At 44.9% G+C, this 72089-nt stretch overlaps 2 protein-coding genes across 2 annotated transcripts; both read left to right on the top strand.

Annotated features, from left to right (window-relative positions):
- The first annotated feature begins 17209 nt into the window (after positions 1 to 17209).
- LOC131264186 (cyclic nucleotide-gated cation channel subunit A) lies at positions 17210 to 64215 on the top strand. Its single transcript, XM_058266474.1, has 12 exons — positions 17210 to 17307; positions 17487 to 17871; positions 47286 to 47531; positions 50982 to 51144; positions 55476 to 55744; positions 55830 to 56100; positions 56535 to 56653; positions 56812 to 57006; positions 57138 to 57348; positions 58515 to 58655; positions 58804 to 58954; positions 63900 to 64215. Exons 1-12 carry the CDS (start codon positions 17210 to 17212, stop codon positions 64213 to 64215), a joined length of 2565 nt encoding a protein of 854 aa, XP_058122457.1.
- A 5296-nt stretch (positions 64216 to 69511) lies between these two features.
- Positions 69512 to 70162, top strand: LOC131264185 (uncharacterized). The gene is made up of 2 exons (XM_058266472.1): positions 69512 to 69824; positions 69891 to 70162. The coding sequence occupies exons 1-2, from the start codon at positions 69512 to 69514 to the stop codon at positions 70160 to 70162; spliced, it is 585 nt and encodes a 194-aa protein (XP_058122455.1).
- The last annotated feature ends 1927 nt before the right edge of the window (positions 70163 to 72089 follow it).

Raw genomic sequence — 72089 nt, 5'->3', positions numbered from 1 at the left:
GGGCGACAGAAAGTCACATTTTAGTCCCGAGATGAAAAGGCAAAAGTGTGTCGCGATGCGAGCGCGTAGAAAAAACCATGTATTACAAAATAAGGACCCATTTAAATGCTAATTAACGCATAAGCAAGGCGGGATGCTTTCGCCCACGGTTGCCATAATGGGCATAATTTAAGATAAGAGAAAATCAAAAATTTCTCCCCATGCCTCGGAGGAGAGCACATTTTTCCACGCGCCAGAGAAAAGGATGGGCAGGAAGAAGCCATTTGATCGAGAGTTCGGAGAGACAGATGCACGGCAGGGGGGGGGGGGGGGGGGCTGGGAGAGGAGTTCGGGCTGTTCGTTCTTCGTTGCTTCCTTTTGTTTCCCTGCGAGCAAAAATCTACGACTGTTTCCCCGAAAGCAAAACTCACAGAAGTGAACCGGCATGTTTAATTAATTAATATCATCAACCGTCCGTTTGTCCTTGGGTCTCTCACTCTCGGGAGCGTGTGTATTTTCTTTTCTTTTCCCATTTCCCCGTTTTTTTCTTCGTCCGCATCCCTCACCCCCCGAGACACCCAGTACCGCGGAGGGACTGAACTAATTGCTCGACAAATAGAACCGGGACGAAAATCGTTTGCAAACAATTGCCCCGACTCTAATGAGAAAAATTGTACCAAATTCGGGGTAAATATTCCGGCAGGTGAAAAAGGGACCATCGGCGGGGCAGGTGAGATACCGATTACGATCCGTTTTTCTTCGTTTCCCGTCGCTAACAATAGTGTCTTATGCAATCATGTCTCCGATTTCACCTCTGGCATTATGGGCGTTATCAACTTTGGGAAGGAAGCTTTCGTTTTTTTTTGTTGTTTTTCCGAGTTGCAAGCTGTTCCTAAACTACAAACAGTTGTGTAATATACCCCTTTGCCCCTTTGAATCGGTGTGTTTCGAATTCCACGAAAGTTTACGATTGCTTTTCTTCTTCAATACTTTTATTAAACATTGCTCTGTTTATCATATAAGTGACCGAGTCGCCGTCTATTGTGTGGTTATTTTAAGGTAAGGTAAAATGAAATTAAACTAACCAGATTTACCAAAAGGGCGAGCAAAACAGTAGGAAATGCAAAACAGAACTCTGGGAAGATTTTTTTTCTCTAGAGGAAAAAGCTGTTTTAAGCAGCTTTAAAGAAATGGAGCGCGAGTCAAACGAAAACATAATAAAAGGATCCACCACGCCTCGGTACCTCAAAAGCACGACGGCTAGATAGCAGGCAAACGGAGGAGGGACATGCATAAGAACGTCGTTTCGCCGACCGTTCCCGGGTCCAAATGTGCCTTATGCGCGCGGGCGTCATCATATTTTATCTTATCGCAACGTTGTCCTTTTCCTTCCTGAGCCACCGTTTAGCTTCTGGCTTCTGGATGCCGAAAAACGACGCCTTGCAATGGATGCCGTCTTGCCGAACAAAGGAGGCGAGGCTTAGATGTTCGGATCCTCGCTTTCCGCGATCGAATCCGTCCGTCGATCTCTCCAACCGTCAACAAGGTAACGTGATGCTCCTTTGGGGATCCTGGATAAAAGGAGCTTTAGAAAGTGTGTGACACGTAGGAAAAAAAAACACAGTGAAGCGTACACTCACAAATACGAGCCTTCAAAGTCAGCGAAGCAAACGTTTGTTTCGCCTTTGGTTCCTTATCCTTGCTTCCCTTTATGGAGCTTCTTCCGGACGCTTGTTCTTTCTGGTAGATTTAAGTGCGTTTTTTCCTTGCGCCGTTCTTTTTCCTTGCGATGCAACTGGGCTGTTTCTTCTCGTGTTTCACCCGTGCTTTGCAACACTTCTCAACACTTTCCATTCTTCGGCACCAGTCAAGCATAACGAGGCAAAGCAGGCAGCTTCTCGCAAAGTGTGTTTTCATACCGGGCTGGTTCGTTGCTTGTTGATGGCTGCAAAAATAAAACACCCTAAAATAAGAGCCAGCCAACTTTTTCCCTTTTTTTCTATTGTTTCGAAGCTAACTTTCTACGATTTTGGCAGCTGTATTTGTTCCATTTTATTCGGGCATTTTTTCGTGCCTTGCGAATGCTTCACAAGTTAAGCAGGTTTTTTGATAACCTCCTTCGGTACGTGTTGTTTGTGTCAAATTTTATTGTCCTATCGATTGAGCGGAAACGAAAAGGGGTTTGCAAAAAAAAAAAACAAACAAAGAAAAGTAGAGGAAAAGCGAGCAAACACAGCCACACAAACGAGGAAGCGTCTGACAATGGGAATGCAGCTACGAGATTCCATTGCACGGAACGACGATTTTGGGTCAAATTCTTTGTTTGCACCACCTTATTTTTTGCTTCCTTCCTCTTTCCACCTCGCAGGTCATTGTCTAGCGGAGCGAATTTTTCCATGCATCCGCCGGGACACGCTGCTAGGAGAAAAGGCTGCCTTTAGTTTTTCTCACGCGTTCCAAAAGTCGGTAGTCCTATTGTCCAAAACTGGCTGGTTGAGAGAATGCTCGAGGAGGAATATATTATTCGTTTTTTGGCATCTCTTATTAACCGTTTTTATGAAAAAAAAAATTGCGAACAGCATATCTTTCCTTGCGATAACATAATATAAGGATAAATGGTGCTTAGAGGGAAAAATAGAGAAACAGACAGATTAAGGATGAAGAGAGTCTAAAGAATGAAACATTTTAGAGTACGCTACAGATTGGCAAGCTTTTGCTATACGCTGCATCGTTGCATCAGAGGTCGTATTCGCGTGTATGTGTGCATGTAAGTGCTATCAAAGTTTTACTGAATGCATCCAACAACCAGACGGCACACGAGGGTGCAGAAGCGCGAGCGTGCTTCGGGCAAAGTAAAACTATCCTAGTTCTCCACACCAAAGGCAATGTTTCGCCAACGAAAGAAAATTCCACCCCCATGATTGCCCCCTCCTTTGTATCCTCTTCCTCGCGTTCGTTCCCGGTGCAGTGCAGTCTGTAAACATCGCGGTCGAACGGCACGACAAGGCGTCTCCATTCGCAGCGTACCGAGAATTGCATGTTTACGAAGCATTTTGACCCTTGAGCCCACGAGTGCCGCGTTTTCCCTTCTTCAATGGGCCCTCGATAGCGTACACTTGCCTTTTCCTTCCGTTCGGCCGTCTGTCTCTTGCTCGGTCCCTTTCTCCCTGCGCATCTCTTGGTGGGTCCTTGAGAAAACCACATCGTTCACACGAGTGTGTCACATTTTCGGTGGAGTTGGTGGGGCGCAAACATAATATTACTGTTGGGGCCGTCAAACCTGTACTTGGCCTACACTCGGGCGTTCCACGTGCCACTGCGCTTTGACTTTGGAGCTGACGGCTAAGCCGTTGATCCTACCTTTTGGGAAGACCGCGGGGTTTGAAGTGCTGGAAAGTAACTGCTTCCTTGCTTGAGTTGAAGAATACATTTGTCATGGGAAGTGGAAAATTGACCGCCTTCTATGTCTACCATTCGTCCTTTCGGTGAGGATTTTCCAGCTTCCCTTCATCAACAGTGACATTGCGACTGGTTCATCTCTCGCGGTTTCGACGATGCTGATTGTCACCGTGGTGGAAAACCGTCCACCATTTTACGTGCTCCGCGTGACGGACAAGCTAAATTAAGAAAACGCTGTCGGGCATCCTCCCTACCCACCTCCCCACGCTCTTCCCGTAGTTTACTCCGACCGTCGGGCGCCCTATTTGACGACTTCCTTGCAGCATGAGTGGCAAAGTTGTGTCTTTATTGTTTTTGGCTGCTGGGAAAATTTGATATAACATTTTTTTCGTTTCCTCTTACATTCTTCTTTTTCGCCACCAACACGTCAGCAGTCTCTTCCGCGACTTGTGTGGTTTTGCCTTTGGCGACCGCACACCCACAGGGTTCGTGAAAATCGTGTGGAAATTGCCACTCACGCCATGACGCTGCGTGCAGTTTGTGCTGTTGATTATCTGCCCATAACAAAAAAAACCGAAATGAAATCCCATACACAGACACACATACCCGGGGTGAGATTAGCGTCCGGTCCGAAATTGTCGCCCGACGTTGATGAACGCAATTAATCGTCACCGGAGGCTGTCCGAGCACGAAGTAATGTTGGCGAGTACTTTATTCGCGCGGCGGTTTAAGGGGTTTTGACTATGGTGACTATTTTTAGCACCGCACTATTTTGACGGACGGATTAGCCGCCCGGAAGGCTGTGCGTCAAACGCTTGGTGACTTGTTTTGCTGCTTTCTGCTAGTTTAGCACGCGCTTTCGAGTGCCGGAATGGTATTATGATTTTTTTGAATCAACGAAAGTGTGCAATTTCTTTCTCAAATTATATCGTATCTACAATAAGGGTAAATCTTGAGCCTCGGATTTCATTGTATTCATCGATTTTATACAACAATCAATCTGGTCTGGCAATATTACGAATGTTGTTTCCGATACAGGAAGCTACCGTTATCCAACTGACGTTTGGCATATTTGTCATTTTTGCTGAAGCAATTAATTATTTAATTAATTATTGGTACTTGTCCGCCACTTTGAACTTCACAAGACAAGATAAAAGCATATGCGCAGTATACAAATAGATTACATTCTAACGGTAAAATTATGACAAACTTTATGATGACAAAACGAAGAGCCTCGCTGATAATATGTGACGACACATTAAAATCAATTAAAGCGTATTGCTGATTGAAGCTACGAGCCATGGCAGCCTTCGGCCCATTGGCTGCATAGTGACTGTTGTATCTCTCAGTTTCTAATAAATTGTTGGATCTGCAGCTTAATCTAATAGTTATATGAAAACGTAACTTGGACAAGTTAATATTGAGTTAATTATTTAAAACAAGTTATTACTGTGTAATTATTGAGTTAATTTAATCGAATAAGTTAATCGAATTACGATCCTTGAAAAACCAGTTCATGAAAAATAATTAACTTTTCAAGACGTGAACATTCAACTTTAGTTTGAAAATATGAATAAATTTTAGCGGCAAAGAAAACTACTTTTCTTGCTATTGTGAAACTTTATTCTTAGAATTCTGTTCGGTGGGAAAACATCGGAAATCCATCCGGTGAAGGATAAAAACCACTTCAATAATATTAACTACTGTTAAGTAAGGTATGTGACTTTGGAAACTTTGCACACCATCGCACAAAACTTCGTAATGCTTTTGCAAACTAATCAAATTAATCATATTTTCCTAGAGAAACACACAACTGTCTTTGGCGGAACTAAACTCACGCCATTCCTTTTCCTGGACGTTTGATTAGCTGTGGCCCACGCCCGGGCCATGATTCATCGACGATCGTGTGCAGCGTGCACTTTTCCTTTCCCCAACCCCCACCCAGTGTCCCTTGTACGTCACGCATAGATGCTGTTGGTGGTGTTGGCGGTTGGGCTTCGACGTGCTTTCGACGATGATGGTGCCACTGCAAGATACTTCCACGTTCTGCCCACGATCTTTGATTTATAAACATGTTTATAAACAACTTCACAACGTCCGCTAGCGAGGTCCTCGCTATTTTGTTCGCTTCGGTTCGCGCAGAATGCTTCCTGGATGTGTTTGGTGCGTCGCCAGGCGGGCGTGTATGCTTTGCATTCAAAGAAAAGGCCCCAAGTAACAGAGCGATGCACCGCGTCCACGGGAAAACTGTTTGCCACCAGCGGAAAAGCACCCGAAGGGAAGCGTGTGGGTGGTTGGTGAGTGGCAGGGAAGTTGCGTGTCGTTCCCGCGTAGTAACAAATTGCACGACATTCGATCCATTTTCGCGCGCACTCGCGCCAACGCTCCTTGGAGCGCACGTGCCATCTTTTCCGTCGCATGTTTTCCACACTTAGTTCACTTTTATGTGTACCTCTTTTCTTGCTCATCACCGTCTTCGCGGGCTTCGTAACCTTCGTCACGGCAAAAGCCCTGCCCAACGATGAGGGCCACCCGCGCCCCACGATGAAATGTGAGCTGCTTTGCATACTGATGTTTAATTCATTAAACGATGCGCTTTCTGCAGCGAAGGGCGGAGGGAAAACTGGCGGGAAATAAAAATAACAACCGGTTCAACCATTTGCATGGTTATGGGCCGCTTCTGCCGATGGCTTTTTGATTTGTTTGTCGCCATTCCGGGCCCAGGCCGGTGGTCGGCCCCGTGCGCTGATGCTCCACCATTATTTTTAAGGCCTTTTTCCGACCGTTCCGGCCGTTCCCGGTGCAGTTCCGAGGGGGGAAGCGCTCATCCCGTGGGAGGGTGGAAAAAATGGGACTAGACCGGAACCGACCGGATGGGTCCTTGTTTCCCGGGCCGTTAAGCGTAAGCCCGCCGACACGCGAAAACCTCGAAGAAAAACTCGCGCTATCACACCCGGGCCAGTGTTATGTAAAATAAATACCGCACGATGCAGCTTTCCGCTTCTCGATTCGTTAAGTTTCGCTGAAACGGAGCGCGGTGTGTATAAAAAAAAGAAGGGCAAAACATCATACAAACAACAACAAATACAGCGGTCACATATTCCCGTGATCGAAGGTGGACTGGGACGGGATTAAACATCAGCTGCATGCAACATAAAACACAACGATCCGGTGGTGGCTAACAACAATAACGAGGTGCACCGGGATCTCACCCATTGTGTGTGTTTTTATTCGATCGTGTATGCTTCACACACTAGCGACCGGGCCAGCGTTGTGGTGAATGTTGTTGAAAAGTGGCTATTCATGCCATTTCTTTCGAGGTTCCGTGGTTGCAGTGATTGGGATTTTGGTTTTAATTTCACGCCCGGTTATTTTAAACATGTTTCACTAAATCATAAGGTAGCTTTTGAATTTTAGTTCGTGCATTTTGCTACGCGGTTTATTTTTTTACCTATTATTACCTACGTTGTTATGCATGGTTATATTACTTATGCCACCTCATGAACATTTTAAACTTAATTTCAAGGTAGTAATAAGATACTTCAGTACTTTTTATTGTTTTACCACGTGGTGCAAATTTAGTAATCCTAAATTCATGGAATTGCCCTATCATTGCAAAACAAACACAACCCACAATTCGGTCTCAAACTTTACTCCAACTTTGGCCCACTGCCTTTTGTTCAACATTCCATAGCTTGTCGAGCAGCTTAAAAATCGGTTCAAGTTTCCCTGCCCCGAGGGTTGCTTTTGTGGCGATGATCGAATTTGCGTTTACCACGCCTAGCACGTTGTGCCACACTTTTATAAGCTGTTAATTTGGAGCCATTGAATTGTGTATTGCATTACACGGTGCGAAAATTGAATTTGTTCTTGCAGGAAATTGTTCGTACCTTATTTTTTATTTTTGTTTGCTTGTTTGCGCAGGACAAGACATCAAACCGGAGGAGGGGGGGGGGGGGGGGTAGCGACCGTTCGAGAGGGTGATTCCGGTAAAAGGGAAAAGTTTTCGGTTGAATATTGTGCAATAAAAGCTGAATACCGAGCGGCGGACGGTGAAGGAAGATTGCCTGTGACGTCTGCATCAACTTTGTCGTACGTCTTTTTTGTACGGTCCTGCCTGCCAAAGGTGCCTCCGGGAAAAAGTATTGCGCGAATGCCTCGCATACGCCAGGCGAGGATGGGTGGAAAAATAAAAGCTAATACTCTTGCCCGAACTCGTGGGATATCGAGAGAAGCAGCGACGTTGTCTTCGCAACGCATCCCATCCATTGCAGTTTTCCCCGACATTTTGCATGCGGCTGACATCACCCGCGGGCTTCGAGGATGGCATTAATGCCAAGCTTTTCGCCGAGGCGGTGCCCACGCAAGCTGCGGTGACGGTGCATCCGTCCATCCGAGCTCGATGCAGTTCGGTGCCGCGTGCAGGGAATTTCTAACACCCGAGCCACACTCACGTCCTCATCGCCAGGCGGAAGAGCAATGCCTGCAGCAATTGAGCGATCCTATCGGTGACGCCATCGGCGGCGTTCCAAGGACTGCTAAGGGGGTGTGCGTATGGCATCTGGCTGTCAACTGCATCTGCATCTGCATCGGAAGATGCCGCAGAAGATCCCACCAGCAAGCCTGGACTGAAATGAAACTGGAAAGCGCTCGTAGTTAGTAGGAACGCGATTCGTTGGCGCTGTAATCGAATCCACTTTGGCGTTCGCCATTTGCGGGAAGCTGTTCTCTGTCTCCTTCAAGGTTTACTGGTTCAAGGACTAGAGCGCTCAGTTTGGGTTGGGTGTGATTGTTTTCTTCTGAGGATTGCGGAACGATTGACGTTCACTCTCAATGGGATTTTTGAAAAGAACTCCCTAGATTTCCCTTACTGCAATAAAGGATAGCTAGTCGCATTGTTCTTCAGTTGCGAAAATATTTTCCCCAGAGTGTCCGAACACTTTAAACACGCGTGCACATTGATCAGCGCCATATTTAAGCCTGGGACTAAACCCTTTCGGTTGCCGCCTCGCTGTCGTCCGGCGACCTTATTTGCATACAAATGAATTATACGCAACAAACATTAAATTAACTCTCGCGTATGTAGGAGTTTGTGTATGTGTGTGTGGGAGGGTGTGTGTTGGCCAAAATTGATGGCCACCTGCGGTCTGAAAACTTCGGCTCTACCCCCACTATCGATCGGGCCTTCGGCTCGTGTTACAAAGCTATCCCAAATGCTGAACGAAATTGTTCGGTTTTGGCCCCTTTGTCGTGTCACCTGGCCAATAATCTAATTTTATACCTCGGATATCCTCGAACCGAAACGAAACCTGTGGATGTTCAACACAGACGGTTTCTACACGCATTTCCTTGTTAGTTTCCTTCAGCAAATTCGAGTTTGCTTTTCATTTCCCTTCTGGAATGCGCGGGTTCATACTAATCTACAGATGTTACCCGGTTTGCATTTTCCATGTACCGTCATAAGGATAAAGAAGCACCATGTTGTTGCATAAAACATTACATAACGAGGGTTACAAAGGGGGCACGTTTTCGCGTTTTTATGCTACCTTTTCACCGGGGATTTCGGGTCAATTTTACAAGCACCACAAATGCTTTCACCGGAGTGGTTCAATCGAAACCAACCAAAAATCGCATCTGCTAGTTCAACTGGTGTTAGTTTTAGTTGTGAAAAACATACATCCAAATGTTTTTGGTTGTTATTATTTGGAATCCCCTTCCAAATGCACCCATATTGATCGGTGTGATAGCGTTAGACACAGTTTGTCCAGCGATTTGCTCGTTCTTCCTACACTCAAACACTCCCACCGAAACCCATTTTCTATGCTCCACCGGAGGTGTTGGTGGAACTTGAATAATTTTCCCATAAAACCAACACTTCGAATCATTGGCGTGTCGAATCACGGGTTGGGTCGAAGCTGGGAGAACTTATGCTAGTCCACCGAAGGATCATACTTTTTGCTGCATCCTCGATGGCTTTCTTTCCCGTTCTATCCTGCTTTCTAAACGTGATGCATACATACCCTGAAGCGGCTAGCAAAGGTCATAGTTATCCATACGTTCTATGGGTTGTAGTATTGTACGAGAACTGAAATCGATCAGCACCTTTTACCCTTGCATGCGTAAACATAGATGGCGCTCAAAGGAATAGAAGTCGGGAATGAAAATTACTTGCCGCTGTGAAATCATTCGAATTGCAATCAAAATCATCCACTGCTTGTACAATGTGTGTGTGTGTATGTACGAGTTCAATTGGTTTGGAATCACCCGGTACTCGAAATCGATTCGCCTCTGATTGCTTCGGTTTTGTGCAGATTTTATGACGGAGGATTTATCTGCGCAATCAACGGAGCCAACCGGGCCAAAAAGAAGCGACAGACAGACGGAAATAAATCGTCGGCAGCAAGTGGCAGATAGCACATAAAATGTGCCGAGCCTAAACCAGCCCGGGGCAGGAGCTCGGCTCAACAGTGTGTCACGTGGTGCGATGGAGGCGCCCGGTGGTTCATCCCCAGCGTTTCGTTTTATTTTATGTCGCAGCTTCTCCGTCGCCCCTCAGGGCCAGGTGGCCGTTTGTCTTGGCCCTCCTCACCCACACCGGGCTGATAAAGTTGCTATGAAAAATTCAATAAACGATTTTGATTACCTTCAAATCACCCGGAACGTGCAATCGTACCTTTCGATCTTGGAGGTCGCGGGAAGCATTTTTTTTCTCCCTCTCCATACGCCAAAATCGTGTTGAGGTGAGTACGGTGTGGTTAAAAATCGGTCCCTTTTGGCTGGGTTTTCGATGATGAAGGTGCTGGGATATGCTGTTTCACGCCCCTCTCTCAAGGAAGCGAGCGGTAGGATGTTTAGGACCTGATGCGTCAAAACGGTCGGCGAACCTGCGAAGCCGTAAAGCAGTAAACACTCTCTCCTTCGCCATCCAGTGAAAAGTGAGCCACGCGTTGACTCACCTCATTCCTCGGTTGCCTTGTTATGTCAGTCGACCGTGCAGTGGAGGTGGATGTTGGTAAACATAAATCACTCAACCGTTAAAATTATGGCAAAATTATTCCTCAATAATCTACGTTTCGTCGAGCTCGTCTGGCTCGATCCTATCGCGTCGGGAAAAGGATGGAAAAGGGTGATGATCCGTGGAGATGTCGCATGCACAACGTACGGACACGTACACTTTTCTTGTTTGCCCCGGGAAGCTCCCCAGGGGACCACCTGCTGGGTCAGTGTCGGGCCCATGCCGACGGCGAGCTGCTTTACATCGTCCTAATGATGATACCGCCGACCGCCATATACTCTCCCGTTCGATTTCGGGGGCTCGATAATCCCTAAGCTAAGCCAGCCGAAAGATACGAGAAGCTTATCCGTGCGACGAACTCGCCCACAGATGCCGGCATATTACGAGCATCCGAGTCCAAGATGGTTCGGGATAATGCTAATGCTTGAAGGTTGGAGCACAACCTTGAACGAGCCTCTTCCCAATGCCGCCAAAGTGCTTCCAGTGGCTTCAATCGGTTATTAATGTGCGTTGGTGCAGAGATTCCTGTGCTTGAGACACAGCTGCCGGCAAACAGTGGGGAAGCCCCAACGACGACAAAGTCGACGACGACGACGACAACGACGGAAATAATTGCTCATGCGGAAGCCACCGAAGGGATTCGTAAAATGCAAAACGCGCGTTACATGGCGCTGCCTGACTGTCGTAGGTTTCGATCGGCTCAATTATTTCACAATTTGTTACTCAATTGATTGCTCGTTTCGGTTCGCTTTAACAACAGGTCGGTGTGTTGTTGGAGAACGAGGGAAAATATGGCATCCTTGGAAAGTCGTGCCATTCTTTTATGAAGCTTTACGCCATGCGAGGGAAAAAATATTGACTGGCTTGAAACGAAATTGAAACTCGATTGTTCTCTTGTTCTACATTGTACTGACATTGGCATCAACATTATTATTGTTTACTTATTGAAATTGTGATTTATTCAACAAATGTGCTTCTCTTGTTATTTAATTAAATTACTAAATTTTCTTTTTTTTATTTTTGATAGCCGTGTAAAAGTCTGTATTAGTTGGAAATCATTGTTTTACGTCAATAAAAGCGCCATAATGAATATATATTTTTCGCTGTACTGTACACTTGATTAGGATCATGTTTGAAGTATGCTAAGAATATTTAACAAGGAATCTTTAATTTAAAAGAGAACATGTTCAAATAGCTCCATGTGTGGGAAAAGTCTTTTTACAGTTTTTTACTTACGCCAATCAATGCGAAAAATGTCATTTACATAACTTAGACAAAAAGAAATGGGAAATGTCTCATGGAGCGAAGCATCCTAGCGTGGCCATTTCAGCCGGAAGGACTACTCCACCTTCCCGGAATGCGAGTTGTCTTGCGTAACGCATCCCAATCGAGCCTTTCAATCAGGCCCTGGCCCGTACCTGTAACGATCAATGAACCGTGGTACCGTGGAATCAGCACCGCCTCCCCTTGCGGCACCCGCCACGCCCGAAGGCTATCGGTATAATCCGTTTTCCCGATTTCCGGCACTGCACTGGCATCATCCGGTAAATATCCGACCGGAAATGAATTGATCTGCCCGACGGGGGTTGCATATGTGTACGAGTCTGGAAAGTTTCGACCCAACGGTCGTTCGAATCGCATCCAATGATCGACCAAGCAGACGGACGGCTTCCTCCGGTGCGGATCTCGCGTGGGAAGAATATTTTTTGCTACTTGCTGTGTTTGTTGTTGTTGATTCCTTCCTTTCCGCTCGATAAGCGAAGAGAAATATGTGTCTATCAATCCCGTGCAGCGTGTCATGATATCATGCAGGAATTGTAGTCCTTGTGGGGTTATTTTTTAAAGGCGCAATTTCTCGGAATCGGAAGTGAGTGCAAGATAACATCGAATCGAATGTCACTCAAGCATCGAAATGGGTGAATATTATAGACTCATAAAGATACTTTTAAACTTCTTTTTTTTAGCGAATCATTTCAAGACTACTTTTGAAATTCATAAATTCACGCATATAATATCCTCTTAGATGATCCCAGATGAAATCCCCAAAAGGTTGTTTAACTAGCTATGTCTATTTTGTATAAAAAAAACTACCGCAAGTTGTATGGTGAAAATAAAAATTCACCCACAAAACACTGTTTTTTCAAAACGACGTTTTTTGCAGAAGCCACCATGTAACGATGTCGTTAAGAATCGTTTAAAAATTGGCAACAAACAGAATTTTTTATTAAACAACGCTCGATCAACACAAAAAGATCTCAAAATCCGCCGTCTGTTGACGTTTCCTATTATTTCTCGGTTTGCATTTTCCGCCGTCAGCCGTCCAGCGTTCGTTGTCGACAGGAAGTCAAGTTTATACGTATGTATAATAAAAATTACAAACAAAAATTTCCTGTGTCTTTTGTGTCGGGGTTAACTTGGGCCCGATTATACACGGTCTGGAAGCACTCGGATTGTGTTTTTTCGGAACGAGAGAATAAAATAAACATCCCCAACGGCCCGGTTCGCGGTTTGTGTTTGCGCAAATGGTTTCACCTTTTGGACGCTGAAATGTTCCTTCCTTGAGAGCGCCTAAAGTAAACGTCCCACGGGTTTGAGGCTGACCCGGACCCGAACGTCCACGATTGAGTGGAATAAAAATCAAAAGAATCGTGGTGTAAAAATATTACACCCCCCCTGGAAACCCCGACTGCGAAGGGGACGATGTTGTTTGGGACCATTTTAGTACACCCCAGCTGGATCCCATTCCGAACGGAACGGCCATCGGAATGATGATGATCGGTTATGGGCCCTCCCTGGGGGAGGAAAAACGGTCACACAAACCGGATATCACATCCGACCGGGATGAGCCCGCAAACAATGGCAAACGAAATGAGGACGAGCTTTTCCCGTGCTGAATTTTCAGTTTTTGTTTTTCATACTAGTGGCATACGAAAATCTGCAATGCTTTAACGGATCACTTCCCGTAAAAACAATTCCAAATGTTCCCTAACATGGCGATGAGATTGGCCACCAGATCATATGCGATGGCGTAAAAGCGAAAGCGACAAACAATCACCCGCGCAAGTAGTATTTTTTTTTGTTCTCCTCCAATTTTCCCCAACAGTTTTTCTCACCCATTCCTGTTTATTTTCTCTATTTTTTTTTTTTGCTTTTCGCTCGACATGTCGTTGGCGACATTCCAGCTCCGACGAGCATCCGCAAGATAGCAGCGATTAATTATTTTTGATAAAAAGCATAAAAACGCGATGCAGCGAAACTTTTCCGCTCCCATTACTGCGTATATGTGTATATCTTTGTGTGTACGTTTGTGTGTGCGCCAAGGAAGCAAATGGTGTGGAATTTGGGACACGTGGTTTTTTTTTACTCAACTACTTTTTGCTAAGCTCGAGCGAGCAAAACATATTTCACAATTGAATTGCAGGTCGTTAAGCGCCAGATGATGGATGATTTCGTTTGACGGGAAGTAGGGGAGAAAAACTTTTCACGACGGCATGCGAGCTGTTTTTGCGCAGTTATTACGCCAAAACAGGAAACCCATCCGGGGCTGTTTTACGACAGCGATTGCCAAAGTGTCCTAATTTTCAAAACAATTTCGAGCACGACGGCTACAAAAAACCCATCACTCGGAAAATCCTATTTATTTCAAACATCATCATGGCAGATTGATTGCTATTTAGTTGGTTTTTGATTGGTATTTTAACGTAATGCAACGAAAGTTCTAATCTTCTGTAATGACTCCGCTAACTGGATTCTAATTGACCTTAATTGGAATGCAAGTGAAATTATTTCAATCCGTGATAATGCAATCACTCGCCAAGCGTACCTCGATCCTCATTGTTCTCCTATTTTCATGCTGTGTAACCCACACGCATAAATTAGCATGCCCTAGCACACATCTCTGATGCTCGTTTTAATTTAATTCCCAACAATTAGGTCAATGGGTGTTACGGAGGTGGATAACAAAATGCAACATTAAAGTCCTGGAAACTGGTCGTTTTAAACACCGGTTCCGAGCCACTACAATCACTGGAGCAATAACTAATCAAATCACTTGAAAAACAAATACCTTCACAGAGAGATTAGTTCAACAGCTGAATCGGGTGCAGTTCGATAAAGGAGAAAGGCGACCGTAAACTATTTCTTCTCTTCGAAAGGAGAGGAATGAGGTGGGACGGAAACCAAGTGGGAGATCGAGGGGGAACACTTCTGCCACTGTCGCTGACAGTTTGAAGAATTGCCACGCCTTCCGACTGTGACCACACTAAGGTTCGGAGGGTGCTGAAAGTTTCACGTCACAAAGTGTTAAGTCGCTGTGAAACGGTCCCGCATGTGCTTTCAGGAGTAGAGGGAAAAGGCGGCGGGATTATGCACCACTTCGAACACGTTCACTCTCGATTAAGTTGGCTGCACTTTTGTTGAATTAATCTCTGCAAGAAGCCATTCTTCTCGAATGACCTGCCAATGGGTGAGGGAAAGTGATAAAACTTCTCGTCTGCTCCAGTTCATGCGGAAACTTTGCACTTTAAGCCATAGGCACTGATACTCTGCTACATTAGTATGTTGAAGTTTGCAAGAGTAAACCACATTTTATCACAGGAAGATTTTGTGTATGAGCAAAATGAGCGACTCGAACATTACATGGATTTCAACACAACTGTTTGGTGAATGAATAAATATATTTATACGGCTGATATGCGAGGTCACCGAAATTTTTTGGAATTAATTTCCATATTATCCAGATGCAAAACCGCGCCCCCAGCAGTACGGAAAGGGTTTCTCGAGAAATGAGGTAAAACATAAAAAAGCAACTCCCCTCCCTTCGAAAAGATACCCGAGCCCAAAGGAAAACGAAAACAACCCCTAATGCTTCCGTCGCACTGTCCGTTGAGAAAATGGCAGCTTCCACTGAGATGCCCCTGTTTGTTTTTTGCAAGCACACAATGAAAACAAAGCAGGCGCACACACGTACTCAAAGTGGTTGGTGTTGGTAACCCTTTTTTCTCTTCCGACTGGCGCCTCAAGAAAAACAAGATGGTCAACCAAAGTAGCCATATCTCTTTCGTCCCAGTTTTACGAGCCCGGCAAGTAGGAACATTTCACGACGGGGTAGTAAATAGTTAGCTGAATCCACCGGTTTTAGACCGCTCTTGGGTAAATTTTTATGCGTTCGGCAAAACGCGGAGGAAGGGGAGGAAAATAGGAATTTTCGTTCGTCCACAAATTCTCTACAAAGGGCGCGTTTTTATGCGCCAAGGGTGCGCGTAAATCGTTGAATATTAATGCTGACGCGAAGGCTGAGATTGCGCGGAATGTGAACATTCATCTGCTTAAAGCAGTGTTTGGTAAGCAAAAACATGTTCGTTCCCCTAGGACCTCTTCTGGTACCCCAGCGGGCCGTCCGTGTTCGTCCCATCTTAAAGTGGAAAGTTTAAAGTAAATCATCATTGCGGCTTATCGCCGGTCTATCGAAAAGCGGTTTTGCGTTGTGGCAGGCGCGTGCCCCGCTAGACAGGGACCTTAATCTTAACCACGGTTTAATCACGATCGTAAGATGTATTTATCCCGTTTCTTTTGGCAAAATGTGTATCAGGTTGAGAATGTTGTTCCAACAGGCGCGTGATGCTCGTTATCGCAGGTTGTTCCTTTCGGCAATTATCGCTTTCTCGGCACGTACCTTTCCTCGGGCTGCCGCCGGTGAAGTGCTTCCTTTCAAAACATCGAGTAGTCTCTGGAAAAAAAACAAGCGATACAACACTCCACATCAGCCACAGCGCAAATATTTCACCTCGCTGAGGATGGATTTATTTACAATTTCATTTTGGCGCTATATTTACGCGGGGTGATGAAAAAGATTTCTTTTTACCTGCGAAACCGATAAGGTGCTGCGAAACGGACGATGGTGAACCCCAAAGAGCTGCTCATCATTACACGCAACGTGCCAACCAGGTGTATCTAATCCCGTTTTCCACGAAATCGTGTTCCTTTCACCGGTTCGTGGGCTCCGTTTCAAAACTCTGGGCTGAGGGAGATCGGAGGTATCGCGAGAGAGGGAGGAAGGGCGAGGGGGTTTGTGTAACCATTTTTATTTTCCTGACCAGCGAGAGATTTTCACATCATCCTACTTTTTCCGGTTTTTTCCACTTCACCCACTCATCAACTCAATAACTTTGCGCTTCATTTGATATTTTGAACCTCCTTCATCTCTCTTTCTCTGTCTCTCTTTTGCTTCTTTCCACACTTTCCAGGACGAAACACGTTCGGATGAATATCCCGCGGCGACGGCATCGGTTGCTACAAATTGCCACGGTCCCGTGAATCGACACTCTCGTTCGGTTTTTCATCTGTACACGCGTGGCGCGTCTACAAGTTGTTGACAAATTGGAAACCCGCATTTCGGCGCTTGCGGTGGCCTCTTTTGCCCCTGCACTCCAAGGTCTAGTCCGGGTCTAGCGCGTATCGCCCGTAACGCCTTGACCCGGCTCGGAGTGCGTAGAAGCTTTATGCTAACACCGCGGGAGATGCTGGTGGTGACACGCACCGGAAAAGTGTACCATTAGGCCTTGAGGGTGTGCGCGCGTGAAAAATTGCTACCCTCAGCAAAGTCCGGGTTTCCATCGTCCCAGTCGGTCGGCAGCTGCCTCGACGAGCACGTGCGTTTCCGTTCAACAGTTGGTCTGGTCGCGTCTCCGGAGCGAACGGTTTTCCCGACCACACCAAGAGGAGCCCAGCTTCCCGTACGAGCGGAGGGGGAGAGACGGTGGCGACGGGACGCGTCTTTCTTGCCCACCGACCCGAAACCCGATGAAATGAGCCGCTATGTGGACCTACATGATGGCAGCGGCCCGAGGTGACCGGGCAATGTCATCGATATCGTCACGTCATCAGAGCAATCGGAATGAGTTTGATTCACCAAGGTAAGCCGGCCTAGTGGTTTTTATTTGTCGCTGCGTGAGTGCTGGGGCGAGTTGCGTTACCATGTTTCCTTTTATGTCCAGCACAACTGCTCACGCACGCCATGCTGATTGATCTCGCTACCGCCTCCCTCTCTTTCTCTCCATCTCGTGCTAACTCTATCTTGTACCGATTTTTGCAGCATTTACCACTTCAATCGAGTGCAACGACCACTGTACAACACGACGCACCGGGCACCACAGCTCTCCAATGGACCAGTCAGCATCAGTACGACTCCGTTCGGGAGCAACACGATCTACCAGAGCTACATGCCGCAGACCGCATCGCTCGACAGCTTCAACAGTGTGGCCACGAACCCCAGCTTCTCGACCACGGGCGAACCGACGCCACCGCCGACGGTCGGAGCGGCGGCCCCGGTCCCTCCCGGGCCCGCCACGGTCGCCGGGACGCTGCCGTTCACGACGCGCAACCGGCCCGAGGTAGCCACCGACCATCCGGCCGGCGCCACACCGAAGAACAACCATCTAAGTCAAGCTGTGATAGAAAGTGAGCGGAACGACTTTCAGGTGAGTGAAGTGCTTGTGTGTGTGTGAAGTTCTATGGCTCGTTGAATGTGTTCGGCAATTCAGCTTTTGTTTACTTCGTGATAAGAATCGATGTATCGATGAGGCTTACTTTCGTTTGCTATTCATCAACTTTGGGATTTCATTCGAATCTTTCAAAGTGATTTCGAAGTTTTCGATTTTCGAAACCAAAAAGTTGTTTAGTAATCTATTCGCTTAACATGCCTCTGTTAAGCTCATTAAAAGGCCTTCTCTGTTTGAGGGTTGGTATTACACTTTGAGTTTTAATATCAGGACTATCAGCATGTGAATTGTGTGACTTTTCGAAGTGCAAATGTAATCTTAATTTTCCCTGAAATTCTCGGCTGTGATGGTTTGCAAAAGTATAAGTAGCGCGTATCGTATCACTAAGGAGGCCCGTCCTAAAACTAAATGGTGTTTTGTCTAGGGAACCTTTCATGTATTTCATAGTGAAATGACATAGATCCTTTTAAAAAATGTTTCCAATCTGAGCTACATAAATTAATCTGACCTGTATAAATTAATCAGAAATTTTTCAAAAAACTTTCGTTTGCATCAGTGAGTTTTTGCTCCATTTAAGTTAAACACGTCATGTGATCTATTGATAAAGTGTTGAATTGATTGAACTGATGTATTCACGTACTCTGGTAATTAATCAGTAAATTAAGCTACTCGGATCGTTTATGTACGGTATGGCGATTCATTTGGTTAAGAATCACTGTTTCCACAAACGTTGTGTCGCAGAGTAATGACAGCAACGAAAATCCATTCATGGTAGTTAAAATGCTTTCTTATTTAATTTTCATATAAATACCGTAAAGCATTAAGTTGTCTTCTGTCATATGTACTTGGGAAAAGTTGAATTGATTTTGACGACGAAAATGTGTTAAGAAATATGTCTAAAATGTAAAAATAAGAAAATTTTTGAAGCATTTTTATTTCTTCGAGATAATCAATGCATTCAACGGGTCAACCGGGTGGCAATGTTTGTTGTTTCTTTGTATGTTTGTTAGTATGTTTTCTCCTATGTTTGTATGAAAAGGTTGATTGAAATCATGTTTGGGAATTTTCCCTTAGAAGTAAGTTTAGAACTTTAAAATGTTACCTGTTCAACCTGGATAGGAGTATGAGCTTTACAAATGCATATCAACAGACACTAGTTTACGACCTCATTACAGCTCAAATGGTTGATGTTTTTCTCAGATAAGGATGAGTAAACGCATGTTAAATTATATAATTTCTTGTAAACCCGTAACTGTCTACTTATTCAAAACACGAACACCATTATTTCGATCTCCTACCATATCGACTGCTTCGATTCACCTTCACCGTGACGCGTTGGCCGTTGCCGACCTTGCAGTGAAAGGTTAGGTAAAAGAAGTCCATCCACGCCATTACTGGCGCTACTCGACGCATTCTTCTAAGGCAAAACCAGTTGAACGCAGCGAGCTTCTACGGCCGCCTCCGTCGCCGCTAAGTAGCCTCATTGAAGCTCGAGCATCTTTGGTGTTGCTGTCAGCAGTACAGACGCACAAACCTTTAGTGCCAATAATTTACAACCAATTGACCCCCGCGTCGTCTTGAGCACGGGTTTCGTCTGGCAAGCCTAAAGCGATGCGTGCGATTGAAGGCTTTCGCGATGTGCGCTGTATGTTGATTAGTACGAGACCTCCGTGTCGGTTGCGCGAATCGGGTGTTACGCGAAGCGAATTTTGCGACAGTTTTCAGCCACACCGTGACCACACACCTTCGCGAAATGGTAGGCGAGGTTGGCCAGGGAGTGTCGGCGTAAAACACGCGCCTACCTTCGTAATAAATGCATTGATAAAAAATACATGCCCCATCAAATTCGGTCGAATCAATGCTACGGTTGTCCGTGATTCCCCACGGACGATGCATTTTGCAACCAAATGTGAGAAAAGACATAAAGAGTGAAGGAAAGAGAGAGAGGGAGGTGTGTGCAAAACTGAAGGAGTGGACAAACAACAGGCAGGTCCTGATTAGGTTTTGACCGCCGAGTAATTGGGCCCTGGCCCCTGACGGAACATGTGCGTGCGTATGCGTGTGTGTGTGTGTGTGTGTGTGTGTGTGTGTGTGTATGCATTCGCAACGGGGACAGGGTTACCGCGGGGACGGCAAGGGACGTGTTCGGCATTTGAAAATGTAAATCGTCTGATCATCATCATCATCATCACCATCGGCGGAAGCCCACCTCGTGTCGCGCGTTTGTCAAATGGTGGTTGAGTGGGTGGATGGGTGAATGGGTGCAGAAGGGGGTGGTGGGTGGTGGTAGGTGGTGTTAATTTGCAAAATGTCATTTGTGACCACACCACGCTTCGGGCGATCGGGCGAGGATAATGACCTTTTTTCGTTTTTTTTTGTTGGCACCTGAAAACGGGCGGTGTACAACGAAATGTCCCAATTAGTGCGCGTGTGTGTGTTTGTGCGGATGTTTTCGATTTCAAAGACTCTGAAAAACCATGGAAAACTAATCACAAATGTCACACGGATTATATAAAATCAATAATTCATTAAGGATGCGCTTCAGATACAGGAGGTTTGATGTAGCGCAGCATTAGAAATAAATAATGTCAAACATCGACATGAGTAATAAACAATTTATTTGAACAGTATCAATCCAAATGATACACTCTGATGTTATACTGACGTTTTATTTTAAGTCTTAAGTTCATAAAATATTAGCAACCAGCGTATTTCCCGAGCTCGAAACAACTCTCTCCTTTTTTTTATTGTGATACTAAGTTCCGCAGTCGGAAAGGATTTGTACTTTGCTTCATAAAACAAGATTCTTTCTTATTAACATCTCAACACCCGTCGTTCCTCAATGTACTCTATTGTTATCGCTCAATTTTAACCGTCATGCTGCGAGTTGTTCCGTCCTCCCTTTATCTCTCTCTCCTCCTATGTTCCTGCTCGAGCAGCACATTGAACCGAAGGTATTTATTACGCTGACGATTTTTCGTCGCTTTATCAGTGACCATAATGCATAATGAATGGTACATGCTAAGGGTGTTCGTCGCAATGGCGTAACGCTTTAACTGCTATCGCAGAAGCTGTAGAATGAAAGCCTGAGCGATATGTTTAAATAGAGGAGATGGGAAAGAGAGAAAAAGCAGTAGACAGAAAAAAAAACACTTGTCAACTGAGTCCAACAAGCGGCACCTACTTAATGGGCATAAATTACGGCAGCATAAATTGTAGCAAATTTTCATCATCATCATCATCAGCTTCATCCTGGTGGCACGTTGTCCTCGCGCCTTTTTTCCACCGCCATCGCCACAAAGAACCAACGAACATCAATTTGAAAATACCTGTAATCATCATTTGTATGGGTTTATGATAATTTTCCACTTCATGTTTTTGTATTTATATTTTTGCACCTTCTCCACCGTTCTGTACTTTTTTTTTGGCATGGTTCAGCTCTTCGGGAAACCTTTTTTTCCAAACATGACACGCATGACCTCACGGCACAAGGTGTTGATGTAAAGTGAAAAATAATGAAAGCCCACATCCACCCAGGCTGCGGACTGCTGCTTTCTTCCCGTGATCGATCGGTCCAATCCACAAACAAGAGAGAAAAACAACCAAACCAGAACCTTTGCTTCTGGTGGCATTGTGTTCGTACAATGGATGTGGTAATAAATTTTTATTATTTATGTTATGCCGATTTCCGATTTTTCGGGAGTTGTTTTTTTTCCTCACTATTACGGATCAATACATTGTTGTAACACTTGCTTCCCATTCCCGATCCTTCCTTCCGTTTGCAAATTTTACCATTCACAGTGAACTCGCCAGACAGCGAAATATGCTGGAAATCATCACCATAAACGGGGCGGAAAATAATGGCCAGCTTTTATTGGAAGCATCACATTAACAACTCGATTATCGAATATTTATGCTCCGCTGGATGGATTGGGCGTGTTGGCAAAAATGGTTGCGTAAGAACGCGTTTTCTCGAGTTGATGGCCAAACTGTATTAATGGTTTACATTATAAAAAAAAAGAATTAAAAGCGATGCTAAGTTAAGCTCATATCGCACGGTCCTCGATTGGCGTGTTCTGAACACCAGACGATCGCGAAAATTATTAATGAATCACGCGCTAATTGCGCATGCTCGTGACATCATCTCGCATCTGGTGATTTATTGTGCCCGTCCAACCCTCCCAAAAGCTGTCGTTACGGAAGGAGAAACGAAAGTGAATGAAGTGCCGAGACGATGAATGGCGAATGGTTTTTCTTTTTACCAATGTGCCACCTCTGTCGATTCCGGTGAACTGGGAAAGTCAGTTCGTTGTACGCATGATTGTTCGACAAAACAGTCACGCCGATCGAAAAGGAATTTCCCGAGTCAAATTTTCCTTCGCAGTGGCCATGATGTTGGCGGTCGGACTGATGGATACGGAATGACAGCTGCCATCAGCATTGATGAACTCGTTAACGTCTCTCGGAAGGAAGTCGAAAGCTTTCCCCTCGCCGGGATCGCTGGGAGTTGGAAAAACCCAAACGAGGGAGGAAAAATGGATCCAACTCATGGGCCTCTAGGATGCTGTTGGCTTAGAAACCGACGAGCTTTGCATGCTTTAAACGTGAAAAATAGTCAAGAAGCAATTTTCCAGAACGCGTTTATAAAACCATTTCGGGAACTCATCGATGTCATGGAATTTGGAAACTGGTTTGGTTTTTTTTCTCTTCTCCTTCTATCGTTTTAAAGAGGGAAACATTCAACTCTCAGGCCATGGACGGTGGGTTGTTTGTTTTATAGCTCTATACGCGCATAGAGAACGAGTCTGCGATAGCTAAGCTTTCGATACCGATTCGCACACCGTACTTTCCAGCGTTCAACCCGGCACTGTCCTTTTGTTTGACTTGACTTTGCAATCAAGTTTGGCGCTGGGATGGAAAAATCTTTTTCCATTCACGACCTGCATGAAGTCAACATGCCGGGAACCAATTTCCTCTCGGTGGTTTGAATGTTTTTCGAATGTATTAACAGAAGTAAAAAATAAATACCCAACAACGGTTAAGCATTCGAAAGGCTCTGTAAGAATTTGATCAAGATCTTAAGCCTCTTTCAGGAACATTTCACGATGAAGTTCAATTGGCTCGAAGTAAACATGACGAAAATAAGTCCTATATCCTGATGGAAAAGGCAATCGTATTGATCGATCGATATGAATTTGATATCACATCGCAGACATTGAGCTTAAAAACGGAGAAGTAATAGATTGAATTAACATCAGCTTCATACGATCTGCTTCAGCTTAAAAGTTGATTGTTCATTAGCAACGAATTACTTTGAATTCAATTATGTTTTACCTTTTCAGGGAGTTTGGATAGTTTGTTGTGATTGATAAGTTCTGTTTTATTTGAATTTATTGCGATTTACTAAATCGCATCATTGTGCGAAAAACTGTAAAAATTTACGACCTTTGAAAGACATGGGTTGATCTGTTGCAAAAGGTCGATGAAATCGGTAGCTTTTGAAAATGGTTTCAAATAGCCAACTTTTCCCACATTTCCACAATCTGTTTTGTTTACCTTTCAAGCCATAGCCGCCCCGGCTAAAAATAGTCATACTTTCGAAGGGTTTCTACACATTACTCCGGATATGGTTTCACGAAGACTAACCCGGCGGCGCTGCGAAGATGAGCTTTCAATAAATTTCTAAACATGTGGGAGGGATGTGTGTTTCCCGGAAAAGGCTGGAAAACTTTACACCCGCCCATGGCTTCTGGTGAAGTACCGGCGTGTAGGCAATTTGCACCCGGGGAAAAAGCTACATCCGGTCCTTCGTCGACGCCGAAGCGTTTCGCTGTTTTGCGTCCATCAGTGATGACGTGGGATAATACGTCACCTTCGTCAGTGTCCCCGCGTCTCTCCACCGTCGTACGTACGAGCAATACGCCCGCCTAACCTCTAACGACGCGTTCGAACATGGTTTGATTGAAAATGCGTCCGGAGTGTTTCTCGGGAAATTACAACCGATCGGCCTGGCGTCAAGCAGTTTGAGGCGATTGATTACCGTGCGGGCGGTATCGGCAGGAACCGAAACATGCCCGTTCCGTCACCCGTTACTCGACACCTCCCAAAGCCCCTCCAATGCAGCTGGGGAGCGGTGTTCGTTTATGTTTTTCCTACGCACCCTTTGCCACACGTGGTAGCTCTGCTGTCGAACGAGCGCTGAACGATTTCAATTTACGCGCCATTGGCAGTTTCATTCATCATATTGTTGTGGCTTCCAGCAATCCTGCTCAGCAGTACGGTGCAGACCGTCCGTGGGCGGCCGTCGGTTGTCCTTGTTCTCACTTCGAGCGACACTTTTCGCTAACCTCTCGACGGCGATCGATCGAACGTCGTGGATCGTCGTTGTGGGCGCGCTGGAAAATCGGTCGGGAAAATTGCACCAATCACGGCCATTGTTGTGTTTGGTTGTTGAAGTTGCGCCCCGCTTGAGTTTCCACATCTGTCGCATTGCCCTCGTATGAAATTAACTTTAATGATCATTTACATCTAGTGTAGTTAAATTTAAAGGAAGACATGAATAAGCATGTCATTTAACTAACCGTAAAAGTCATGCTAGTGTTTATATAAAATGTGTGTATGTTTATGAAGGCATAACAATCAACACACACTGGATGTGTTGGTACTTATCGTCCATTTGTGAAAACCTCCATCGTCAGAGCCTCGCCAGCATTAAGAAACATGGTCGTGCTCCCACAAATTGGACACAAACTAGGTTCCTTCAGTCATACTTATCGGTATGTTTATATTTGCCTTGCAACGGTATGCACTCCTACCATCCTCACTTGCACTTGGGCTCAAATTAACATCCCATTCAAAACTCATCGGGCGGAAATGCTTCCATCCCAACGAGCGACCCCATACAAAGGGAGGCATAAATTTGAGCACATCATATTCCTACACCTTTGTGTGAGGGTGTTTTTTGTTGGAATAGCACGTGGTTTATTAGGAATATTACCCTTCTAAATGCTTTCTATACATCGCACCGCAGTACGCCACCAATTGCACTTACCATTCATACGACCTGCAGATGGCAGATGTCTCAACGACGTTGCTGTCCTTGCCGGCCCTTGTGCCGTAGAAGTTCCCAACACTCGTCCCTAGTTATCGCCCACCCACCGTAATCTTTTGACATTTTCCAAACGGTCTAGGATGAGCTGAGATTTTGTAGAACCGCTTTGAAAAGGCGCTTTTGCCGACGGATGGAGGGCGGGGTAGGGTGAGGACTTTCCCAGACGAATTAGTTGCCACGGACACCAGCCCGTGTTATGTTTTCTATGGAACTCATTAACGGTTCACGTGGTTTGTGTTGGATTATTTTAATGCTCGGCTGGAGCCAGGATCTAGTTAAGTGTGTCCCCGTGGACGGTTGGCTTTTGGCCTTTGAAAGTGTAGATTCAATGGAAATCTCACGTTAATTACCGTATTTCACGAATACTGTTGTGCTGTTGTTCACCAAGATTATTTACATGGAATTGAGGATGTGCTCTACTTTATTTTAAATGAGAGCTAGAACGCAGTGATACATTTTTAAATTTTCATGCTACATGGTTTTATCTACCTTACTTTAATTTAAAGGGATTTTAGTTGTTTAAAATACTTTCCTTTTTCAACCTTCACCGCTTTTAGCATTCTTTGAAAGCTGTCATTGAATAAGAACAAAATTTAACTTAATTTGATTTAAGAAATAACACATCAAAAAAATCTACCATTAATGTTGGGAATTCGTTGGGTTCTCCAACCCTTAAAATGTAGAAAATTCTTAGTTTGAAGCATTCATCGGGTTTAGCCTTCAGTAACAAAAAACTCGAGGGAAACTTTGTTTTCGCTCATATTTCTGCAGAAACTTTCATGATAATCAATCCTTCAATCACTTGGGAATGTCCATCATATCAACTGAACCGACTTTCTGAATTCTTATTGCTATTTGTTTCCACTTCCGCCTGAATCCCCGTTGGTTAAGCATTCAACAAAAGATGAGTTATCGTTTCCGCTTTGCAAGACTGCACAATGCACCGGCACCGCCAATTACGAACAGGAGCCCGCAAACCATTGCTGCACGGAGATAATTTCCCATGCACACGCTCCAACCGACTCCAACGGTGGCTGCACTTGACGCCATTTGAGCCACGATAAGAAGCCACCGAATTTGGGACTCCTGGAGTTGGCTGACAGTATGCCGGAACGTCCCATTCCTTCACGGCGTGTCACGAGCCACCCAGGACCTAGGTTTGGGAAAGGATCCAGGAACTTCCTGCTACTCACTTCACAACTATACGTTGCCCGTCAAACGAGTGGTTTGCAAGCGACGGTCTCAATTTTCCGTGTCGCACTTTCTCGCTTTATCTTTGACTGTAGGCGAAACTGTACTTGATCCTAGCTGATGAAGATTAATGTTCCGCTGTTTGCGTTCGGTTTTGCGCCAACTGCTATCACCTTTTTTCATCCTACCCAGTAAGCTTTCCCCGTTCCGCTTCTTCGCCCGTCTACTTCTTCCGAGTGAGTGAGCGTGTGGGTGTTTTTTGCCGCAAATTGTTTGCAGGTGGTGACCATGCCATCGCAACCGAGCTGGCAAAATAAGAAAAGTGATCCGATGGCGAATGGTAAGACATTCTACGAAGGATGAACGAAGGAGAATATTGTCTTAAGGAAACGCTTTCGTTTCTTTTCCGTTTCTCTCAGCCGGCCGGTTTTCCACGAGCGCACTGTTTTCCGTCGGGCTTCGATAGTTCGTCACACTTGCGTCGCTAATCGATGAAATGTGATTGGAACGTGGAAGGAATTGGGAGCGACCGTGGCGTCACATTTTCGCGTGACGAATGCCTTACGCAAGGCGGAGGGTGGGTGCGAAAAACAACAGTAAAGCACCGGAAAAGCAAACCATGCTATTGACCGAACCAATCGATTCCGAAACGCGTCCTCAAGCGTTAATTGTGTGTGTCGTTCGACTCGGCTGGAAGCAAACAGTGGTGGATTTCCCGCGAGCTTCGGAGGGGGTTGGGAAAAATTGTCCAACCGAGTGGGGGGAGTGGAAAAGAATTGAACTGAACCGAATAACCGCCGGCCCATTACCGCGCCGTGGTTGTGCTTTCTTTTCGTCTCGATTTCCCCACCCGCACAAACGATCCTTTCAACGCACTCATCCGTTTTGGCGGTTGCTTTGCTTGGCTGTGTCCCCGTGTGTTTGTGCGCGATGGTGCGATTGTGTGATCGTTTGCGGTAAATAAACTCCCCTACCGAAAGGGCTCGGCCCAGCCGCGAGGTGCTGGTGGGTTTGTCATTGATTTTCCGGGCGCCAGAGCGGCGCGCACATTGTCGCTTTTCCGGCCGCGGTTCGCAAGGTTGGACGCGGCAGGACTTTCCCCAGACACAGGCCGTAAGCCGATTGATAGCCGGTTGAAGTGTGCGGCACTGAGTGATATAACATTCTCGCAATGCGAATGAATATTAGGAACTACTTTGCGAAGAATGAATGTTTAAACTTGACTTTGAATACATTTTATAAAAGGGTAATGAAAAATAAATCTCGAAATCAGAAATCATGATTGCTATATAAATATTTTAACCTCACAAAATAAACCCCTACTATTCAACAATCGCAAGCGAAATAAAACAAAAAGCAGCGAGCCAAAAGTTCAATCCGTTTTTAATCGATCGATTGTTTCCCGCCCATTGTCATTGAAAATTCGGTTGTCAAAGAAATAAACAAATTCAGCACTTTTTCAAACAACTGTCGGCTTTCCTCCCTACACACTTTACAATCCGCTGGCTGGCTGCCGCTGGCTTTTCTCCGGCTCAACAACGCTCCGGCACCGATCCGCCCAGTTTGATATGCTCTTGAGGTTGGGCCGAAACGCCGGTGAAAGTATTGTTCCGAGTCAGCTTCTTAACTTTCCAACGAAACCGAATCCGCTTTTCACCGCGTTGCGCCATCCTTTTATTCCCAGCCAACTGGCAAAACGGCAAAAGGAAAAGCCCCTCCAGCCAGCGGGAGTCCTGCTTGACCCAAAAAATCCTGGCAACCGGTTTTTGTGCTGCTTGCTGTTACCGAAAAGTCGCCCAAAAAGTCGCAAAGTTTCCGCCACTGTCACCGTTTATTTATCTGTCCGTCTGTCTCTTTCGGAGTTGAGTTCTTCGCCGGTTCGGGTTCTTCGGACTTCCACAAGCGCGACAAAATGCAGACCATCCTTTTCCAGGGAAAAGAAAACCCAGGCGTGAGTGAGGGAAGAAAAATTACTGAAGAAAAGTATAAAATATTATCCCATTCCGTTCGCGTTGGCCAGCGACCAGCATTTTGTGCAGTAGCCTCGACTTTCCCGAGCTGCTTCGCGCTCGTCCGTATGCGTTTCCATTCCCTCGACCGTAATCGTAAATCATTTCCAAATTTAACCGTTTCGTTCGGGCTCCGTACGCGATCGCCGATGGAAATCCTTTCGGATCGCAAGCGAGATATTTTGTTCGAACAAAATTCCCTGAAGAAGAACCGAGGGAAAATCTGCAAACTGACCTCACCACACCGACACGTGTGGGGCGTCCTGTTTCGACCTCACATCCCGTTCGGCAATGGATTCGTGAATCACTCACGAATTTCCTTCCCTACTCGCCAGCCAAGCGAACGGATCTCGCTGTTAGTTGGTCAACCTCATACGATGGAGCCGAGGTGCTTGCTCCCAAGAATGCGTCGGCTTGCTTTCCGACAACGATGTATGGGATCAATGCTACGCTCCTCTGTTTACCAGCAGTAAAGATGTCAACCGTCTCGACGTCCTTCCGGTGCCCACCGAACGCCCACGTCGACAAACCAAAGGAACGATGGTGCGCTAACAAAACTGTCCAAATTCCAATACCGTTGCTCGGTGGAATGTTTTCCCGAGCGAAGCGAAAAGAAGAGCAGAAATCCTGCCTTAAAAAGGCAGCTCAAAACCACATCGCTAAGCTCGCTAATCCCACGAAGGATCATAACCATAGAAAAAGGGGAGAGAGAGTGCGAAAGAAGGAGAGAAAAGCCACCGAAACCGATACCAAAACCAAACCCGAGGACCAACTGGGTGGAAAATTATGATCGCTACGGGTTGGAGTTGACTTGCAAACGGTTATTGCATTGGTAGGTTGGCATTAGGGACCGCTTTTCTTGCACAATCTTAAATGCATCTTAATTTAGCTCTAAGTGCCATCCACTACGCGGCGGGGAGATATCCGCGGATCAGTGTCGAAATTTCGCTCGTGATTGGACAACCGATGAGCTGTGGCATTCCTATCGGGCTTTTCCCCGAAAGGTGCCAAGCGTGAAATGGAAGGCGTTTCGAGATGATTCGAAAGCGTAAAACAAACAACCACATCAATCTAAGTTCTCCGTCGAACACTCGGAGTTTATTCGGGTTGATGAACTCCTGTAGCGAGATTCTTCGGTGTAATTAGTTTCGATGCTGTAGGTTAATCAATTTGCAGATTAATTGATGCTCCCGAAAAAGAGAAGCAGAACGGATGCCGATGCTGCCGACACGGAAGACGGAAGACGCATCCCGGGGCAAATAAATCGCACCAAAGGAAATCGGTCGGTGTCGGTGTAAATTAAACGGTTTTCACGCGTTCCTTTTTTGTCTCGCACGAGGGAAATGGTTGCCAAGCAGAAGCAGGCGAAGGCTTTTAATGAATAGAAAGCCCTGACGCTCTAACGCTGATGGAAGCCTGCAGCATGCCAGGGAAAATTACCCGTTGCTTCGGCCACCCAAACCACACACCACCCCCCGGGTAGGAAATAAAAGAAGCTCCCGTTTCTGGTGGTGATGGAAAGTTTCCTCTTATTTTGCTATTTGTTTTGGATCTGACTCTGGCTTTTACTGGGGTGTTTTTTTTTGTTTTTCCCTTTTGCTTTCCAACCCGAACCGGTTCCTAGGGCAACCGCAACCGCAAGTTGGGAGGAAAAAAAAACTTCTCGATTCAATTAGAAGTTTTGCTTCCTAACCTAAGTCACCACCTCTCCCTAGAGTGCTCGAGTAATGTTTGAAGGGGCTCCCACATGCACACACACACACATACCGAAGCGCTGACATAAGGGTCACATTTATTCAAATGGCGTCATGGGAAAGCTTTCGAAATTTTCCCACACAGACGGTTCCTGCTGGCGTCCGGTTTTGTTCGTGGTTCCCAGTTGCGATGACAGGACACGTTACGGAGGCACTTCGGTCTTGCACCATTTTACGATAACTACGCTTCGTGGGTTGCAGTTGCAGGGTGCCGGAGAAAACACGTGCACCGATATGGGCTTTGTAGATGGTTTTTGGTGGAAGTAGGGGCTGCAGGCAATGGGACATTTCATCCTCCATTGGCTACAATCAAGGATGATAAATATTAAGCCATCTCGTACGAGCCGTAATGGATTCCGATTTCTACCGACCGCTGACGATGGCGTGTGGTTTTTCGTTTCACATTTTATGCCCAACGTAGCGTCGTTACGAACCCGGAGCCCCAATTTCTTTACCTCATTTGATTGGTATTTGTTTAAAACATTTCTTAAGCAAGTCAAATCTGCTCCAAGAACAGTTGTGTGGTGTGTTTTTTGGCAATGAAGACAAAAATCAATGTTACGTTCAATCTGCCTGGAGCAAAATTGATGCCATTTTTCAATTTCAAACGTATATCAGCCCCGCTTGGTGTTTGTACCAGTCTTCTCACTTGCTCCAAATTGTTGCCAACCTCTACGCAAAGTCCTCTCATTGTGTGCATGCAATTTCGTCCCCGGTTGTGTTTCGAAAAGAGTGTTTCACCACGTTAAAACCGGGTCAGAAACCAAAGACGGCTGGGACATTCACCGGTCGATCCCGGTTTTGGACGAGTAGAATCTGGGCTGATGGATCGACCAAGTGGGCCGGCGGGAGGCTGCAGGTTTCCGGTCTCCGGCCTCGTCAAACACAAGGGCATGCATGTTTTGTTATCCTTTTTCCCGCCGACCGCCGTCCTACGGCGCAAAGGTTTCAAGGATAAACGTTAGTTGAAGGAATAAAAAAGAATACATACGCCCCTTCACCACCACTCCGGATGGAAAATTTCTCCTTGAGGGCCTGGAAGGATAAACCGGCGCGTTCGGAGTTTTGTCATTTCTGGTTCGCTTTTCATCGGCATGGCGTTGTTGTTTTTACAACCCTACGCCCTTTCTGTTCGCCATAACAAAAAAAAAAAAGACAACACCATCACACGGGCGGCCCAATGGGTAGACTCTTCCCAGTGTCAAGGCAACGGCTTTATTTGCATACACACTCCCACATACACACACAGGATGTCGCCCCGGTGACGACGCGAGACGCACACATTATTTCCATAATAATCGATGAGCACATTTTTCAGCTTCACGCGTAATAGGATTTTTCCGGTCGAGAGCCCTTTTTTCGCCGGTGAGATGCTCTGTTTTTCTTCCTACCGCGTGATCCTCTCGACTGCTGCCGGCTCCATCGTGCCAATTTGGTTCTCTTTCTTTTTATTGCCTTCCCGTCTCAGTATGAAATCAGTCGAAGCGGATAATGTTCGCTGCGGAGATAAGAAAAATCAGAAATTCAAATGATTACTGTTGGTGCTGGTGGATCTTTAAAAAGATGTGTGATATGTAACGATTTTTCACGATGGAATCAAACCTGGCGTTTTCTTTGAATGATTTTATTTTCGTTTCTGATATCAATGATTAAACCAATGTCTTTAATCAGAGTTTTTTTTTATGTTAAGCCTTAGGAATCTTGATTACCCTTCACGTGTGTCGATTTGTTTCTGTTGCTGTTTCCTTTTAAAGTTTTCTATCGTTTACATGTTTAAAGCACGAATGTGAGTATTAATACTAATGTTCCATTGTATTCTAAATTATGGATTGAATTTTAACTGTCCTGCTTCCTCCACGACCCAATCATAGCATCATGTGAACATAATGTTCTCTGAATATGGCGAGTATGTTGCTCTTTGTTATGTCACCATAAACTCATTACTAACGTTGTAGGGGAAAGTCGGGCGAAAATGAGCTACTGTGAGCAAACACATTTTTTATTTATTGGGGTATGAGCAAACACATTTTTATCGAAGAAATAAATCAAATTACATATCAGATTTAAATCTTTGATTTAAATAGTCGATACGAAGAATCACATCAATACAAATTTTCATCAAATTTCTTTGCCTCACACGTTACAATCAAACAGGTTATTATCAAGTATCGATATTTTTAGCAGCAAATAAGACAAATAAATGATTTCGCTAATTCTTGCATTCTACATAAAAATTGTTTTAACAGGCAACCACTGATGTGTTGCCAGATACCTTAATCTTCAAATCGAAATAAAGCGGCCAAACTAACAAAATAAGTTCAAGGTGACGCATTGTATGCCTCATGTAAATAATGTCGTGATCGGTATTAACGGTCGATTCCACCTCCTTTAATTTTAATCTTGCTTGTGTAATCTGTTTACTATTTTTTGTACGATATTTTGATGAGGTTGCGTGAATTTTAATATAACGTCAAAGGTTTATAATGGCTGATGAAACATCTATTTTTTTCATCATTTTTTGGATCGGGCGCACATTTGATTTATGAAATCATTGTTATTAAAATTAATCTGGATCGATTGTGCTTGGTTAATGTAACTGTGGGTCTTTAAAATTGGCTTAATCTTAAAAATATAAGATTGATTAATCAAACCGTTAGATTTCGGGGTGTTTTCGTGAATGAGCTAAAAATATTTTATTTACTTAGTGATGCATTTTACCTTATCTTCCCTTGCCTATTTTTCGTTTCGTGTCACTGTTCTTGTTGAACAAACCACTGTCCATCAGCTGCTGGTGAACGGACATCAAAACACGACGTCAAACACAACGTCCCCGGAACCAACGACCGGTTTTCGAGTGCAGTACCACGCATTGAAAATGCAACAAATTACCATTTGTTCATGTGACCCCCGTAGCATTGCACCGATCGTCAGCCGAAGCCTCGTTTTTCGCATGTCGCTTGCCGATTGGTACTATCATAAAATTTGCATCATCCCCCACCGGAGCATACCGACGCTCTGTGGCGAGCATAAATACACAAGAGCGAGGAAAAAAAGATCCCTGGTGGCCTCCGTGTTGCGCATGTTTCCTTCACGTTTTACATGACACGACGAGACACGTTTACGCCGGTCCGAGGCTGATTGGTGTGATGAATTTATCGTTGATTGCCAATCGACTACCGGGCCGGTATTATGTTGTTCCTTCACCGTGTACACTGCGTAGCAGTTGTAGGCCGATGGTCGAGGCCCGCTCGAAGGTCAACCGCGCGACCGAAAGGTAAATATTGACCATCCTGGGGAGTGGAGCGGGGGGGGGGAGGAGGTGGAACAAAAAAAAAGAAACAAAATACATAACCTTTCCCGCCCATCGAAGGGTGCGCCCGGACGCGGAGTTCGAGCGTTGGTTTCGATTTCGTCCAGTCGCCGACGGTTCTCGGTGACAATTTTCCTGATGGCACTGACACCAGCGACCGGCGCAGGTCATGCGGAAGATAATGGAAACTGTCCTTGCAGTGGTGAAAACGACAACATCACTAAACAAAACTCCTGCGAAAGATCCTTGACTTGGACGTTGGCAAGGAATAAAAAAATCCAAGTCCTTTCCGCGCCGTACATTTTCGGTTGCTGGAGGATAATTAACTTCCGGGGCCTGGTAATTTAACAGCACATTTTGTTTTATTTTGCTGCCCACCCGCACAGTTTGCATTTCCGCGGCACGCCTGACCGCAAAACCCCCCAATTAAGGACAACAAGAAAAGGATGCGACCGAACCGACGAGAGACAACGGTCAAAACACGAACGTGAACAGAGACCAGCAGTTCATTCTGTTTCCCCAGGAGTGTGTTTGAATGTGTATTTGTGTGTGTGTATTTGTGTACTACTGTAGTAGCGAAAGAGGCACCTTAGTGCACTCGGTAGCCTCTCCGGTCATTTGTGGTCATTAAAACGTCGAACTTTGCGACCAAAGCATGCTACAATATGGCGGCTACGCTGGCTCACCCGGACGAGTTGGCCGTTTGTGGCAGTAGCCGTGGTTAGGAAGGAAGAAACAGCGGGACAACAAACATAACCTTTGCCTCCTAACCTCCTTTCCGCCTCCCTAACTCTGGCTAATACCACCGTTGAAGTCGTTTGCTTTTAATTACTCCCCGGAACGTCCCTGTCCCTCGGAGCCCTGGCAGGACTTGCGTGACCATTTAGTGTTCCCTCTTCGGCCGCGCCGTGCCAAACATCGCGGTCGGTGTGGCCGAACCGATAGGGACCACCACACACAGAGCCGATTATTAATAGTTGCTGGTGCTTCATCGTATCGCCGCTAAATTGGTTCGTGCCGGTCGGAGGGAAAAGTGACCGAAGCTGACCTCAACGAAGCAGTATTTACATGTAGAAACCCTTCAACGGCATGTACTGGGATTATGGAAAAGTTAAATCAAAATGTCAAATATTATCGCAACAGCTGAAAATGTTTTAAAAAGTGCTTTCGTATAACAAAATGATTGTTTCGGATTATTTCACTCTTCGCCAGAAAGTTAAAAAAGTTATGGTTTCGTCGTGCGTACAATGTGTAGGATTTACGGAAATTATTGTTACTAAGCATTTATTTACAAATGGTTTATCGTATGATTTTTGTATCAGAGACCTCATACACACCTTAGTAGTATTTGACATAAAAAACTATGTATCTTTTTATCTATTTATAAATCTAAATAGAAAAGGAAAAGTGGTAAATAATAATTCAACAAAGTTTGTTCGTAAATTTGTTTCATTATTTGTGTTCAGTTTAGTTTATGGCATCGAAAAGACCGTGAAAATAAACCAAATTTACGGCTGACTGTTCCTCTCGATGTTTTCTGAGTAGTTTTTAGCAGATACTTTGAAAAGTTAATCTGAAGGGTTAATTTCATCACAAATATATGTGTAATATTCTGTTTCATTCGAAAATGAAGTGAAAAGTGTAAATCGTACATTAATATCGTATAACGATAATAAATCGTGGGCCATCCTGTGTAGAGCCACAACTTTCAAACCCCGTACTTTCCTTAGATTAAAAACTTATGCAGAATTTATTCATTGCAGCACATGTTTTGACTGCTTGCCAAAACAACCGTGACACCCAACAGATATGCGTGCAGTTGCGAATACATCGGAATTAATTAATTAATTAAAGCTCAATTTGTAAAAGCGTCAGCACACCGTGACGACACGGTGACACGCATGCACCAGCGAATGCAACGGCCCGATGCAACGGCGCATGATGCTCCTATCTTCCAATGCAAGTACTCGTTCACCCTCACCGAAATGTAAGACACCCGATGGATGGAAGGACCGAAATGATGTCTAATATTTTCTCTCCCCTTTCGGCGCCCCCCACCGGCCCGGTTTAATCCACCGTCTAACCATCATTTAATGGACTTATCTACCCGCATCGAGGCATCCCCTCTTTTTTTTTGTCGACGCACGGGGGAGTACGATCGACGTTAAGTTTTATTACAACTTACTGCCACCATCGCGTTATGGCGTCACATTGCGTCGCTGTTAATTATTGGACAACAACAATTCCACCTCTCGTTGGAACGCGGGTGTTCTGGCTTCTGTTGTTTTTCCCTCTCTTGGGGGGAAAGAGGGTGGGGGGATGGTGATAGAGACACCGCTACACTTAATCAATCCACAAAGCGAACGCCTAGGATCCACCTTCGTGGTAACCTTCGTCGTGTCCGTTTCATCATTACTCGATTGCTTTTTGATTTCGATCGAACTTTCTTCCCTTCTACTGTGTCCCTTCCGTCCCTTCCACCGTCGGTTTTGGGGGAAGCACATCGAACACTTCAATGGCGCACCGGGCTTCGGCAAGTCACGCGCCCCGTTCGCCATTGAACTTTTTCGCGCCCGCACTTAAGTAGGAGTGGGACAGGGGCCGGAGTGTTGTGTTCGGTACGACGGAATACAATAAACTGCGTGCCACCCCCCCACGAGGAAAAGGATGGTTTCCCGCGCTCGGAAGGCGGAGAATTCAATTTTCAGAACCTCGCTTTCGGAACGTTGAGGAGTACAGCTTTTCGCTTGCTGCTTTCGTTCTGTTAATTTGTATTTACCCCATTAACTCCCAGAAAGGAGGACATTAAAGGGGGGAAGAATAATGGAACTTCATCGCTTCGATTCGAGACCTCTATCCTTACCGACCACCTCCACCTCCACCCGAAACACCTGTTGGCGCCGACTAGCGCGACACGAATCGCGATCGTATCGTGACGAGGGGCATCCTTACCGACGGAACCTCACCCAACACCCACAAGGGCACCACTACCTAGCGTTGACCGGCGTCCATCCAAGTTCGTCGTCGTCGTCTTCAAGGAAGAATCGACTTTTGGTGGGAGATCCGTGCGTGGGCGTGGGGTGCTTCAAACAACATCCAAACATCTGAAGACGCCTCACGTCTCAGCCTTTGGTGGACGGTGGTGGGGTGGTGGCGGCGGCATCCGATGGCGTCCCACAACTACAACCGTCGAGAAACTAGTCGCTCAACCGCGGCCGAGATGCCGAGCCGGAGGTATTTGCTTAAACACCGCCGACGACGTCGGACGACGCGTTTGTTTTTCCCGGGCGACCGACGGAGCCAACTGCTTCCTCTGCCTGCGCGGAATGCAACTCATTAGTTTCACTTTCGGCGTGCACTTGACTGGATCGCTGCGGTTTTGGCGCGCATCCATTTTGTTTTGCGATTGTTAATGTTGATGTTGTAATGCGGTGAAGAGTCACATAAAAATACCAGTGCACGTCGTTCTGGGGCAGATGATTTAGTGAAGGATTAAACTCACCCACTTCGGATTAGTTCAAAATGCGCGTTAGTATCTGCTAGTGATGTGTATCGATTGGCGTGAAAGGAAGGTTTGATTTTTCATGCTTTGTCACGTGTTTATTTCCATTTGGCATTAGAAATATGTTTCATTACGAAAAGTAACTGTGTTTCAAATTTAAACATGTTTTTTTTCATGTCGCTAATCAATCGTAAAGTTGTTCAAACCTCGTGTGCTAGTTTGTTACATCCATATTTGATGAAGATGCAATCAAAAGAATGCCAACAATGTATTGCACCGGGTGTTTGAACCGGTTCGAATGAAATCACCTAAAGTGAAGTGGAAGAGCGCATCTTCAGGACCGAGCTGCAAACCGATACATGGCAAGTGGAATTAAAGAGTTTGTGGCTTTTGACAACAGATACTGCCTTTGTGCTAGCGAATGGGAATGGTTGTTTCTCATCCATTAGAACGCTCAGTGTGTATGTGTTTTTGTGTGCACATGTCAGTATCAGCTACGCTCACGTGTCCCGTTTTTTTGAAATATTGTGAAACTGGTGCAAAGTGGAAAGTGTTTTAGTGATGAAAAAAAAAGACGGAGCAAGGCGATCTAAAGCAAAAAAAGGGAAATAAAAGTCCGGCTTTGAATCAGTACACCACCCGACTGTCGAGGTTGATGGTGTTTGGGGATGCCTTCGGAAACATGCAATTTGGTAACCGGACATGGTAGGCGAGCGGCCGCAAATATATCGCGTATCGCAGCAGCCAGCGGGTTGCCTAAGTGATTGTGATTTATGGACTTTTTCTTTTGTTTTGTTTCCTCCTGGGGAGGAAATGAAAATTGAAACATTTTCCCGTTCGAGTGCCCGAAACGATCGCTTTCCGTGCCCAAAGGCTGGAGTGGGCGCGAAAAAAGTGGGTGTTAGAAACTGAAACAAAAAACAAAAAAGTGTAAATACATGAGTGCAGAGCGGAACAAATCATTTTCAAGTGAAAGCCAAACGCTGGGAAAAAGCTAAAGCACCGTTTGGTGCACCGGAAAATGTCCCGCGAAGAACATGATGTGGTAGAGCTTGTTCTTCGTTTCAGCAAATGTACGATGCAGGAAAATGATGGAGAAAATTTCATTCCGTGTTCCATTAAGTCCTCTTTCACGTAGTGTATGAGTGTGCGACTTAAAACGCAACACCGTAAGCTCGGCCAGTGTTTAAGCAAACTCGGTTAGAGGAAGGATACAATTGAAACCACAATCGTTCTACCCCATCGGATTGTGCGGAGGAAACAATACGGAGGGGAAAAAGCGCTAGTTAGCTTTTCCTGCCATTTTTCCGGGACAATTAAAATTTATGATCGTCCGTGACAGGATTTCACTCGCCGTGACAGATGTGGAAGCCATTGCTCTTCCTCGTCTCGGCGAAAGATGAAAGCAACGCGGAGTACGGTTGCGGGCTGGAAATGAGGAAGTTGTGGGTTGTGGCAAGATAGTTGCAAAATGTGACATTGCGAATGGTAGAGTTGGAGTTGAAGTTGGAATTTTCATGCGAAAAACACTCTCCCTCACACTTTCTCCTCCAAGCAACAGAAATTATTTGTTGCTAATGAATTCTATCGGAAGAAGGATTGGACTGCCTGTCGGAGCATTCCCCTTCCGGGCGGAAGCGAATGACCTGCAGCCCATAAGTCGCAAAGTGCAGCAAACAAAGTCAACTGGAGCTTCTACAGTTCCGGTAAATTTAGCCCCGTCGAGCAGAGATTCGAGCAATGTTTAATGACGATAGTTTTGCGGGCCAAGTGCAGGGATACGATTATGCGCTTAGGTAAACTTTGTTATGGCAAGTGGATTCGGTGCATAAAGTTCATCATTTTCTCAAGTGTCTCTTGGTTCACTCGCACGAGCCTTCGCCAAGCACGCTCTGCCCACTTCAGGCTCGATTTTAATCAGTTTAAACTCCAATCACGACCGTATCGTGACATAAATGGTACACGTACGTCGGCAAACATCTCACAAACGTGGTTAGACAGTCACACGTGTTTGGCAAGCGCACACACGCTAATGTGCTTCGGTTGTTGCACGCGTGCGAACGCAATGTTTGTCCGGAGACGGTCAAATGTTGGGTAAATATTAATCATTTGCAGAAGGTGTGAGTTGTTAGGGTCATCTATTTAGTTACCGCTGATAAATGATAGTGTTAAATTAGGAACACATCTTATTAGCTTGTTGTTTGAAAGGTTTTTCTACGTTGAGAAAATAGGATTTTCATAACTAAATTGATTTTTAGGTGGTACTGACTTTTGTAAGCTAGTATTTGTTATGTAAATACTAGAATTTCGTTTAAGTCAACTGCTTTCAATGGAATCATCCTGTAATGCTCGTCTACTTCTCCATTGCTCTGTCTATTTGACTTTCAAAGCTTCCAACTAATCGCACCGCAAACGAACGATGATGTCCTTTCGATGCTAAGCTACCCCAGCAGGGATCCACTTTCTTAGATTGTTTTCACTCTCACGAAATGAAAATCATAATCACCACTCCTCACTGATTACCCGGGGCCCTCTCCGGCCCCTATGTAATTATGTGCGTGAAATCAATCACCAAACGCTTGACGCACTTGTCAAATATTTGCACCTCCGGCGTGTTTATCATTTCGGCTCGGAGACGCAGCCTTATCGTGAAAAGAAAGCTTTTTCTGCCTGTGGATAAGCGTTTGCTCGCGAAATGATTTATTACAAATCGATCCGGCGGAATCAGATTCGACGAGGTGTTTCGAAAAGAAGCCGACATTGCGAGGCATGCGTGAGGAAGGCGGTGGCAAAAGTGACGTGCAAATTTGCTCAATTCGCAAGGATTAGCAAAGTAATTAATCAACCAGAGAGCCAGCAGCTCGGTACCTCCCTGTGCCGGTGCACCTTTTTACCTTCCGAAAACATCCCGCACGAACGTTATCGATGCCATCGAGAAACACCTTCGCGTATCTCCGACGGACGACGGCGCCGAGAGGTGCGGGTGGAAAAGCGCCGGGAAATCCATCTTCTCGATCTCGGCAAATAGCCCGTCGAAAGACGGATTGGCTAGTTTTCGGTGAATATGATTGTGTCAACAGTCGGCCACGGGACCAAGGTCGAAGGGGTTCCTTTCGGTGGAGATCGTTTCAATCACCTCCTTGTCGTTCTTTTCTTTCCTTTCGATGAACATTTTCCCATCGGACCTGCCAGGCTCCAGACGAACGGTTTACAGATAATCTGCTAGATTGATTGCATCGGTGTTGTGATGTAGGAAAAAGGTGGAGCACAGAAAATATTTGTGACAAACATTCGTCTTGAATACGTGTTATTTGCGGGGGTTACCGATAATGTATGATATGATCACGATTGATCATTTGATCACCAAAATTACGGAAAAATCAATCTATAAAAAAGATAAAAAAAATGTCAAAGAATTGCTATCGTCGTCCCTAATTCATGATTTCAAACATAAATATTTTTTATGATTTGAACATTTCCTAAACTCTTTCTGTTCACTATTCTCTGTATCGCTTCTTTAACCATTCAAGCGAAGAATATCATGAAGCTTAATAAGCTCCTGCATTTCAATATTGCTAGTATTTCTACAAATTGTGCCACCAACCATAAACAAAACTCGTGGGAAAAAGTTCTTTTTACTTCTTTAATAGTTTGTAGTTCCTTTCTGTGTTACCCCATTGCCTGAAGCTCGTTAGTGTTCCAGTTTGTCTTTCCATTTCCATTCCTAATCGAATTGCGAGATTCTATTCATTCTACCATCAATTGCTAGGATTTTTGTCTTCTCTTCTTCGTCTTTATTTTTGTCATTTCCTTTTCATTCATCCTTGTCGGTGGCGCCAGAACAAACTGAAACGACATGGTGTCACACTGATGACTAGAAATAACCGGACGCGCGAGAGAAAAGCATGAAAAACCCAGATATAAACAGCATCAACCACCCCCGTCTGGTCGGGTTGTACACATAATGCAACATAAATTGACAATCTCACCTTGTCGCCAACGACGACGTGCCTTGTGCTGTTTCCAATGGCAAGGACAACTGTGTGACTGCGGATTGGGGAGAAACAAGCCGTTGGAGGGCCATCGTTTCCCGGAGAATTTTTCCCCGGTAGCGCTGGGAGAAAAGGCTAATGTTGTTCGGAAGTATCCGTCTGTAGATCACCTGAATGTCTTGCGGAACCATCGAACAAGTTTTCCTCGTGGACTTGATGTACCTGGTCGTTCTTATAATTTCCATCGCAAGGAAATATTTAACCTTTGAAGAAAATCACATGGGAAAATATGATGCAAAATATTATTAATATCATGAGAAAAATATCCTTTTATCAGATGATTTTTAATTTCTTAAATCGTTCAAGTTAATCAAAAAAATTAAATAATTGCCACAATTTTTCTGATGAGTCCAAACTGTACAACACACAAATCATTCTATAAAATGTGAACATCTTTCTGACCACAATGTGTTTCCGCTATTACCCACCGCCAACCAGGTAAAACCTCGACGGTGCAATGCGCTTGATGCCGCTTATCTCTGGCCGCTCGATAAAATATGATTGAAAATGAAAAATGCAATAAAATAAAATTTTACGACCGTTTGAATCCACGCAAAACGTCAATGATGGCGTTTGATGGCGCGTCGAGCGACGTTACCCTGATGCTGCAGCACCTAGTTCTGTCCCGCGCTCCTCTCCGCACACCAGGTTCGCGCAACCCGGCCAACCATTTCCATCGGTAACCGTCACTACCGAACCGATTGAACATCGTGCGGATTGTTGCGCGGTTACTGCGAGACATTGAGCGAGTTCCCATTTTCGTTATGTCCAGCGAGATGATTTTTATGAACCGCGGATTAAGGTCGCGGATGGACGCCAACCAGTTGCATGGTTTTTGTTTGTTTCGTTATCGTGCTCCTTCACGACTCGGAGTCGGAAGCTTGTGCAAATTCATATTGTTACCTCTTTTTTTCCAATAAAACCCTCCATCAAGTGCACTGGAAAGGAAAAGAGTAACGGGGGCGGTTAAAGGGTGTGTAATAAATAAATAGATAGCCTCAAAGCGGGTGCGTTCGATTGCGGCAATCTTTGTGGTTGAGATTTCCATAGCTATGCATTTTGAATTACTTTTTTTCAAGGTTGACTCTAGCAGGGCAGGACAGTTGATGGCCAGCGCTACAAAGAGATACAAAACATCGATTTATGAGAATCTTAATGCTTATTGGCTTTTTGAAGCAGTATTTCGTTCCGCCGCATAATGTCCTGTTTAATGTTGCGTTGTGAAACGGAGCTATTACATTGTGCTCTCGATGCCGATCTATTATTATAACATGTAAAAATAAATCGATTTCAAGATCAACCTTCTTTATGTTGATGTCTGAAGTTGGTAACCAGTTGGTATCTGTTTAAAACGCAAATAAAGCACTTTAATTTGGATTGCTTGCTTCAAACAACTTATGCATATTAAAGTCTGTACACAGTTTACATATCAGAGCCTTTGATCTTCGTAGAAGCATCACTTAACGTCATCATTAGCCCGAAGGAATGTGCCGCTGGTTTTTTTCTCTGACACGCTATGCAAATTCGAACTAATGTATCACTTTTCATGTGCATTACTGAGCCTGTGGGATGTTTCTTCCTTTGGAAAGCACGAATCGTAGAGAAGAGAAATAATGCCTTCGCTGGAAAACTAGCCTTGAGGCGCACATTCAAAGGTCAATCACGCAAATTGATTAGATTTGGGTGAACCATCTAATAGCCTTATTTAAAGTCACCCGTGGTTGGTAGCGGCAGCAAGATGAAAAATGTTTTAACCTGACGTGAACCACCGAAAGTGATTTGAATTGTATTGTGCTTTAACGCATGCTACATTAATGAAAAATAGATACTTTTCCGGACAAATATATCTCATATTGAAAGAAAAATCTCCCGATTGCGGAGCGCTCCTCCACAAGTTTCTATTCAAGCTTCAACCTGTTCTTATCGTCCTACAAATACAGCGAAGGTTTGCCCTTCCTGTGACCGGGTTCATTCCATCATCAATCAGAGACGCTTTTCCCGGGGATTGCTCGGCATGTAATTAGTGTCCCTGAAAATCACCAGGGCGTTGACCGTGCTTTTGAACCCTCGTCGAATTTTTCTCCTTACGGACCTGTTTACCCGATGCCATCTGCGTCGGCCGGCCGGAGACAATTATTTTCTTTTGCGTTTCGCTTTTCACGACGCCCCGGCGTGACTGCGTCCTGCCGGGGAATTTCCTTTAAATGTTTGGGACTTTTCGTTGGATGGTTTATTTTTTATCCTGGAAGGGGTTTCCGGTGTAAACTCATTTTGGATTTTTCAAATGAACCACAGAAAAACTGTGCCGTCTTGAATGGTTGTCAGAACTCTCGGCAACTGTCGCTAGGCAACGGGCTACTGTGGATAACCTTCTCATAATTTTACTTCACGCCCAATCCATCGGTTTCAGTCGCCAAACCTCTTGGCAACCGCTGTGCTCTTCTCTTTCGTCACGTCGGACAAAAATCCCACTGCATCACTCCACAGTTTTAATAAACCATCATCATCCGAACGGACTGCCCAGCCTGGAGTGATCCTTCGAATGAAGTGAACCATTTTCTACTTCGCTTGACGTCAGTCGGCTTTTATCGTCCGGCCCGCACGAAAGCCAAATCCGTGCGCCGCACGCGAAGAAACCCACCCTTGGTGCCTTTTTTTCCGGCAGCATCCGCCCCGCAGGACCGTGGACAAGGTGGCGATGGACCGATGGTGGCATAAGCGTTCGGTTGAAATTAAACGCAAAGCGCCCGTTAGCCGTATGGTTAAGGGGTTTTTACTTTTCATCTTCTCGTCTACGGCACTTTTCCGCGAAAAAAGCGGATGATGAAAATATTTCAACATAATTACCTAATTCAACCGCGCCCGCGGTTGGGTGTAGCAAGGGGGGAAGGGTGAAAATGGACGCTTTCCTAATGGATGGCGGAATGTGTCTTGACAGCTGGAAGTACATTCTTCATTGCCGCCAGTCAGGTCCGGGTTTGAGTCAGATTTACATTATCCCGTCTGCGGCTTCTCTTTCGTCCTCTGGAAAGGAAAAACGAACATTAGAGTCCGTTTCTCTCTCTCTCTACCGTAGTCAACTTGACACAACAACTGTCAACCTGTCTGCCGAATCTTTCCGGGTTTGATTTGAATCAAATTCTTTGATCTTCTCTTCAAATGGTTGTTGTAATGATTGTTTCCCCTTGTGGCGTAAAGGAAGGAGTGCAAAGAGTGCTTGGAGTGCTTTTCCCAGTGGTTGATGTAACCTCCCTATCGACATGTTTCATGGGCAAACATTAGCACCACACCCGAAAACACGGACTCGAACGATGAAAAAAGGCAACTGTGGACACGTGTACATTAATTAGTTTTCCAATCAACACTCGCCCGTCAACATAACCAGGTTTAGTGTGTGTGTGTATGTGTGCCGTGTTCGGTGACCGCCTACCGGAAGCACAGGTAACATCAACCACCCACGCTCAGTGTGTGACCACAAAAGTGCCAAAAACAAACGCCAAGCCCGCGACGGAACGTGTGAACGGAACAAAATGGTGCAGCGGATCGACATCTCGACCATCTCGGGCGGGGAGAAAATAATGGTAGGCAAATTATCATCGTCAACAGAACGTCATCCGATCAAGGATTCTAATTAATGTGCTGTTTATTTTGTAGCTTGTGTGCATAATTTTCAAAGCACATTTTGTGATATTGAATAATGGTGGAAGGTTGGTTTTTGTAACATTTTATAGTCCTATTTAGATTTGGACCTTCACATCGTTTTCTATAAATTACTTTCGCACTAGTTTCCGACAATAAGATGTCGTGCTATAATTTATTGGAACTGTCAATAATATTGATTACTCTATTTACTCTTTTATTTATAGTACTCATTTTGCTAACAATTACTAATATTGGAAGTGTGGTTTTGTGGTCTAATTTATGTATTCATGAATATTACCTGGTTGACCATTCACCGCTTTATTTATATTATGTGCCACGACATCCCCTAGTGGGACTAAGCCTCTCTTCGAAGAGAGTTTCTATTCCCGAAAAACGATATTATATTATAAATCGGACCGCATTAGTCGTTTTAATTAACAAGTGGAATTGTGGTATTAATTTCCTTTGATCCCAGCGATGATCTAGAAAAGCTAAGCTTTGATGAATTCATTTGAAAATATGGTTAATGAGCAAATAAGGCCCCGGCAGTCGTTTTATTTAAAGTATTACATTCTAAAACAACCACTTCTTCTGAATGCCAAACTTAGAAATTTGCAATTATTACGAAGGAATAACAGAAACTTTGCAGAATTTTGAGCTGAGTTTATTTATTGATAGAAAAATAGATTTACGAAGAGTGGTAAAGCGTTCCAGGAAAACAAGTTTGCTCTTTGGGGAGCTTACGAAAAACTTATCACACCAAACACAATGTTTTCTCTACTATGTTATATTGTTTACCACCCACATTCGAATGGCAATAGAAAGACAATATTATTTAATTCATTTCCATCAAACGCTCAAATTGATCGTTTTCTCCACCTTAAGTCGCTTGAATGGGTCTACTAGCGACATCAACATAATTATGACATGCTTACATCAAAGTCCAGGTTTCGATTAGCATCGATTGAGGGAATGTTATTAAGAAAATTAGCCAACGAGCCGGAGACGACGCCCAGAGGAGGTACGATGTTATTGTTGGCCGTCCTTTTTTTTCGGGAAGGGACGGTTTATCTCGACATGAAGATGAGGGCCAATCAGTCCGTTGCGGTCTCCATTTAGCTTTCCCAGCCCACGGACTTAGTAAGGCATGGGTGGGTTGTAATCAAACGTAATTGAGCGGGCCCTAATCAGGTGGGCTGCAATTAGGAGTTATTATCCCGAGCTCAAGGAGCTCTATGAACAGATAATTAGCGGCAAGCCGGAATGTTGCCAAAAGTTAATGCGTTTCAGAAGAATCAAACAGTTGGCATGCTTTGTGTTGGTTTTAATCTATGAGCCCTTATTCGTTTAGACAATGATAAGCGAATTGGCGGAGTCGAAATAGTAAATTTCTATGAAATCATCCAAGTTTTTATGTGTTTAATGTTGAATATTTATTTACGCACTTTTACCAAACTACAATTGATGATCTAGAAAATTGTATTTGATGTGAAATAAACGACAAACCACATGCCAAATTCCGTTGACTCACCGAAGAACATACGGTGCCAGGCAAGACGTCACGAATAGTGCCAGTGTCACTCGAAGGTAATAACCTACCGGAAGCAACCATTCGATTTTAAGGGTCATCGAATAAGGCTTGTTCGCCCCTTCGCACGTGCCAAGACGTCGCCGGCGACGACGACGACGACGACGACAATGGAACAGGTGGCAGGTTTCGTCACTTCGCGTGTGGTTTGGTGAAGTTCAAGAGCACTTATTCCGAACACGTCCATCACACGGCACACCCGGCGCAGCAATGTGCGAGCGGAAGGTTCTCCGTGAAGCACCGAACGGCGGCGAACCTTTTCCACGGGACACGTACCGCGGTCGAGGAGAAATTTATGACAACCTCAGGACGCTTTCGTGTCTTCTCGACGCGCCAGGTTCGGGCGGAAGGTTCTTGAAGGACCTCGCGGGGCGGAGGATAGAATGATCGATTCGTTTTAAAAGCGAAAATGTTCGTTTGAATGAAGATGGAAATTCCAGAAGGGTTACTTAACGACGAGTCGGGTCAAGGAGTATGCGCGCCTACATTCCAGTGGAAGGTACTTCAGCTCCGTAGCTCGTCATATCAATAATAATCTTACATAAAATAGAGAAATAGAACGATTCTTTAAAAAACATTTATTGTGCCGTTCCGGACTTTCGAAGTGGTCTATTGAACAGGGAAGAACTTTCGAGGCATTGTAATGACGCAAGCGCTTCTAACTCTGAACCATGAATTTTTAAACGCATCGAAATTGTTCACCAGAAATCGGACTTAGTTTTCCGCCAAATAAAGTGTAGCGGCTGTAGAAAAGCCTATCGGACCGCCTCCATGACCGAACGTCCCAACCGCATGCTGTGCATCTTCAAACGCTTCCTTTTCCATTATGAAGCACCATAATAGCGACTCGTAGCCATCAGAAGCGATATTTTATTCAGTACGCTCGAGTGAAAACTCACCCGCCGGGGAAAACAAAAGTACACACTCACACACAAACAAGTGTCCGGAGGCGAGTTTTACGAGTGAACTGTCCGGCGGAAGTAGTAGTGGAGCGATAAATTTCATCGCCGTGCCCATTGGCCGTTCAGTTTTCCATCGACGCGATTAAATAACCACCTCCGGGAAGGGAAGGCAAACTTTTCTCCCCGCCCCATTTTCCCACCTTGGTCGTCCTTCGAAATGGGACGGAAGCCATCGATTCCTGTTTTTTTTCCTGTTCCCCATCCTCTGCGTTTTCCACGGCATTTGATATTTTATTCCGTTCGCTCTCTTTCTCTCTTCTCCACACTTCCAGGAACCGTCGTCCGGACGGCGGAGCAAACTGTCCTCCCTGCGCCGCTCGCTGAACGCGCTCCGCTGTAGGATATCGAAACGGGGCCGCTCGAAGCCGCCCGACCAATTCCTGGACAAATTTTCCGCCGCCTCCGCCACCTCCGACACCCGCTTGCACCAGGCCGGCTGCGTCGCGCCGCAGGCCGTCCCCTCCGATGGCGTCTGCAGCCGCCTGTCGGTCGATCCGTCCCTGCCGTCGCACTATCGGGTAAGTAGTAACAGAAGCCGCAGTAACTGGCACGGTTTCCTCGGTGCTAAAAGGTGATGAAAAATGGAGCAATAGAGTAGGGAAGCAATTGCTGACCCAGTCGCTCATTATTCTTCCCGTTAGGTCAGCGGTCGTTTGATTGCGATAATTTCCATTGCAGACCATCTGCGTAATTGATTTACAATTCCAGCGATTGAACTAATTTAAATTCCAATACAAACAGTTGGCGGGTTAGTAACAGCTCGATTGGTTTACGTTGCGACTTGTCTGCACCTTCAAGATTCGCTTCAAGATGAAATCGTGACTATTCCCTACGAAAAGCCGCGTTCCTGTGATCGTGAAACCCTGAAACGCTTCGATTGCGCCTCAATCTATGCAATTTGCAATTCCTCAGGGCATATGATGAAGCGTTTCGCATTTACATTTGAATCCGAATTTTCCTCGCATTTGCAATCTAAATTTCGATCATATTACGGCGGATGGAAGCAAGTGGTATTTAAGCTTGAAACATTTATTCAGGATTTCCTTCAACAATCTTAGCGACATGTTCCCGCGGGGGCACCAAAGCTCGGCCCACGCGGAAGTATTCCTCCGGCGGAACATATCAATCTTGCTCGTCCTCATAAGGTCCGTGAGCAGAAAAAAAGGACAGTAGGACAAAAAATGATGGCCATTTTTCTCCCCGTCCCACTGCACCGCACCGGATGCAATTCCACCTTCGCCAGCCTCCATCGACCGTCGCAAACAAATCACTATTAATTTTGCTGCTGGAACAGTGAAGGAAAGAAAAAGAAAAGACCCGGGAAGCTGTGGAAAAACTACCACAACCCCGTGGAGGGGATGATGTATACCGCGGATACTTTTTTGCAAGGACCATCGGCCCCGGTGGGAACACACACACACACACATAAATACACGTACGGTGAGCGGATGTTCGTCGTCGTTATGCTTACCATCGTGTACGATCCGGTACATGATTTTGATTTTCCTTGCTTTCCTTTTTTTTTCCTCGGCTCTCTTTGATCGAGCGGAACACCTTTCCGGTGCGTCCTCCAGGCGGACGTGCCGTTTCTTGTGTCATTCCAGTGTTTTCTTTTCTTTTTTGTTTTTGTTTTTCGGCCTCGGCCTTCGTCCAACTATCCGTAAAATCTCGATTTCCGGACTTCGGCAACGATGGCAATGAAAGCAAATGATGCCTTTGTATCAATTTCATGCTCGCTTGGCTGGATTGTTGGCAAGCCAACCTTTGGTGCGATCCTAGAGAGGACCGCCTTCAAGAACGTTCTCGAAATAAAAAATGACGCAAAACCTAATAAACGACAACAAAAAAAATGTGCTCCCATTAGCCCCCCGAAATGGGTGGCGAATGCTTAAAGGGGCGGGAAAGTGTAGCAAAACAAAGGACTTAAAATAAGTGAGGCAATAAATGACATAGCATTGTTGAAAGAGCAAATCGGTATATCTTTATCATAACAATCGTAAGATTATGGGCATGAGTGAATAGGAATAATATTTCTTCGCACAATTGAAATGTCTAAAACATTGTCATTGTTTGCTTATAAACATTTTCTTTTCAAAAACTGGAATCGATTTTCAATCCAACCATTTTTGATGTAATTTTCAACAAATAAAGTAAGGGAACATGAAAGTTTCTCCCAAAAAGAGTAAATGATCTTTCAAAATTCTAAGGAATTGACCTCAAAGAAGGAAAAAGCAAAGTGTCGAAGCAATGAAATAATTACAAACGCGATAAACGATTCCCACCTCGGCCCGATAAGGCTTTTCGATGGTAATGGTAATGATGATTACATCTATAAAGAGGCCACCGTTTCTTTCGGATACTGATTTCGTTAGATAACGGAGAAAAATAAATTAATAAAAACCCAAGCCCGCGTAGCAACGTACCAAACACCAAGGAAAATGAATATTTGACTCCCATCCGCTCAGCATCGCCTGGCGTGTGCTTGTTGGTTCCCATAGACAACGGATAGGCAAGACTATTAAGGCGTTTCCGTGGTATCCTTCGCCGCGAGGGCTTCGTCCGCGGGCCCGAAGATGATAACGCACCGGAACGCCGTCAGGCAGGCAATCCGCTAGATTCAAGCGAAAAGCCACCCTAGCCAAAGGGAACCACTCTCGTCCCAGCGCTGGAACGCGTTGCTGCCGGTGAGTTTGACTGTGGAGCAAATAATGAGCGAATTAAGTACCCCGAGGCTTAGTCGGTTTGTTTCCAAGGCTCCGGCGAGGGATCGTGGGAGGCTCGTACGCCAGAAGAGAACTCAGTGGTTTGCGGTTTGCTTGCCCTGGGAAGTAGGAATTCCTAGCACACGAACATCTTGTCCGTGCCATGCCACGGTGGAAGCACCGGCAAGTCAAAACATGGGTACGTTTCGGTCCGTCTTAACCAACTCCTTCGGCACGTGCAGCAACGCAAGCCCGACACCATTTGCGTAATAACGCTATATCCCGCAGACACTTGAGGTTGCAGGAGGCCGAACAACCTTGGGCCGGAAGTGGGAAAAGTATGGAAGGACGGACGGATGGCCGGATGCGGATGAATAAAGATTGATGTTAATTCCGCCGATGGAGGAGCGCGATGATTGGGAGGCTTGCCTTTATTGATTAATAATTCGGTACTCGTCGTTTGATGGCAGCCGAAATTACTCAATCACACGACTTCATAGTGCCGCGGTCGAAGTTCATTAAACATCCGAACCGAAATGGGGTGCATCCTTGGCATCTCGTGTCGACCGCATTATCATGAAAGCACTAATGAAGGAGTTAACCTACGTTGAAGGGTTTATGTGGGTTCGCACTTCCATAAGAGGTGGGTTTGAAATAATATAAGTTTCAACTTTATGTCACAATTTAACAAACATTTACGACATTGAGTTTAAATTTTAAACTTAATAAAGACTCCCATTCCCTTCCGTTTGGATGTCCAACACAGGATACTTTTGCATCGCCGTGTCAGATAGACATCACTTATTTTCCAAAGCTTCAAACACTCTTCATTAATTCCAGTGCCGGGGAAACGTTCTACAGAAGAATGGAGTGCTGGAATGGTGTTGCGGGAAAACATCTTCACAACGTTCTATTTTATGCCTTACATATTGACGATCGTCAGAGCTTCGGAGCTCCGTAAAATACGGCTCCACTCGTTCTCTAGCTTGGCTGGTCATTTTAATTGCAACGTGTTGGAAATGTTAGCGCATCTGTCGCCAGCTCAAAACCGATAGTACCGATTTGCATGCAGACCTATCTAGGCGAGATGTTGGCATGCCTCATCTGAATCGAGATACTCAGAAAATGTAGTCCTAGAGATGGAATGGCAAGTTCTTGGGAAGATTGTACAATTTTTCCACATCTCTAATATCTGCCTTAATGAGAACGAGACTTTGATTTTGCATTAACATTGACTATCGAATACGTTTTGCAATATGCTTCCAGTGGCTCTCCCTCGTTTCGTTGGCTGTACTGTACAATATCGTGTTTGTGATAGGACGGGCGGTCTTCTGGGAGCTGAACAAGCAAGCATCGGTGCTCTGGTGGATCCTAGACTATCTGTGTGATTTCATCTACTTGGCCGACACGCTGGTGCATTGCCACGAGGGTAAGTATCCACTCTATTATTCTTGAGTTTTTCAGCGTGTTTTAACGGGTCTACCTCCATATTTTATATAATGAAATTTATTTAAAAAATCAAAAATTGTATCGTAGTTTTTAGTTTGTATTGTATCTGTTTATAAAGTTGGCTTAAGGTTATTTTCAAACGGTAACTATTTTCTTCAAACGGAACAAATCTCTAGTTTGTTCTTCAAATCTCTTGTGTGCTCTTATTTAAACAAATCTCTTGTGTGTTCTATAAACCCATTGCAAATTGTAACACAAATTTTACTCTTTCCACAATGCACGTAATGTATTCCACACCCCAAAGATAATTTGTGGCTGCAAAGAACAATCTCTCCGACAACCTACACCGGCCGTCTTTGGCACCGATTCAATCTCCACCACCATGTTCATTTGTTAATAGCTGCAGGTCTTTTCGATCGCATAAACAACACCCTGCGCCCCTGTTTTGCAACAACCCTCCCCCCCACCAAAGAGTTTATCCCGAGTTTAGTCGAGGGACGGTAACAAACGAGCAAGAAACTTCTGCCAACCGCACACAAACACACACACACACACACAAGAACTTGGCCTAAGCCTTGATTGAAGCATGTACGAATGAAGACACTGAAGCACAGGCCCAGTAAGGGCACTGCAATGTCCCGCCAACATGCCGATCGACCGCAGGATTGTGGTATAACTCACAAATTATCCGTAATCTCGATGGATCTTGCTTTAATTACCATTGCAACCAACGACCGAGACGTAGGACGTGGGGCCCAAGGGGCATCGGGTCTAGGGTGCCGCACCTTCCGGTGCGAAGGACACACGAACTTCGACGAAAACGGAAGCCAAATCCCGGATCGGGAGTCCGTGCCTAGTCGCGTTACGCTCCATCTCGCTTCCGGACGGCATCCAGTGACAATGCGTTACCGGAAACGCAGTTTTAGGTCCTCTCATTTCCCGGGGATTCACATTGGGAACTTTTTTGTCTTTTCTTCCCCTTCCCCGGATGAGGGACCGTTCCCCGTTCGTGGCACGACCCTGCACGGAGTTTTGTCCCCCGCAGGCAGTTTCCGAAAGGACGATCCAAAGCTGGCAAGCTGAAATGGTGTGAAGGGAAGCGAAAAAACCGGGCACGCCTGGCTTGAAAGTTATACGAAAACTTCTCCAGTTCTGGCCACAATCCCAGAGCAACCTTCCCATAGCGCTTCCGGTGACCTTCAACATAGCGTCCTTTCCCCCCGCTCCTCAACCTCGCTGAGATGTCCTTTGCAAGCTCCGGGAACCGAGCGAATTGGCTGCCAGTCTGAACGCCATTCCCGAGCATGGGCCAAGAATTTGTTGCCTAAGCTAGAAAATAGGTTAATCGATTGCTGGGCAGATAATTTATTTCCTGCTGCTGTCGCAGCAATGTTCCCGCCCGGTTTGCGCCAATCGCTTGCCACCGAGTCGAACCTCCGACGAAAGGCTCGTCTCCGTCGTCGAGCGGCGGACTCGAGACGGCGCTGGGAGGTCCTTCAGCGTGGAGCAACTACTCCGCTTTTCTCCCAGCGGCGCTAGCGTTGGCTTTTCCTGACCTTCCATAGCGCGCACCAGCGTGATCCCCCTGGGGCAGCTTTCTTCGGAGATTAGGAAAATGATATTGAGATCGTAGACAGGCCTGGGCTGGGCGTCGACGTTCGGTTTCAGCGCAAAAGGCCGTATCCGTACCGCCCGAAGGAAGGGTGGCTCGTAACATAACCATACCCCCAACTCCTTTCCTCCCAGTTCTAATGTTTGCGTTTTCTCTTTGCCATCGCGTTTATTTGCTCGCAAGCTGTTTTCCCATCGGTCACGGGAGAAAATCCTGTGCCGACGCAAGTGATTCATTAAAAGTGCCCCTACCGGCGCTGCTTTTCCTGACATACAGGTCGGTTTCGCTCGACCAAGCTTCGAGTGCGCCGACCGAAGCGTTTCGTACAGGGGGGGAAAGCTAGCTTTTCCTTCGATGGCCCGGTGATGCCGTCGATCGGATGCTTTTTATCCCGAGGCCTTTTCGACGAACGAGGATGACAGTAACGATGAGGCAAAAGAGAGAACTGAGAATATTCCGTCCACTGAAACGGAACGAAGGCCACCCCCGAAGGGCCTTTTCTAAGTGAACGAATCGGAGGATATAGTTTTACTAGCCATCAAACGACATCTCCAGCGGCTTACCGTAAACACTTGCTTATGGGCTTGTGTAATTGTTTTCCTGATTGCTTTCACCGATAGTTTTCCGGTGATTGTTTTGCAATCGCTGAATCTTACGCGCTATGATAGTTTAAAGAATTAAAAAAGAAGGTTATTGGACAAATGTTTTGCTGTCCATTTCAGCACAAGTGCAAGATTTAATCATAATTAAATCATAAACCAAACACAATGTAGACTTTCGGCTCATACCGTACACCAAAACTCATACACGGTTTGGCTTGTTGTAATTGAATTGAATTTTTAATGGCAACGTAATACCGATACATTTCGCCCCAGAAAAAGAAGCCCAACTGTGCGGGAATCTGATCGCAACATTTTAATGTTTTCCTTCAAATTTCCACCACCATGCAAAAGCAATCGATCTCTCATGGCTCAGCGTATTCCAGCGTCAAGCCTGAGGACGTCAAAAGCTCTCTTCCGTGCTGTTTTACAACGAATTGGAACGTAAATAATGGAATCGGAACTTCATCAAACCGTCCGGTTTGGGAAAGGTTTCCCAGCTCGAAATTAAAATCTTCGTCACGGCCTCCCGAAGGGATGGCCATGTTCGCGAGCAGGAGGGAAACAGTAAAATCAATCAATTTATGGTAAATGTCACCCAATACGCAACAACCTCGGCATGCCTCAGTCCTTGTCCCAACAGAGGTGATCGTACAAGGAACAGATTTTGTGACGCACGAGATATATATTTCATTGATTATCCTATCGAGTGCCGTTGATTCCGTTCCTTCGTCGAATCGTAGCGAGCTCCATCGTTAGTCGAGGTGAAATGGAAAGTCAACTCTATCTGCCCTGGCAAGCGACGGAAGCAAGGGAAAATCTCAACCAAAACCGAAAGAAGGAATGAGGCTGATGAACTTCAACAAAACCACAAGGGGCGCAGGAGAGAGAAGAAAAAGCACACGCACTCACGCACAGAAGTAAACGTGTAAAACACAATCTGCCATAATCTCGTCATTTCCCCCCCAAAAGTGGCAGAGGCAGAAATAGCACAAACTCAATCAGTCCCGAAATTCAATTCTCGCTCGCTGCTTCAAAATTTAAACCTGAACATTCAAATTGTGAACGTGTTAGCAACAAATGAAGATTTATGTAGGTGCTGTCGAATAAGAGAGAGGGCTGTCCAAAAATGGGGATCCTTTCGTTTTTCTCCGGATCTACATTTACACGGATCAAACTCGAAAACCGGAGCCGATGGCGGAGTGCTATTAATAAATGACCTTTCGACCATCATTTGATCCGGACTAAGAAAAAAGCATCCATTGTTGGTTGTGAAATTAATCGACATTTATGAAATTCTTTCAAAACCGCTAAGAGTGATTGAATTGGGGCGGATGTAGCAATATGCCAAGTAAACTATTTTTAAATATTTATGCCATTTAATGCTGTAATGAAACTAAGTGTGTTTTTCGATTCGTTGTTTTTTTTGACGAGTTACTCTTTTTTCTATTTACTAATTATCACATAATGATTTTCTATTGTTGTTGTTAAGGCTGAATAAAGGTTCCATAAATTCAACGACCTGTTTAAGGAATTCGAAAGTTATTAAAGTTTTCAGTTGGTTTTACTAGGGAAAAAAAGAAGATTTTCTTGGTATGCGCTATGTTAAACTAGTAGTGTGCAGAATTCTTGAAAATATCAATTGCAATCAAAATAATGCGGAGAAAAAGTTTTGTAAATGTATTTTTGATAAATTTAATAGAGTTAAACAACCTACCAAAAGATATTACTGCTGAATTGGAAACGCTTAAAAGTGAGATCTTCCTGTAGCTTTATCATACAAGTTCTAACATAACTTGTAACAATGCCGAACAATAGTTCAAATCAAATGCAGCCGTTTGTTGTTCCAAAGTTCATGCTAAATACACTTCTGCCAATGAAGAGGCTACCGTTTGTTAGTTTCTAGCTGGGTATTCTGGAAAATGGAAAGCCTATAATTAGGTAGAGATATGAAAACAATCGTGATGGTTATTCAGATCTGTTTTTGATACGCTACAATCAAAGGGCATTTTATCATTCCATTCACATTCTATTTCCACCGTTCAACCGCCCTATGAAATAAACCTCCTAGCTGAACGTTACTTTTCCATTTTCCACCAGGCTACCTGGAACAGGGACTGCTGGTGCGCGATGCGTCCAAGTTGCGGAAGCACTACTTCTCCAAGCAGCGCTGGTGGCTCGACGTCGTCTCGATGCTGCCGACCGATCTGGCCTACATCTGGTGGGCCCCGAGTTCCTGCGCCGCCACCCGGCTACCGTGTCCAATTATAGTTAGAATTAATAGGTTACTGCGTCTTCCAAGAATGTGGGAATGGTTCGATCGGACGGAAACGGCCACCGGCTACCCGAACGCCTTTAGGATATGTAAAGTAAGCGCTATCGATAGAATGTCCCACGTCTGGACCAACGCACCGGTTTTCCTTACCCTCTTTTCTCTCCGTCGGCACCCGGCAGGTTGTTTTAGCTATACTAGTACTCATCCACTGGAACGCGTGTCTGTACTTTGCGATCAGCTACGCGCTCGGCTTCAGCACCGACAACTGGGTGTACAACATCAACGGGCCGAAGAATCTGACCCTGTCGCGGCAGTACATCTACAGTTTCTACTGGTCGACGCTGACGCTGACCACGATTGGTGAGACGCCAACGCCGGAGAACGACGCCGAGTATCTGTTCGTCGTCGCGGACTTCCTGGCCGGTGTGCTCATCTTCGCCACCATCGTCGGTGAGTAATTCGAACCGTGCGTTGCTATAGCAACGAGAAGTAAAATGGTTTCGACAATTGTTGCCTACTTCGGTTGTGTCATCTCTGTGAACAGTTTAGCAGTAATATTTTGTTTTATTTTCTTCGCCAAAAGTCTATCAGTATCGTGGCGTTTGATTTTGTTGTCACTCCATTTAACAAACTCGCCATTCCCATTCGCGAGCAAACAGTTTATCTAGAACTGTCAGCGAGGAAACATGAAAACGATTGCGAAACGGCATCGTAATCCCAAGCGGTCAAGATTCATCATCAGCTCCAACACTCGAGAACATGTCACTCGACCTGTCTGTGTCCATTTCTCACCAACTTGTTCGCGTATCGGTAAACTAACATGGGCCATACATTCTCCTATGGGGGTTTGTCTTTTCTTTTTTTTTTGTTTCACCCACCCGCAGGAAACATCGGTTCGATGATATCGAACATGAACGTAACACGGGTCGAATTCCAGAACCGGATGGACGGTGTCAAGCAATACATGGCCTTTCGAAAGGTTGGCGGTGAGCTGGAGGCGAGGGTAAGTGTCGTGTAGTTGGATGGCGTGTGCGATAAGCTATCATGTTTGATTTTCCTTCACTCGTTCGGGGTTTTTCGTCTGTTTCGCTCCTCCTGGCTCGTTAATCCTTTCCGGCTGGCGGCTCGTATTCCACCGACTCATACACACACCGACGGCAGGTCATCCGATGGTTCGCGTACACCTGGGCCCAGAGTGGGGCGCTGGACGAGGAGCGCGTGCTGGCGGCGCTGCCCGACAAGCTGAAGGCCGAGATTGCGATACGGGTTCATATGGACACGCTGCGGCAGGTCCGCATCTTCCAGGACTGCGAGCCGGGGCTGCTGGAGGCGCTTGTACTAAAGCTCAAACTTCAGGTACGAACGCGTGCAATGTGTGTTCGGATGGTCGGTGCAGGATGTTGACCCACTCCGCGATCGAACCGAAACCGACCCGAAATGAAGTGACACGATGCTGAACCGAAATCCAACGCTCCGTCCCCTTGCAGGTGTTCAGCCCGGGCGACTACATCTGCCGCAAGGGCGATGTCGGCAAAGAGATGTACATCGTGAAGCGGGGGAGCCTTTCGGTGGTGGCTGACGATGGCATCACCGTGTTGGCTACGCTCGGGGCCGGCTCGGTGTTTGGCGAGGTGTCCGTTCTGGAAATTGCTGGCAACCGTACCGGAAACCGCCGTACGGCCAACGTACGTTCGATCGGTAAGTGGTTGGAAAGCTTTAGGCTTTATTAATTGATGTAAGCTACATAAAAGAAAGGATTTCAAACTAGTCTAGAACAGTTAAACAAGAGGCAGAACACAGTACCCGGATAATCCGGGAGTATTTATTTTATATTGTGCTATATTTATTGATCTCAACCGTGGACCACCATTTTGAGAAATTGGTTTCCATCCCGACGGCAACCCCCATTCGTCATTTAATTACACTAAGTGTAGAAAACCATTTTCCAATCCGGCGACAGCGCTTGAGTTTCGGTCAATGGCAAAGAAAATCCGTACATTTAATTGTTCGTTTCGTGCTGAGCGGATAACTTCAAAAGGCGTCTCGCATCGATATGAGTCTACATTTTTTGTTTCATCCCTCGTCCCGGCGGCGAATGTTGCCGCTTTGCTTTCCCCATCATACCCTCGTGAATTATTCATAAGCATCGCCCCGGCACCCTGGAGCATAAATTCCGAATAGCCAAAGGACGGGCTCGTTGGAGAAATTCATCGACTGAAGGCGGATTTGCTTATCCAGCGAATCCGGGGCAAACTCGGCAACTTTTCGCTTTTTGCTTCGGAAAATCAGTGCAACTTGAACTCGTTAGCGGAGGGTAGAAAGAAGCATATCAAAACAAAAAAAAAATCATTCGAATCGTTTTTCTTTTTATCTGTTCAAATTCACTCAAGCCCAACCAATCGCCGATGAAACAAATACAGTGGAGCACAAATGAAGGCCGTTGAAAAGTTTACTTAATTTAGAAGTTCTTCAAGGTTTCTGTTGACCTTTCTTGAGACGATTTCTGTATGTCTGTTTTGATTAATGTGGATTTTGCCAGCCTTTTCGTGTTGCGCAGTTTTAGCCAAGTTTAACCTTTCCTTTACAAATATGTTTAAGGTCATTGTGTCGTACGTAACATGAGCCCGCTTGATGGTTGTGATATTATTGTGACTCTGGACTAAAAATAAATTGTTCATTAATTCTTCGCTAGCGCAGCATCAGCTATTCTTAGCATATTGTTGTGTCGTTTACGCATCACAAATTGCCAATTAAAGCAATCGACCCGATCGCCCAACGCTACTGCGTTCAAATAATTGAACTCTCATATTTTCCTCCATTCATTTTCCACTCTCCATCACATTAATTTCCCTCGATACGCACAGGCTACTCGGATCTGTTCTGCCTGGCGAAACGTGACCTCTGGGAAACGCTCGCCGACTATCCGGAGGCCCGGGCCTCGCTAACCGAGCGGGGATGTCAATTACTGCGGAAGGATGGTCTGCTGGATGAGGCGGTGTTTGCCAGTAAGTATCACCACCGAACGTCCACCGTGTCCTATCGGCCCAGCATCAGGGTCAGAGCCTGGCGACAATTTTCCATCAACATCCGTCCGCTGAAACCTCAAACGAGTCACCTTATGTTCCACCGTCATTTCCCGCATTCGCCCAACAGATGCTCAGCAGACGCAGGACTCGCTCGAAAGTGGCGTCGCCCGATTGGAGCAGACGGTGGAAAACCTAAACCTTCGGCTGGCCCGCCTCCTGGCCGAGTACTCCGCGAGCCAGGCCAAACTGAAGCAGCGCATCTCGAAGTTGGAGGACAGGTAAGGTTTTGCTCCCATCGAGTAAATCTCGTCCAGCGCACGGTGGTTCGACATTCATTAGCATTAATTACACGCTTCCCGAGCCAGGGCATTCCTGACGCCCTCCCCAAAAACGAACTGTGAACTCTGTCAAGTGGGAGTCAAAACTAAATCGAAAAGGCCATCATTATCCAGAGTATCGGCATCCCGTGGGAAGAGGCAAACATCGTTGGTCGTTTGTGTCGAGCACGTGGATCGAGGGCATCGACATTTTACTTTTACCGGTTCATCACCCCCAGTGACACGGAAACATTCGCAATGATACTCCGAAGTGGCCGGTGGAATAAAAGCACCCACTCTGGAGCATTCTGTCCCAAGGCGGTCAACGAACTTTGATGGATAAGGAAAAGGGATAAAGGATTTTAATGCCTTGCCGTCCGAAAAAGCACGGCTGGAATCGGTATGAAGGTCACAGAACCTTTTAATCGCCACCACAATGGTCAGAGGTGATCCAAGCGGTAAACGACTGTTAAGTCATGTTGAGGTTTTTCCAGCAGAATCACGCTTCAACTGAGTGGCCATGCCAGCATTAAACCCAGGCTGCACAAATGCATTAAAACGTAACCCATTTCGATGCTCGGGGATTTGGTAGGGAGCTAGCGAAATCCCACTACCGGATTCGTAAGAAGTTGGCTACCGTAAAAGGCTGTAAAGCTTGAGGTAAAGAAACCCTGGTGAACGTGATTTTAGATACTTTTAGAAACTGGTGCTCTCTCGTGCCCGTGCTTGAACCCGTGCTCGTGTTGTAGTTCTGTGGAAGGATTCTTCCGAGTTTTGTACTATTTTTCCATTCGTTAGCTTTCCCTCGCACATGAAAGCCATCTGGAGGTAGTTCCAAGGAGAACTTCCTTTCTTCCACTCTTAATTCTAGTGTTCCACTCCGTCGCAAGTCGTGCTCCAAGGGGTTGGAAAATTTTACTTGAAAGTAGTTGCACCTTCGACGCAATGGGTGACAACAGTGGGCTAAATAATCCCTTCAATCTCCCCGCACGGCGCGTGTTCGCCTGCGGTGATCCTGCGTAGGAAGTGGGTTATTTTAGTCAGTTCACCATAAAGTGACGCCTGCCCGGCACATCCAGCCACTCCGACACATCCGACCAACCAGGATCTCGCGTGCAGGTCACGTTCCATTCGCAAGACGGGAAGCGTGCTCGTGCAGCGCTCTGCTTCTATTTCTTTTCTTTTTTTTATGAGAACATTCCACCGAATGTAATCGCTTTCGAAATCGGACCAAAGAGTTCTACTAACGACCCCAAACGTTCCACGAGAGTTGGACAGCAGATCCCCCGAGATGAAGGAAAGGAAAACTGATGGAGATTGCATGGTGCATGTGCAAGCAGAAATCCTGATCCTTCACTCCAGCTTCCTTCGAGCGGCGTCCGTTCACAACTTTCCTTCGTTTATGACACATTTGCAAAGGAGCCGGTTCGGAATGGTGAAGGAAAACTGAGCTCAACCGAAGAAGAACCGTGCTAACCGACTCCGAGTGAGTTGGGCTTCCCCGTGCGGGAAAATAACCATCTTACATAAACTGCGAAACGATTGTTTCAATTTTGTTCGACAATCCCATTAAACACAGTTGCAAGATTGTAACCCGCTGCTAACTTTTAACCCTCCCCCCGCCGTTTTCCGACGCGCCCTCCCCGCGCAGCATGCAACTTTTTTCGGGCACCAGGATTGAATAACAGTTTTTAACATCCCCTCGAACGAAATCAAACTTTTGCGGTCAACAGCGACGCACCGCAAACGACCCGACGACAATGTGTTTTACGAGAATGTTTTACAATTTACCCGGTTATTACATTCGGCGCGCGGGTTGAATCGAATGGTTCTTTCCTGTTTTCGAAGACTCCCCGAAGAATGCAAGTTGATAGAATGGCAACTAACGTTCTGTTATGGTGAAAGTAGTTTTTTTGAAGAACGTTCCTTTTTATTTGTTTCAACTGTACCAATGTTACTCATCACAAGAATGTTAAATGTTACTTTCAGTTTTCCGTCTGTTTCCTGCCCATTAAAAAAGTTGTAATGAAAAGTCCGCATGTTTACCAAGTGGAAAACTAATTTGCTGACGGTCCATTAGAGGATATTAAAACATAATTTCTCATCCACCCGATACCCACCGAGCGTCCTTCAGCGGTAAGCGGCGAGTGACAAGACGTTTCCCATCAATCATAAAATTACGCTTACTAATTAAATCTAAAATATATCACACCATCGGTGCCCGCAAACGCAGAAGGAACGATATCGAACACCATCGAAGAGGCAGAGAATACTCTCTGAAAACTTCCGCAACACGTTCAAGTATTTCGTCGAGCCCGAACACATTTTTATTCAATTTTCATACTCCAATAAAATCATGACCTACGCGAATCGAAACTAATTAACTTTCGAAGGACCGACAGCGCCCCCGGGTGGGTGGAAACATCCGGGAAAATTCAATACGCTCTTTGCTGAATAAGAGTTTTGATTGTATATACATCCCGCAGCAATGGAACCGGCCAGCCTCCCGGGAGGAGGGCAGCTGGAAAGCTAAGCTAATTTTCCGACGAAAGGAGGCGACGCTGCGGTAGGAAGGAAGACACAGGGAGCTGACAGGAAGACCGATGACCATTTGCTACTATCGCTGAGCCAGCAAGCCCGACCCTCCCCATGCGGTGGGTGGTAGGCGGGAGCTAATCAACGGGAGAATTTATTCGCTTCCGTTCGTTCGAATCTTTAAACAACCAGCTTACCGCTTCTTTACCACCACTCGGGGGAGTGGACGGAGGGAGGAAGGGAGTGGCACTAAATTAAGACAGTCTGCTGCTACCCGCGCCACCGCCGCCTTCCGCCTTCATCAAACCCAATCCAGGCGCTGGTCTCCTAAGGGGCGGGCATGTAAACTTGCCATAAAATCCAACACCAAGTCCCCGCACGGGAATAAAGCACGGGCTCCTTCGGTTATAGATTTGATTTTCGCTCGTTTTCTTTTCCCCCCGAACAATATGGTGCGGGGGAACGAGAGGCGTTTGGGGAACAGGTGGGAAAATGCGTCTGGTTCCAGCTGGCGGGCAATATTTCATTCGTGTCCTCCCGGCAGAAAGCGGCGGCACACGCAAAAAAGCTCGAACAAGAGCTTGATACGACAACGGGGGAGAGCGCACGGGAACGAGAAGATTAAATCGGAAAACGAGCTTCGAATTCAAAATATCTCACTCCGGGAGGAAAATCTTTCCCGTTGGGGAAAGTTGCAGAAAAACGGGGAATGCGAACATTTACTGGTCTAAAATCTACTAGTCTATATAAAAAAAAAACCCGTAGACGTGGACATTTTCATCAACGGAAGGCATTTGATTAAATATGGTCCTTGTGGTTATGAAGCATTCCAGTTTATATTGTTTCGGTAGTTAAATATTTCCTTCATTAAAAAAAAACCTGGTTTTCTTCCAGCGGGATTGAAAAGTTTTTAAAAAAGTGATCGGTAAAGTCCGACCGTAAGAATACATATGTTGACACTAGAACAACCGCGATTTTGACGCTTTACCGCTATTTATGTTTAAAATTAAAAAAAAAAATATTTTTGAGTACATTATAACTAACACTCCATTCTATGTGTGAAAACCATGCATTAATATTTGGTAGAATTGTTTAACCTCAAGAAATAAATATGATTGAAAGATGATCGAAACGCATCTCAATTCTTATCGGATTTGCACACGATATCATACCTGTTTTTTGCAACGATGTAAGTTTAATCTGTCGAACGCGGTGTTCAATACCAGGTGACTTTCTCGTGTACTTTTATTAGATTTTTCCGATCACATTATTACTATTGATTGTTCTTAAATTTCCCAGTCTCGCCAATCTTGTGAACAATCCAACAGCAAAATAAAATGCTTTCTTTGTGTCCACAAGAACTGTATTCAAGAAGTACGATTTTCAACAAATTAGTAGTTGTTGAAGTATAAATATTATATAATATTATGTAAATGTAAACTATGAAATATTTTATGTCATGTTTATACTGTTCTTCAAATTTGGAAATTATTGTAATAATTGTTCCAGATAATTGTGTACAGTACATTTTAAAATATTTTCCAATATTCTTGAGACCGTTAAAAAGATAAAATAGTAACTTGATATGATAGTGACGGCTTAAAGTTGATTTGATGTTATTTGGTTTTAAATGGTGGAGATTTCATCAAAATGGTAATACTCTTTAATGAAAGAGCTGTTATGAAAGTTCCTTGAGCTCGAAGAGGCAAAAACAGAGTGCTCGCAAATGATCACCGGGCCAAGGAGTTGGAATTGAAATGCATTTGAAATCTCGCTGGCTCTTTTTAAAATGCTTTCCCGCATTCCACGTTACCAGAGCTCCAGCAGCTCTGCTCTGTAGTAAAAGAAAACTTGTGCTGCTTGAAAAACTCGACCCGACCATCCTCCGACAACCCTTCGCTGAACCGGGATAACCGTGCACCCAGACCCAGAGGGAAACCTAAAGAACGGGCGTCACGCAAAAGGAAAACGTGAGCAAAATAATATGCGAATACACACTTCAGTATGCAATGCCGCGCAGTAGGGTGGCCACCATTCGGTGGGGGAAAAAACAAAAGAACGACCCGACGACACCAAACTAAGATTGTAATCATTCCTAACCTACATTTGGAGATGGCGAACTGCGGCGCTTCTTTCTCACAGTCTAACGCTTTTGTCCTCTCTTTTTTTTCCTCTCATTTTCTTCAACTCTATTGCCCTTTCACGCGTCGATGGGACATCGGTGGACATTGAAATACGCGGGATTGACCCATTGTGATGGATTAACTCGACATCCCGACTAAACCCCCTTTCCGGGGCTTATGCTATTGGGAATGTTCGTTTTTCGTTCCCTGCGGGTGATTTTGCAATCGGAAAAACTCCACTCCGCTAGAGTGCAAAAGTCACCGACAAGAAGGGGGGAAGCAAGAAACAACCAAAACCATCAACAGCAGCAACAGCAACAGCAGCAGCAGCAGCAGGAACATCCTGGATCTTCGTCGTCATCAGCTGCGGCACGACTTCGATCGCATCGACGCAAATCGCATTCATCAACGACCACGACATCGGCGGAAGCGGCAGCAGCGGCGGCATCGGCGACGACGGCGACGGCGACAGCAGATGAATCCCTAACGGGTGCTCGGACGGGGTTGGGTGGGACCACTGGAAGCGTCGGGAATGGAGTACCAGGACGTCAGAATACGTTATGAATATGCATTCGCCAGTCACATTTTCGCCTAACGCCGTCGACGAAGGACGACGCGAGTGGTGGAGGGGAGAGCGCTAGAAGAAAAAATAAACAAAAAAAGATCCTCCCCCACCTACACACACCCACGCTACACTGGGTTGATTAAATAAAGATTCCACCATGTCCGCATCCGAGTGGACACGAGATGCTGGGGAGATACAAAACGGGTTACACAACACAACAAGCGGCAGTGGCTTAGTGGAAGTGACGTTAGATAGGACATCTAGCTCGAAGCAAGGACGTCAAGGGGAAGGGACACCATTAGCAGTCACCGATCGGTCGGAGGACAAGGAGCCGAACGAACCGGACCGGCTGCTGCAACCGAGGAATTTCCATCGATTTCGGTTTGGTTACGGATACGCGCGTCCGCGGCTCCGGAAACCGGCAACGGCTTAAAGGATGCATCCTCAAGTGAACTAAATTGAAGGAAGGAAATAATCATTCCATTCCCGTTGTGCCAGAATGATGCAATTCAAGTTGGATCAGGTTCGTTCTTTTCTAATTTTTTTTTCCACTCCAGATCAGTTTATTTCCTTGCGTGTGCGTTATAGGAAAACATTTTTCATTTGACCTTCCGCAGGGAAGAAAGATCCCAGTATGATAAACATAGGTTAACGTATTGCATTATCTTAGACAGAAACATGAAAGCAACTGTTTTGGAGTTTAATAACATTTTTAATCCTCTTCTCGATTTCGTGAACATTTATATTATTATTTTTTTAAGAATGTGTTTAATTCTATCTAGAATTACACAAGCATAAATTAACCGTAAGAACATTGTCAACACGCACAAATTCGATAATGAGTAGCTACAGCACATTAATTGTAATGATTATGTGGACTCTTTTATCCATAAGTGGTTTCATTTTAACGATTTCAGTATCAGCTTTCTACTTGTATATTGATTGTGTCTTAGATTTACTTTCTGTTTTTTGTTTTCATTTTGAATCTCACCAAATATGTTTATATCTATCTTTTGTTTGATATCATGAATCTTAATCCAGTGGAAGTGCTAAGTAGTTTATTTTTCCATTATACTTAAGTCAATTTAAGCTTCGCTCAAAACCTTTCGCTGAGAACAATTGAAACCACTTACATGACGGTGCTTTGCATACCAACAATATCTCGTACGAAGGTTGCAAACCACATCCCACTTGAATGTCGTTTTAATTTGTACTAAACGCACTTTAAACGCCAGACCGTGAATATGTAATGTTTGCAAAGCTAGTGCAAAACTTACTGTGGCATATACGACATAAAGTAGAACCCGATTTAGGAAAAAAAGAAAATAGTGAAAATGGTAGAAAGAAAAAAAAAACAAAATGAAACAAAACATTTAACGTGCCTCGAAACGAATATTTAATTTTTTTACTTACTGATTGTGATAAGAGAAATAAATTAATAAACAAATTGAAAGAGAATGGTAAAGTCACACCATGTGTAGTTTAATGTGACCGGCGAAGACCGTAGAGTGTTTGTAGGAACGTGATGGGGAAACGTTTATTAATCACACATATTTGACAGAGTTATGCAGATTAACCGAAAGCGAAGTCAAAAACAAATTAAAGAGCATAATAAAAATCTTAAAGAAGAAGCGCAGTAACTGTAGGATACAACTTAACTGTTTAACAGTCAAGGACAGATTAAACAAAAACTGTTAAACTAAAAAGCAAAACGTTGATGCATAGACTATTAAAGGGAAAGAGATGCACGGAAAGATACGACCGTCTTTGTTAGGAGTAGGCAAACGTCAACACCTGATGGACAACTGTACATTTGTCTTTTGACGGAGTTTTGCCGAAGCGGAATTTTCTAGAAACATTTAATTGTTATCAACCACAGCATGCAATAGCAAAATATTACATTATTGTACAACCGTTTTTAAAAATGCATTATGTATCTTGACCTTGACCTTTACAACATTCGACCTACAACAAATATCGTTTGATAACCTGTCACGCTCTCTTTCCCTGGCAAATCTTCACATATTACCAGTTGTTCTAGTTCGATTAGCCCTAATACTAAGCTAGTGAGAAAACTTTTACACTCGAGGTGATGCAACATTTCTCTCAAAAACACTCACACAAAACACTGTAAGAAAAAACAACAAACAAACTCAAGTTGAAAGACGTTATAAAAAGACGCTCCACTGAACGCTGTCTAACGGCCGTCGATGGTGGATAGTTGTTAGTAACCTAGCAACAGCAATCACGTGGGGGTGCTAGTGTTCGCGTGGAAACACGTTGTGATAAACAGAAAGGATAAAACTGATACCGTTTCTAGTGGAAAAAAAGAAAGTTTCAAGTGAAAAGCAAATTCCCTTGTGAGGAAAGAACCTTTCCCGAAGGGCTCCCTTTTCGACGAACCATGTTACATAAAATCAATTGGTAACCATTTTCTAATACGTCATAATCGGTTGTGATGGGGGACGAAGTCGATCTTCGGAAAGTGATGAACAATCGGGCAAAGGTTTGACACCGGATTTGACTTAAGGTTCCGTAAGAAAATGGTTGAGCCTTCTCGGGTTTACATAACAACTCCTGGGAATCTATTTTTACCGCATTTCGTGTTCCTTTTTCTCTTGCAAAAGTACCAAAATTCACGTAACACGGATGAACATAAGAAGATGATGGTGCAGAAACATTTCAACAAAAGCCCAACAATGGAGCCCACGGTGGAAATCGAAGCCGATGTAAATCCGGCTCGCCAAAGGCTCTCCCGGGGTGATGAGTTGTACATTTTTTCATCTTCATGGCTTTTTCATTGACCTTCCAACACCCCACCCACTGCTTCGCCTACACGACACGCGGGCCCCCATCCTACCCTTTTCGCAGGGAAATGGAAACTTTTGGCGAATGCAAAATTTTAATAATAAATGCCTTATCACCGCTGGCAATGCGGAATGCTTCGGAAAAGTGACGTCAACGATTGACGTTGGAAGATGATTAAAATCTCGTAGCCTACTTTGCAATCATCAACAATAAGAATCCGCTGAATAGCATCCTCTGGAAAGGTAAGCACATTCGGAGCAACGGTATTTCCTCTCGATTGGTCAATTTTTTCTATTATTGTGGGTTTTCCACGAATCATATGAGCGCGGGAGTGAAACGAATGGTGATTGCTGTTGTAGTTTTTAGTTGTAAGAACGACGATGGCGAAGGTGAATGCCATTTCCCTAGGGATGATAGATTAGTTTTCCTTGGGATAAACGACGGATTTAGCTTTACAACCTCGACGTGAGTTTCTACTTGCCTTTTCCTTTACGTTTTCAACCCTCTCCTTTTTCATCACATTTTTTAAATATTCTTTTGTAACTGCAGCACCGGGCAATGTTGTGTACTAGATAGTTTCTTTTGTCTGCGTGGTAGAACATATTTTCTTTCTCTATGTTTCACCGAAGGTTTTAATCCAAGCGTTGAAGGACATATCTGTTAGTGGTGCAGTGTAGCGAACAAAAATTCAAATGCAATCGATAGGTGTTGTCTAATTATTTTCAGGACATTAAGTTTGTTTTTATTCCCACAACAATAGGCTTAATTAGTTTGGGACAATTTACGTCCAGGACCCGATTTTGAATGTTATCCTATCAAATACTATAACCTACATCTAAGGTTTGAGTCAAAGCTAACCTTTCTGAGACATTACGAAAAGGGGTTCACTAAAGGAATTCAACGAAGGCAAAGAAAGGCACAAAACCTTCATACCGCACCTTCAAATGTACCGCATTAGAGTCGGTGACCAACGTTTAACGGATAAGCCTATATCCAGTGCAAAACAAAAAAGAAATTAAAACATGAAACAACACTAGCGTCTACTAACGAAAGTAACTCGTTAACCTATCACTAAGACAACAACCAACACTTTTCCTAAACTTAAACTTAAGCCCAACGGTAATAATCGCGATACGGAGAGGTGAGTTATAAACAATATAAAGTTGACAAAAGGTATCTAACTACTCCAACGTACCATTTCCATCCTAAGGGTTTATGAAACACTTCAAAACGTTCTATTGTAATGGATATGGTTTCGATTTTTTGTTAAAATGAAATTAATTCTATTGAAAATGAACAAAAACACGCGCATTCCTACAAGCAAATATAAATAACCTTTTTCTAAAAAAAAGGATTTCATCAGCCGGTAAATGTTTCGAAAGGTTTCCGTTTTCAACAGCTCTAATGGGGTGAATAATTTAAAAGAGAAGCCAAAACGTCTTAAACGATACTAGTTACTAAGGAAGCGACTACTTAACGAAACCCTTCGCTTGAAGTAAGCAGCATAAAACAGAAATCTCATGTACATTTTTCACCAAACAGCAGCAAACATCCTAAACGAAATGTGTAGATGAATGTGTGTGTACTTCGGTGGGCCATCTGTGCGGTGGCACCGGCGCGTGGTCGAAGGGTAACAATTACTGTTAGGATAATTTAATGCGTAAGAATTTACACACAAGAGTAGCAGCATACTACTATGCTACACAACTATGTGCGGAGGTACAGCAAGGGGAAAACATTGGAGTAAGTACGACAAGTACATTTGTGTGCGGAACGGGCGAATGTGTGTTATATTTTTTAGCAGTTGCTTTAAAAAAAACAATGAAGCACTAGGGAAGCAAACTAATTTAAAATAACAACAAACAGAGGGTCCGTGATTGGCCGTTGGCACTGAGGGAAAATTGTTAAAGATTGTAAAGATAGTTTAGAAGACGGGAAAGTGAAAACGAAAGGTAAATTTCATTTGTAGTTGAGAGGAACTGAGATCAGAATCGCATTTGCAAATTGCATTTCCACGAGTGGCTGGGGAGCTGAAATTCAAAGCTCTTCAATGTCGTCGAAAAAAAAACGCACCCTCTGAAGGAAAGATTAAAGAAAATGTTAGTAAAATGTTCCGCAAACGTTGGATAATAAAAATCGTGTTATCGAAAACAGAACCCATACTGGCAGCGATAGCATAGTTGTATATCCGATTGATTGAGCTCGTGCGGTAAAATAATGAGTTAAGGTAAGCATGAAGATAATTATTCCCTGAAACATGGCCGGGAAATTAATATTTAAGGTATCGTTTTCGCACTAATGAATGCAAAATCGTAGCCCTTTGCAGTTGCTTTTCAAACGGTCGCATCCCATCCCAAAAATGCCAATTAGAGCTCGCATCATTACTTCAGTTGGAATCATAGCAACCGCAAAAATAATTCTTCCGCTACTAAGATGTCAAAGTCTGAAAGGAAGCACTCACGACGGAAGATGTAAAGAAAGCAGATTATGAGCCTAATTGCGACCTGTGTTCTGTGTCATGAAAAGTTACCATACTGTGCATCGAATAGTGGAACATTGATACAACATCTGCGCTGCAAACATCCAGAGGAGGTTTTCGGCTATCCTAAGATATTCTCACGGGACATGATGCCACAGAGAAACATTCAGAGTGCTGGTCCGAAAAAAACAAATACTACGGAATCCCCGAACGCAAAATCCACCAATGTTGACAGTTTCGGTGAAGTAACGGCGACGGTTCATCAAACGAATGCAAAAGTTCATCAACGACAGGAAAGAAAAGTTGTCTACAAAACAACTGGTAGGTAAAACGTTCTTCGTGAAGCTCCTTTAGTTCTCCAACCTATCAAACATTATTTCCTTTCAGTAGCGGAATGGCATCCGGCCCGGTTTCGAGTGCACTGCCGGAACTGCAATGGACGCTTCTTTCCCACCGTTCGCATGGCCACTTCACGCGTTTCGCACAGCGCCTTCGCGGCTGCCTGCGTCCTGTCCTGCTGGCCGTTGTGCTTTCTGCCCTGTCTCTTCAACAGACCGACCAAGCACCATCTGCACTGCGCCAACTGTCACGCCTATCTTGGCCTGTACGATGCCCGCCGAGACTGTCTGGATGAAAAATCTCGTCCACGAACGAATTAATCCACCGGCGTATAACAGTGTAACGGAAGCACAGGTTTAAATTTGATTGGTTTGTATCTAGGGAGTACTAGCGCCATCTTTCGGAACTTTGGGGAAACTAAAATTTTAAGAATTGAAAATGTGGCAGTTGTGCTGCTTAGTCACTTTAGTATTTTGGTCTTTGCATAGATAAGCACTAATTTGAAGAAACAAATGTTATTAATCAAATCAACTAGACCTATTTCATCCTTTGTATACATTGTTTGAATTGCACCGGTATTTTCGCATCATAACCTTTATACTAGAGTTTAGTAACTAGGCCAAACGATTTAAATCAATAAAAAATCGAGGTTTTTATACCGATTTTTAATTTAAAAATATAGCCTAAACCAAATATAAAAAACAACTCTTATTGTTTAACATCATTAACAAATGTTAAGAGATGTAATTTGTTTTTATGTTTTTTTAGTCGAAGTCAAGTTTCTTGTAGGAGTTTTTAAATACCTAGATGAAGTTAAAATGTAAAATTTTATCACTATCCGGTCATCCGATATCGTTAATCTAATGAGAACTTTTTTTTTTTTTTTGTAAAATATAAACTATTTATTTTATAAATAGATAAGGTGTACAAACAAAACTTTCTTATACTCTATAATCACAAATACAGTGCACACTTAAGGACATTTACATCGATCGCAGCATCATTGTTTCCAATGATGTGGATGATGTAGTTTGCAAACAAACGAAGGACAACCTTCCGCTGCGCAATGCTTATATTCCCAAGCACTGGGAATCGGAGACACTCGAAGGACGACTGACACCCTGGAGCTTCATTCCTGATGCACTGCTGCAGCAGGTCCCAGGCGGCAATAACGCGAGTGCAGGAGGTGAACATGTGTTCCAGGGTGTCACACTCAACACAGAACATGCAGGAAGCCGAAGGCGTGCGTCCCATACGCATAAGCAGCTCTCCGTGCGGGATCTTGCCATTCGCAAGCAAATATAAGGTGGATCTTTGCTCCGCTGTTAGTTTGCTTCGGTGGATGTTGTTCCACACCTTTTTCCAGGTTGCCTTCGGATGGGACTGAATCTTGGCTGGGGGTAGTCTGTTCACTTGCAACCTGCGGAGGGCCTTGGTGGATAGCTGTGTTTTTACCGTACATGGAGTGTACGCCAGTTGCTGGACAACACTGCGAAGGCACGGATACGTAGACGGTATCAATGTAATATCTGGGGGGTTTCCCGCACACAAGATGTGTTGGGCTCCAAATGAGAGGCTCTGATGTTCTGCAACATAGCGGTTTGTGAGTAGGGCTGCTGTCATCACGGCTGGGATGTGTAGGTTTAAGCCACCACGGTCTCGTGGCAGGGCCAGCTGCTGGAGCGAGACACGTATACCCCCAGATCCGTTCCAGAGGAGAGACCCGATCAAACTTGTCACCTTGGCTATGTCCATTGCGCGAGGGCCACAGACTGACGCAACAAACCATAGCTTAGGGAGCAAGAATGAGTTGAGCAGCGTTACCTTTTGCAGCAGGTTTAGATCTCTCACCCTGTGCAGCCATACCAACTGACGAAAGTGATTGATAACAGTATCCCAATTGTGGCCCGCTGTTTCCCGGATACTGTTAGAGAACAGAATTCCAAGTAAACGGAGCCGTTCTACGGTGTGCAGCCATGGCAGGTTGATTCTGTTCTCGGTTGTCACCATTCCGATGTCCAGAGCCGTGGTTTTAAGGACGTTTAACCTCGCTCCAGAAGTGACTCCAAAGGCCTCAATTGCTGCTCTCACCCGCTCGATTGTGGAAGGGGAAGTACTCACCACGGAGACGTCGTCAGCATACGCGTTGATCAGGTCGTCCTGATCGCAGCATATATCTTCGAGTCTCTTGATGAGGGGGTGAAGGTAGAGGATGAACAGGTGCATTGACAAGGGATCTCCTTGTCG

Source organism: Anopheles coustani, chromosome 2 (assembly GCF_943734705.1).
Source record: "Anopheles coustani chromosome 2, idAnoCousDA_361_x.2, whole genome shotgun sequence".
Lineage (NCBI taxonomy): Eukaryota > Metazoa > Arthropoda > Insecta > Diptera > Culicidae > Anopheles > Anopheles coustani.
The sequence above is the reverse complement of the archived record's forward strand: the minus strand, read 5'-3'. Positions and strand labels throughout refer to the sequence as shown.

Coding starts and splice junctions, on each gene's coding strand:
- LOC131264186 (XM_058266474.1), top strand. CDS start 17,210: ATGTGGACCTACATGATGGCAGCGGCCCGAGGTGACCGGGCAATGTCA. Junction 55,745..55,829: donor ACGCCTTTAGGATATGTAAA/GTAAGCGCTATC, acceptor GGCACCCGGCAG/GTTGTTTTAGCTATACTAGT. Junction 57,349..58,514: donor GGCCAACGTACGTTCGATCG/GTAAGTGGTTGG, acceptor CGATACGCACAG/GCTACTCGGATCTGTTCTGC.
- LOC131264185 (XM_058266472.1), top strand. CDS start 69,512: ATGAGCCTAATTGCGACCTGTGTTCTGTGTCATGAAAAGTTACCATAC. Junction 69,825..69,890: donor AGTTGTCTACAAAACAACTG/GTAGGTAAAACG, acceptor ATTTCCTTTCAG/TAGCGGAATGGCATCCGGCC.